Below are 57,420 nucleotides of genomic sequence, written 5' to 3' on the forward strand. Positions count from 1 at the left end.
TCACACTATAAAATTTTATCGAAATTGACTTAAATTTGTTGGAGATGACTCAGTACGACTGGCAGCTACTCTGTGCAAAGCAGGGTGGCTAGAAATACACGTGGGCTCCACATCAAGAGCCGGACTCTAGAATTAAAATCTCGCATTCACACTATAAAATTTTATCGAAATTGACTGAAATTTTTAGAGATGAGTCAATATGACTGACAGATACTCTGTGCAAAGTAATGTGGCTAGACATATATGTGGTCCCCACATTAAGTGTAGAACCACTAAATTTCTCTGCATAGTAGAACACATGGGTTTTTATGGATTACCCGCTTGTAATGGGGCGGGTTGGTTAGAGTTGAGAAATTAACTAATTGGGTTGGGTGGGGTTGGGTATCTAAATATGTTAATTTTGGGTGGGGTTGGGTATGGTGCGGGTTCCAACCCATTAGCAGGGCTAGAAGCATCAGGTAAAACACACACACATACACACACGAAAAAAAAATATCAGAACTTATTACGAAAATCCTTGTTTAGTTATTTACAGGTTACTATCTATACTTCGTCAGCAATATAGTGATGGCTATATATAATTGAGCCATATGCCAATAGGGTGGGCAGCTGCGATGCTCATAAAATCCACTCCCGTCGCTCCGACACATCTCGAGTCTTAATTATTTGGCCCTTGATAAATGAGGAGATTTGACGACACAGCGCGTCCAAATATTGTCCGTTCCCAAATCTTCTCTTGCATTCACTTGGCTTCCCATTATTATTCCCGTTTTTTTTTCAAATATACTCCATCATCCATTCTTCTCAGAGAGGAGGAATATGTATGCACACGAAGCAGCAGGATGGCAACAGAAGAACAATAAGTCACGTGAGTGCCCACACTGCCCGTCGGGACCGGGAGACCACCGCTATATAGATACGGGGATAGAGTCCTTCGCTCTCGGTCCTCTCCATTTAAGCTCCACACCTACAACTTCTCTCTCCCTGTCTCTCTCTTGCCTCCATTGGGCAAGCTGCCAGGCCGCGTGGCTAGCTAGCCCCGTGCTGTGCGCCGGTGAGAGGCATAGAGAGATGATGTCGAGGGAACGCAAGAAGCAGGCGGCGGCCGCTCTTCAGGAGAAGCTCAAGATCCTCCGCTCCATCACTCACTCCCACGCTGTAATAATCTTCTCTCCTTGCTCAACCTGCTGCTTGACTCCATCTTTCTCTCTTGTTCTTCCAGCTCTTTCATTTCACTGCTCTCCAGAATTCTGAAAACGTTGAATGATGGATCGATCACTTCTGCAATCTGCTTCTCTCTCATACTTGCCCAGCTGCCTTCCCTGTCTTTTGAATCAATAAATCGAACGAAACTGTTGATCATTTACCATGGCCATATAATTAATATGCAGCTGAGCGACGCATCCATAATCATGGACGCTTCGGCGTACATCAAGGAGCTGAAGCAGAAGGTGGTGAGGTTGAACCAGGAGATCGCCTGCGCGCAGGACGCGCGGAGACACGGCTCCTCCTACCCGACGGTATGTGCTCGCATACACTCGATCCGTGCCATGTCATCTAGTCCATGTACTTAGAGATAGACGACGACGCGCGTGCTGGCATGCACAGAACTAACTACAGAAGTTATGATGACCCCAGACACATGATGCTAATTTGTTCCGTGGCATTACCGTAGAGAAGTGGCTATAGAGAGGTAGCACTGCACCAGTTCACATGCTGGCCAATCGCCCGGGATTATTCAGTCAGTACTACTCATCAGTATAGTAGGGCCGTATGGTTCACATGCGTCAAGGCTTGTTGTTTCTTCTTGAATCCCATGCCTGCTGCATTATTATTCCGCTGTGAGGCTGATGAGCTGAGCAGCGCTGATTGATCAATGATGAACGGGTGGACCGGCCGGATAGATACATTTGATTTGTATACGGGGTGCAGGTGACCGTGGAAACCCTAGTGGGCGGGCACGGCGGGTTCCTCATCAACGTCTTCTCCGACAAGAGCTGCCCGGGGCTGCTCGTCTCCGTGCTCGAGGCCTTCGACGAGCTGGGGCTCAGCGTCCTCCAGGCCACCGCGTCCTGCGCCGACGACTCCTTCCGCCTCGAGGCCGTGGGTGGGGAGGTACCTGCTAGTAAAATCTTCTTCTTCCTCTCTGAACACAATCCAGCTGCGACTTATATATCATGCCGGCCGGCGATCGACATGCTAACATTTCTGTTCGGTCCTGATGCGATGCTGCGCGCCCGCAGAACGTGGCGGAGAACGTGGACGAGCACGTCGTGAAGCAGGCCGTGCTGCAGGCCATCAGGAGCTGCTCCGAGAGCGGCAGCGAGCACGACGAGGAGTAGGCGGGGCTAGCTAGCTAGCTAGCGCGTAAGCGCACGCGCCGCGTCGTCGCCCTCCCGTCCTGATGATGAGCGTCTCAAGAAGCCGGGATCTCTTTTGCCCGCTCCGTTTTTTCCTCCCCCCTACCTGCTGTTTTTTTTTTTTTTGGCTTCGATCTACATTTCCTCTCTATCGCTGGCGAAACGAGCAGTAGCTCTTCCCTATCTACTAGTGCTGGCGATGATCTCGATCGGTGAATAATCCGTAGCAGCAAGCAGCACCATTTCCAGTGTGATATATAGTATTATTAATTAGCGCTATATTTATATATATGTCTATGACGACAATAAGATGATCGATCAGGCATGTAATGTAAGAATGATGGGAGGTTGGAAGCAAAGCTGAACGGAGCTAGCATTCGACTGCCCTTCCACATATATGTATGATTAATTTGATGCAGGCTGTATTATGTCCATGCGTACGCATGTCCTCCCTGGCCTACTCCGCTCAACGACCGATCAGTGCATCTTCCCATATTGCTACTTTAATGCATGGTGTGCTTTGCTAGCTAGGCACTGGTAGATCAGCAGCTCTAGCGGCCATCCAGCTAGGCCTGAAACAGTGCCACAGTGCCTTCGAAGATGAACATCGGATAGGTGAGATATTTTACAAGCTGACCCGCCCAGACGCGTGCACGCCGCGTCGTTCGAAACCGGCCGGCAGCAGTCACGGGTTCCGAAAACGCAGGAAGGGCAGCCAATGGGAAGCCCCCATTTCCACTTTTCCAGGCGCGGTCATTCCCCGCCCGCCTTTCCCAACAGACCGCGCGCCGGCCGCCGAGACGAGGCTCGTCGCTGCTCGCAACGCGAAGACCATCATCCCCCGCCCGCGTCACCCTCTCACGCGCCCCCCACCACGCCGTCCCAACAACGATCGCGTGACGCGTCCACCCACCGTGCGGGACGAGACGGGGAGCCCAAGCAAGCAAAGGGGAGAATGGAAGCGGTTATATTTAAAAGCTGCCGTGCCATTTCTTTAGGGAGCAGCACTGCAGTAGCACGGCTACCCAGCCGCGAGCGAGGCGACTGCGAGGAGGATCAGCGGCGGCACGCAGCCAGCAAGGCAGGCGGGGCATCCGTCCATGCCTGATCCCTGGCGGTGGCAGCCGCATCGATCGCTACAACGCTCTCGTGACAGACGCCTCCGCGTCGCCTGTGACCCGCGCGCGCGCGCGCGCCCGGGAGGCCAAGCTAAGGGACAACCTGGCGACGTGGGCGGAGGGGCACGGACGGATCGATGGGTGCTGCCCGGGCGCCGCAGGCGTCGCGGCGCGCGGGAAGGCGGCAGGGCGTCGTGCCATGCCATCCTGCAGCGGCCCGCTAGCCTGCTCGCCTACTAGGCTAAGTACTACTAGTCTACTACGCCTTCGTGGCGACGACGGCCAGCCAGCCGCCTGCTCGGCGCTCGCTCCGGCCGGCCAGGGTGCCGCACGCGGCTGGCTTTGTCGCCTCCCCACACGGGCGGGGGGCGCCGTGCCCTTGCTTTCACCTGGCCCTGACGAGCGAGCGATCCAGCCGCGCCGCGCCGCGCAGGCAGCTAGGCCCGGCAGGTCGCCGCTGCTCCCCCCGTTCGTCCTCCTGCGCCTCACGAGAGGGATTCGCACGCGGCGCGCCAGGCCAAGTCCGGACGCGCAGCGCGTCGCGGTCGCGGCCTCTCTCTCTCTCTCTCTGTGCTCCGGCCCGGACGCGGGGGAGGATTTGGCCGCACGCAGGCGGCTGCTGCTGCTCGTGAGGCGACAATTAGAGAGCGGCGCGCTGCCGCGCCGGGGTCTCTGCACTAGCCATTGCCCCCGGGATGCTGACTGACGGGACGTTCAGTTGAAACAAGCCCGAGTAGAGGATCTCGGTGCCCGCGGGCATCGTCCGTCCACGTGAAACTGGCGCGGGGGTGCATGTGGGATGGAATTGGAATGGCTCCATGTGAGTACTGAATAGTACTCGTCAAGTGAAGAACAATATAGGCTGCTTGATGAATGGATAATATGAAGTAAAGCAGTACAAGCCATTGTTCAAAAAAGGTTAACTGGACCACAATGGCTCCACATGAGTGAAGTAGATCAGAGGAAGTGTATTACTTGCTCACTTTGATTGGTAAGTCTGCAATTCAGCGAAGACAATCTCGATGTTTTTCAATCCGCGAACTGTCCTGGTAGGGTCAATCAACACTTCAGCCTCTTGCCCATGTTCTCCTGGATTAGAAATGCAACACCAAGGACCTGCTTGGATAGGATTAGACTCAGATCCCAGTCTCTAGGAATTATTTAAGATTTGTATTAGACCCCAAGCAATTACAAGAAAATCCCCCTCATCAAAACGGGTGGTGACGTTGCCAACCATTACTCATGTAGATCCAGTATAAGGAACTGTCTGCCCAGGAAAAATGATATTCTCTTCAGCGAACGATTCAATTCGATTATTTGTCCACCTTATGAGCAGCTTCAGCACTCTTTCTAGCCATCTTCACTCGGTCATAATCAGCCTTCCATATTCTATAGGCCTCCCTAACTTCATCCAGCTGTGAATCTTGTATGCTGGCAAACCGGTCCAAGTTCTCTACCCATTCTTTCCATGGCGGCATAGTTGGGTCCAAGAATTTCGCTATCTCAGGCAGAAGAGCAGCCTTGTAGAATTCCTCAACCCCCTTCCTGATTTCCGCCGAATTGCTAATTGACTGGATCCCAGGGCGAACAATTCTCCCTTCCTTATTTTTCGTGCAGAAACTATTATCTCTAAGGATCAGGACTTCTGATGGAGCTATTGGTAGAACTATTCTAGAAAACTTTGCTAGAGACAGTTCAATGATATCTTTGGGTAGTAATCCACGCTTCACTGCCACCGCAGTTCCAACCATCTTCCGGATCTGAGGTCAAGAAAAAGAACAGCACAACTACAATCATAACTCCATGTGCACGTAATATTTTCAGTCACTGGGTACTAAAAGTTAATTGTGCACATTGAATACTGAGCATCACAGTTCAGAAAAAAAAAATAGTAGTTAATGAACTGCTTAGTTCATGCATACATCTTCCTTCTCAAGGGACTAGTTCCTTGGTGTGACATCAACTATCATAATTCAGAAATAGTAATAACACTTAGAGAGCTGGTTTGAAAGGAGGGGCAGATTTGAAAAATCGAGCATATTATTTACAGTTCCCTTGACAATTCCCCAAAATAAACCACAACCCTAGCAAGAAAGTGGAATTTACTTATCCCTAATCGGTTTGGAAAGGGAGTATCACGTTAATAATTATTTTGTAATAGATTATACATACCTGATGTAGCATGAAGGATACTCCGTATATGGTCAATTCCACAAATTGAATTCCTGATGAACTCTGCAATTCGCCACAGGAACAGGTGATAATATCTCTGAAATGTGAAGCATTTAGTCTATCACTCTCATCAGGCTCATATAGGATATAGCCACCTAGCCTGAATCTGCACCCGATTCTCAGAACCTTTGGCAATATCATTCATACAACTGTCTTCACATACACCAGAATCAATCATTGATGAAATATTCAGGTCTTCATCATGCTCTGAAGGGGTGTTCTCTTCAGAAGAGCTTTCTTCCATACCCATTTCAGAGGACATGGACTTCAGTGTCGAACTTGCACCTTTCACCCTTCGCTGTCTTCCCGCAAGAACTTTTCTGTACTTGGCACGTGCTGTGTAATTATGAAATGGATGGTTTCCCTAAAAGTTGAAAAAGTTGTGCAGGTGAAGTTTTTGTGCATGCAAAGTAATTGGACAAGCAAAAATATTCTAATAAGCCAGTGTTGCCCTACCGAGATAAGAAAGGAAAGGTCGCTCCCTAATGTGTTGTATAAATTACTACTACCTCCGTTCCAAAATGTAGGTCGTTTTGACAAAATTCATATATTTTGCTATGTATCTAGACATATAATATATACAGGTGCTTAGCAAATACTATGAATCTAGAAAAGCCAAAACGACCTACATTTTGGAACGGAGGGAGTACTGCATAACTAATAATTTGGTGGTAATTCAGGAACATGTCCGTGTTAGGACTATGTTCAAGATGTATCTTGGGGTGAAAGAGGGTATACATAAAAAATTAAATATCTTTAGGATTTAGTTGGGCCGGTTTCGACAAGTCGTCTCTACTTCTTCAGTTGTGTTAGTCCCACCAAGTTCATACTCTGAACCTTCAAATTTAGTGCGACAACTTTAAGCTGTTTAACTTCTCACCAGTAGTAAAGTAATTGGAAAAGGACCAACAAAGGAACATGCTTAATTATGCCACTTGCCTAGCTAAGCATTCTTAAGTGTTCCACTAATATGTTCCCAAGTTTCTCTTTTCTATCATCTAAATGAGAGATCACAGACAGATCTGAGCAATTCAGGTACACACCAGACTAAAATTCAAGATTAAGGTTTGCTGGCCAACAGGACGAGTTTGGTGACCTCTGATGTAATATACTTATTGAATCAAAACTCATGCTGTCATGCCTCATTCTTAATCAAATATATACGTACGCCCCCCTAAACACATGAATGTTGTTGTACGATTCATAGAAGATGTATTCTATAGTTTTGCAGATACTGCAGAGTTACGAAATGAACGAAACGCTTTAATCAGGCACATACCTCGAAACCTTTCAGTATGCTGTTGAACTCTGACAAGTGCTCTTGCACTTCTTCAGAGCTACAACCATCTTTAATTCCAATAGTTTCAGCAGGAAGAAGATAGAAGTACTCACGGTATAAGCACTCCCTCCTTACATCAAAACTCCTATAATTCAATGCACCCCAATACAACACATGGTTATTTAGGTATAATCCTATGAATTATCAGATATCGATTATTTCTGTAAAAATAAACAACCACACTACCTTTGTGCAGGCAAGATACTAAAAACCCTGACATTGTTTGGCAAATTTGAGTTAATAAAACTGGCAAGAGATATGCCATCAGGATCATTCTCCCACGCTCTATCAGGGATTTCCATTTTAAGGGAGATCATTGTAGCCAGCGAGTGTACCTGAAATTAGTCCATTCTAAGCATGCATACAAGCCTTTGTTAGCTGAAAAAAGGAAAAAAAATCCTTCATAAATTGAAGAGATTATGTGGTTAATGCCTACCCCTTTATCAGTTCGGCTACTCCTCTCCCACCCAACTTTTTGCAGTTTTCCATAATTACTCTCAAGAATGCCCCCCGCCTTGAAGATGGCAGATTCCAAGACTGACTCGATGGCTGCAGAACAAGCTAGAGGGATTAATCTACATCTAATACTGCTAACCCATCATGCCGATATACTTGACTAAAAGGAACCAGGGCAACTATAGAACATCCATGATTTATTATCTTTTTTTAATAATTCCATGCTATTAGATTACAAAACATTTGCTCTGAAAGTTTGAATCCTTCAAGGATACACTAAAAATAACTGCAATGGACTAAAATTGCTCCATGTGTGCTTTCACAACAAATGAACCGGTATTAGAGCTCGAATGAACAGAATGACTAGCAAAATGCCATGCAACTAGCACGAAAAAAAGCTATCCAGTTCTACCAGCCAGCAGCGGAGCACCAAATTATTAAGCTACACTGAGCAACCATCAAACCAGAAAAGCTATTTAGTCAAGCAGTAAGAGTTCAAAATACACAAGTGCCAGCATAGAAATTCAGAGCTCACTCGAGTCCGCGCTAAGCTCCCGCTGCTTTTGAAGGCCTGCCATGAAAGCACACATCGCGTTCAATCACAACTCCGCCACTTCCCCCCACGGGAAATTAAGAAGATGACAGGTAAAACCTCGGTACTCGGTGCCGACGTAGCCGACGCGGAGCACCACCCTCTTCTTCCGCGCCGACTCCCATCTCATCCCGCCGCCCCCATCGCCGGGGGAGGTGGTAGGCGGAGGCGGAGGCGGAGACGGCGGTGGTGCGGCGGGGGCGGATGTGGAGGAGGAATAGCAGATGGTGCTGCGCAGGATTCTAGGGGTAGCGCGCCTCGCTAGGAGGGCGGAGGAGATAGGTCTCCGGAGAAGCCACGACGACGTTGCGGCGGCGGCGGGACAGGACAGGGCGGATAAGAAGACAAGTAGACAACCGGTGGGTGGGGGGGGCAGTATAGTAGTTGGGAGTTTCTGGGCCGAACATTGTGATGGGCTTTCTCGTGTTGGGCTTGTAAGACTATAAGACCGAACGTTGAAGTCGCAAAAAAAAAAGACCATATGAACGTTTTGTGCTGAAGTATTGATCCTTTGGTCACAAAGGAAGCAAAAATGGAGTAAGGGGGCGCAGAACACGAGTCTCCGTAGCGCATCAAATTCTAGATTCGACTCTTCCTGGAAATGAATATTCTAGAATTTAATAGTATTGTGCTTTCAGTGGTAGGCGACGTTACATTGTGCTTTCAGTGCTAGGCAATGTTTCCGGTGATAGTGAGGCGCATATGATGACTTCGTCAATCTCGAGAATTTATCAGCTCAGTCTTCAAAGATGCTCAATGGGAATAGGATTTGTACTCGTATGTTCATAGATGTGAGTGTGCGTGCGTTGTGTGTATGAGTTGTACTATCTAATTAAAAAAAAAGGAGTCACAAGCTCATTGCAGAGGTTGTAAAGCTAGGCGAGTCGCAGCAACCGCAAAATGCTAGTAGGTCCACCAACTGAACGCACAAGCAGAAATCCCGTGCAGCTGCTACAAAAAGATGATTTGGGCACACCAGCGTTACCAAAAAGATGCAGATCATCCTCCATCTGTCTTAGAAACACTTATTGGTTCCTCAACCAATGCAACTGAAAAAGCGTAGGAGTACAACACATGATGAAACAAAAATTACGAAAAAAAAAGTTACTAATCTCAGGACGTGAATGTAGAAAATGTAACTGAACTTTAAGCACTCTGTTTGACGCGACGACACTTCTGGACTGAACAGTACACTGTACGGCAAAAGCTCCTCGCGCGCGCGCGAACGGACACCACTCGCTCAGGAGTAGTTCACCTTCCTGCAGTCGTAGCGGATCTCGCCGCTGGCACCGGTGAGCGGGCCGAGGCTGGCCATCCTCACCATGGCCTCCGCGAAGTCCCTCCGGAACGCGTCGGGGTTCGCGGCGTAGAACCGCACGAGCGCGTCGGTGGCGCCGAGGCCGCCGGCGAACAGCTGCTGGTCCGAGTGCAGCACGCCCCTGCGCCGCAGCAGCGAGGCGAAGTAGGCGGCGCCGTCGAACCGCGCGGGCGTCGGGTCGAGCGGGGCCAGGTTGTCGTCGCCGCTGCCGGCGGCGCGCGGGCACACGGCCCGGAGCGACGCCGCGAGGGCGCCGTCCAGCGCGGCGGCGGTCTCGTTGTAGAGGCGGTCCCGGAAGTTGGTGCAGCGGGAGAAGCCCAGCGTGTGGCCGCCCGAGAGCACGACGAGGTCCTGGAGGGAGAGGCCGTGCGAGGCGAAGCTGGAGGCGAGGCGGCCGAGGTCGAAGGTCGGCGCCGGGATGCTGCTGTTCGCCGCCGCCTGGCTCGCCGTGCGCGCGTCCCGGCGGCCCAGCGGCACGTTGTACGACGGCCCTCCCAGCTGCATGCGCAACCACTCAGTTATATTAGCTGCTGCGGCGTTCGGTGCACGGTTATACGTGCAAAGGTTTTTGCGCGTGCAACGATCGACAGTGGAGGCGCTCGATCGAACGGACCGCGACGACGGAGTCACGTGCCGCGACGGCGACGATGTCGGCGCAGGAGACGACGTTGCCCCTGCAGGCGGCGTTGACGGCGGCCTTGATGCGGTCGATCACGTCGAAGCCGCGGACGGAGTTGGCGTTCGGCGAGGCCTTCTTCTCGCCGGTGAAGAAGGGCGTGTCGTCCAGCAGGATCGACCCGTCGCACCCCTGAGAATTGATTGATTGATCGAGCACGAAACATCAGGACACAAAAACCACCGGGGAGAGGAATTCTGAACGCATCCATGGAATGGAATGCAAGCGCGCGGCGAAACGGGCCGGGGTGCGCACGTTGACGAAGCAGTCGTGGAAGTGGAGGCGCAGGAGCGAGGCGCCCATGCGCGGCTCCGCCGCCACGGCCTCCTCCACCACCCTCCTGATGGTGGGGAGCGCCACCGGGCACGCCTTGTCGTAGAAGTGCGGGTCCAGCTGCCCGCTGCTGGGCGCTGCCAAGAGCGCGAACGCCGTGGCCGCGACGCACGCCGCCGCCACGAATCGGCGAGCCATCGAGGTTGCCATTGCTAGCTAGCTCAACAGCTCCTGCAACAAGCAGCGCGTGCCACGTAATCGGCTAACTAATTGAGCTATCACTCAACTAATTCACTCGTGAAGCTAGCTCGATGGAGTGTGCGAGGACACGGCGCTGCAGGGAGCGCTTTATATAGCCCGTGGGGTTGACCCCGTCGACTGCATTCCACACAGGCACGCAGATAAAAATCCAGTGGATGAACTAAGCCAAGGCGCGTGAGGTTGACTTGGCATGCATGGAAACGAATGCTCAGGGTTTCCGGGTGGTGGGCAGGAAAAATGGGGGCCGACGGGTGGATCGCGGCGAGGCGTTTGCTGCTCAACGATTTAACTAACCGAGATCGATCTGGTGATGATCCCCTAGTGCATGAAGATCGCCGGCAGCTGATCGCCGCCGGGGAAGCTGCCTGGATTTGCTCGGCCGGCGGGCGGGCTTGATGAGATGAAGGTGATCTAATTGACCTACCCTGAAGCTAACTTACAGCTGCTAAGCTCGGTCGATCGTACTTGCTGCTTCGTTTAGGCGATTTGAATATGCAATCGACCTAGCACCAGGACGACAACGACAACCACAAGCAAACTCTGTACTACACCATGCTTACCTGCTACAGTGCTACTTGTACCATGCAGCCTCTATTGCTGCCGATCTTCTATCTATTATCTTATTATTTGGCCAACAAACGGAGCCTCCACATTCACTCTCAAAGTCTAGAAATTTCCACGTTAATCGGAGAAAAATAGAAAAATAAAAATTATACACCACTGCCATTACGATAAAAATTAGCCTAAAATACCCCTGTGTCTAATTCAAAATAACCCACCACTGCTATTATAAAAAATTAAATATAAAATAGCATTTAGCTATGTATCAGTTACAAATATATATTATTAATAAAAACTAAAGCTAACAACAATCAATCAAAATAAAATGAAAATAATAATAATTATCTTCATAATATTATTAAAGCTCAACAAATCAAATTGTTGTTATAGGTAGATCATAGTTGAATTATTTTAATCAACAGTAAAACATAATTTATGATAATGAACAGGATGATGTATGGTAAAAAAATAGTATAACCTTTAAGTAAGGATTAAACATGAAGCGTCCCCTCATAAGAGAGAACTTAAATGTGATACAAAACATCAGTCCCAGGAGACTGATACCACATTTATTACATCAGATGGTTCAAAACCGTACAAACCTTCGAGGACACTCGATACAGATAATGATAATAATTAACCAAGCTACGACATAACACCAGACCGCAAACCACATGGGGTCCACCACGGGCTCTGAGTACTGCGACAGCGGAGGCATCTCAACAAGGCCGGTTCCACAGGTAAGGTTGGGTGTAAAACGATAACCCTACTCGGCGTCGTCTGGTACGAAGTCTGGGTCTTCTTCTGTAAAAAGTAAGAGTGGGGTGAGTACAAACGTACTCAGCAAGTCCAACCACACCCACGGAGGGGGTTATAACAGAATAATATGCATAGGTAAATCAAGGATAAGCTTACGGTTTAATTTGCAGAAAAACGACATTTTATGCAGGGGTTTATTTTACGGAAAACCTTTTAGAAATCAGTTTTTGCAGTAACACAGAGTTCAGGTTTTAAAACTGCTACCGGACTCCCCGTCCGTCGTAGCACACGGCACAACTGCCGGACACAATTCCAAAACAAACTCACACCAGCCCATCCCAAAGAAACACTAGTTATGTGACCACACCGTAACTCGCCCAATACCGTGGGCACGGCTATTCGAATAGATTCTTAACTCTGCAGAGGTGTGCAACTTTACCCACAAGCAGGATACCACAACTCGAACACCGTCGTGTCGGTGTAGATCCCAACATAGCCATTACCCACCATAGCTAAGCCTGACTAGCCATCACGGGATGCACCAAGGGGTCATTGACCGTTCACTTAGGTATAACCGGGCATAAGTCACTCGGGGCTTATCCCTTTTCCTTAGTCACCCGTTGCTCTCAGCTCTCCTGATGGCTGCCACACCAACTAGTGGGATTTATGCTACGCCGTTGCCCATTCAACTGTCGAGTGGTTTGCACGATAGTGGAGTTAGGTAAGATGACACACCAACTCGGTCCTTAGACACGACAAGATGGATATCTCCCTTCTTTGCCCTGCCACATAGGCATAAGCACACCAATCGGCAGTTCACATAGAAATGCCATCCATCCCGTCCATACTCATCTTTCGAAAACACCACTTTTATCCCATCCCACATACGCACACATTTTCTTTATAAAAATAAATCATATTATGAGTAAAGTCCTAAGCATTCTAATATCGATTAACGTCCAAGCAAAATCAGACATTAATCTAGGTGGTCAAGGAATGGTCATCACAAATCAAGGGGTGGCTATCCAACCGTGTTTTCATGCAAGTAAAACATATGCAACTTTATAAAACAGGCCATTGGGTTGTGTTTATAAAAACTAGGACAGAAACATGCATCAAAGGATGGGATTGAACTTGCCGTCTTCGTCGCCTTCGGGGAAGTCCTGTCCTTCGGGCTCGGGGTCGCGGAACGGGTCCTCGTTCACCTGCTCACAGCACTGCTCGTCAACGGGCTCTCCTTCATTCACTCCGTGGTCTACAACGTACACAAATAAGCACACAATCAATACTCAGAAAATAATGGTTTGTCGTCGAGCTCGAAACGGGGACGCATAAAATATAGGACATGGAGTGATATTTTTGGGTGTGCTTCTAATGGCATGGCTGGAACTAAGTTAAAAGAGGTGTGGTAAAGTTTCGGGTAGAACCGAGGTTGTTAGGCGCATAAAATGATAGGTCAAAGGAGCGTTTAGGGCTTAAACAGGGGTCTAGGGACCTAATTGTAATTAAGTTTATGAAGGCAGGGGCTTGGTTTGTATTTTAAAAATTATTTGGGTTACTCAGGGGTTTATTTGTAATTATGTTTATACGGAAGGAGGGTTTATTTTGAAATAAGGTAAAGGGCAGGGTTTACTTTGCAAATTGGTTAAAGAGGGGGGGACTCTTCACCAAATAAGAGGGAAAGGAGGGGGCTTGGGGCAAATTTGCCCCCTTCTTCCTCCTCCCTCCACGGGAAACAGAGGAGGGGCCGAGCGGCACCGGCGGCGGCCCGATCCGGGCATTCTGAGCCTCGGCGGCGGCTCGGGGTAGAGGGGAAAGGAGGAGGGGAGCCCGCGAGGTCGATCCCCGGCCGCAGCTCGGGCGGAGGCGCCCCGGGGCGGTCTAGCCGCGACGGTGTGCGGCAGCGGCCGGCGGGGGCTTCGGGCCGGCGCACTAGGGGTGCGGTGGCGGTCAAGGAGAGGGGAGGATCACCAGGGAGCCATGGGGCGCCAATCCCTACCTCGATTCGGGCCGAGGAGCTGCGGGGAGGGGAGCTTCGTGGTGGTCGGCGGCGGCAATGGCAAGCGGCGGCGCTGCAAGCTTGAAATGGAGGGCCGTGGGGGGGGGTCAGCGAGGTCGGGATGGTGGGTGCGGGGCTCGGAGGCGGGGTAGGGGCTCTTTATAGACGCTGGAAGGCGGTGGCGGCTTGGCGGGATACGGGTGGAGGCCGGCGGCCGAAATAATGGCGGTGGGGGAGAGGGGTCAGCTCGGCGCTGGGCGCGCGTCCACGGCGAGTTGAGGCGAGGTGACGGCTCGACAGGCGGCGCCGTGCGTCGTCAACGGCGCCAGCGGGCGGTGAGGTGACGCGGGGCGGCGACCATTGCAGACGGTGCTGTGCCGTGGTCGCCGGCGCTGTGCGCCAGGGCGACGGTGTGGCGTGGCGTGGCGTGGCGTGTGTGCGCGCACTCGGGCAGGCGGGGTGAGCGGGCACGCGTGGCGAGCGGCGCTCGGGGCCGGGCGTGCGGAGCAGGGCGCGCGCGCGGAGGATGGGCGGCGCTGGAGCGGCGTGCGGGCGGGCCGAGCGGGGCGCGAGCGCGGCGGCGGCCGAGAGCGGGGTCCAGGGGGCGTGCGGGCCGCGCTCGGGAAAGGAGGGAGGAAAGGAAGGAAGGAGAGGGGAGAAGAAAAAAAAAGAATAGATGGAGAAAAAGAAAAGAAGAGGGAAAAAAATAGAGAAGGGAAAAGGGAAAGTAAAATGGAGGGGGAAAAAAGGAAGAGGGAGAGTGAGTGCGCCCGGCGGCGACTGCGGCCGCGGTCGGCCACTCACGGTGTCGGTCGCGCGTGCGCGGGCCAGGGGAGGTGAGGCACGCCGAGCAGGGTGGCGGGGCGGCCACGCGCGGCAGGAAGGGAGGGGCCGGGCCGAACGTGTTCGGCAGAGGAGGAGAGGGGGGAAAGGAGGAAGAGAAAACGAGAGGGAGAGAGATTTGCGGCGACGATCGCGACGGGCGGTCGCTCATGGGCGACAAGCGATCGTGCGACGCGGGATAGGACGGTGGTGAGGAAAAAGAGAGGGGTTCGGGACAGGAAATGTTTCCGGGAATTAGGGTTCTAGGTTTTTAGAATGATCTCGAGCTCAACGACGAAACACATCATTAGCGCATGATTTATTTTAGTCAATTTTCGGGATGTTACAAAACAACATGCAATTTTTTGAATTTTCAATACTAGCCTCGCAAATACGCGGGCTATACGCCTAGTATATATAATTCTGTCATCTCCTTTCACTTTGGAGTTCGAGAATTATCTGGAACATTTAGTTTTCTATGGTTCTGTTTAGTGGGCCCCCTCCTGTTTCAGATTCACCGTGAGAAGTTATTCGTGTCGGAAAGTGATTTTCTATAATCTTATAGGTCAAATCTTAATTATGAAGTGGTCGTGAGCGAGAAGTTAATTAGGAGAAACTACTTTTTGTAGCTTCAAGTCACGCCCGTTAGTTCATTTTAAAGAATCGTTTCTCCGTACTAGCAAGGTGGCCTGCGTTGACATAACCATAATTAAAATTTTGATATAATAAGCTCTAGCGATATTAAAATTAAATAGTTCCTCTGCTCGTGCGCATCCAGCTCATAATCACCTCGGCCAAGAGGCGACCGACAGGGCAGATTGGACCCCTTGCAGGATCCGATCAGGATCCAAGCAAGGGCTCCGGGTTGATTGTGCTAAACCGACTGGTCCAACCTCCGTGGAAGGACTCCGCCTCTCCCAACCAATGACCCGACCATATTAATGTGCCCGACCAACAGGAGGGTCCACCACGGCCCTGCGCCGCACGGAGACTGACAACGGCGTGGGCGGACGGGCGACAAGACATGCACTAATGCAGCGAACAGTGCAGCGTGCCCCCATCATGGCCTACGACGGAGTAGGCCATGGGAATATGGGATAGAGGCATGCCGAATCATTACGGAGGCATCACCCTGTCCTTCACTCTGCGGACCGTGCTATGAGACGAACCCGGCTGCGGCGGAGGAGGGCGGCGACGTCAAGCCCACCTGAGCCCACGACAACCGAAGGAAGGAGTGTCAATGGTAGAGCAAACTCCAGGAGAATCACTAGCCGGTGGTAAAAAAAACACCGACACGTGGGGTGACCAACCTTCTTGTACATTATTTTCTTTCGTCTTAATTGAGCGGCAGAGCTAATGCCTTAGTTTTGAAGGGAAAATTCGATTCATGCCACCACAACTCCGTGAAATTGGGTGTCATGTTGAAAATCATGCCACTCAATGGCATGATTTTCAACATGAGATCCAATTTCAAGAAATTGGAGTGGCATGGATCCAACTGACCCTAGTTTGAAAATGTGACAATCCAGGTTTTAAGGGTCGATAAAAATAAAATTTTTGTGTTCATTTAAAAATTTAAACCAAGTTTATCCTAGCAATGGTATTTTTGTTATTTTTGAAAAATACAAAGTCTTTTTTACAAAATAGTTTTGCAAAAGGCAAAATTTCAAAATTTATGAGGGGTTAAAATACATATTTTGTTTTTCACTTTTATCCTCATAAAAGGATGTATTTATATTCAAAGTTACCCTTGCAATTTTTAAAAACTAAGTCGTGTTCTTTTGCATTTTAAAAGGATTGGCGGATTTCAAAATATTTTAAAATCCTTTGATCTAAAAAAATTTGCACAACATGAAAGTTGTAGGTCTTGAAAAACTGAACAATTTTCATTTAGGGCACTTTAACTGGATTAATTCTGACGGTTCTGCCACAGCTGGTATCAGAGCCGAAACATACATATCAGAGGTTACGATTAATCTTAAAACTGCTTTTGGAATAAAAGATGTGCTCAACAAAGTGTTTACAAAACTACATTGGTCTCGTTAAGGATTGTGCTTAGATCGTAAAGCCCTAGAGTGATCTTATGGGAGTTATAAGGTGGCTATTAGTTATATATATATATGATATGTGTTTTCTGTAGGTACACTAACCAGGATTCGATAGGCTAAGAACGGTTAGGATCTATCGACTAGATACTATAGGGAGAGACGTAACTATATTATGCCACCGAAACTAACCACGTAAGGCCAAATGTATTTGGCAATCATTTTTGGTTGTGAGGACAATAGAATGTGCATGCATTGTTGCATTTGAATGCTTGTATAAATGTTTTGAGTATCTTTCTAAGGATCTTTAGAGTGCTTTATCTTGTTTGATTGGCTAGTGATATTTTGGTAAGTGCCTTGTTTTAAACCTCAAGTTTGTTGATGAAAGGATCTTAAGATGCCTAGAGGGGGGTGAATAGGCAATCTGTAATTTAAAACACTTAATAAAAATGGAAGATGCAGACTATCCCGGATACTCCGGGTATATGCCCGGATACTCCGAGTTTGGTGGTCCGGAGTATCCGGAGCTATATCCGGAGTCTCCGGGTTTGAACGACCTGAAACGAAACTGCAAGAAACTCTGTAAGAAAAGTAGATCGAGCTAGAGAATAAGTACCAGGGGTTCCTTAAAGTTGATATCCAACAAACAAAGTTCACTAGAAACTCGTGAGTGAGTAGATCGAGCTCAAACCCTAGAAATGAAGTCTCACAAGCAAATGGCAATGAAATCAAGTAAACTAACACGAAGGAGACAAGGATTTGTTTCTCGAAGTTCACACCCGAATGTGCTACATCTCCGTTGAGGAAGGATTCGAGAGACGGTGCTCAAGAACCCCTATGCTCCTCTTCCAAGGGCGAGATCACCTCTCAAGCCCAAGGTTACTTACTATGGATTCCTCGGCGAGGAATGGAGATTACAAATTTCTTGTGCAGCTCACAATCTTGGTTGAGCAATCACAAGCACGCCTAGCCGTCTAGGAGCACAACGCTCCAAGAGTAACAAACTTGAATCCGCGGGTTTGACCAAAACCAAGTGCTCAAGAGATGGAAATGAGGCTCACTAGCACTAATCCTTGCTCTTGGTTGCTTCTCACTCAAATCCCTCAAGAGAATCACTCAAGAATGGAGAAAGGAGAGTGAGAGAGCTCTTTTTGGCTTAGGTTTGAGTTCAGCTCGTCAAGTGGCAAGAGAGGAGGCTGAAAGGGTATGGAGGGGGTATATATACTCTTCAGCCTCAAAAGAGCCGTTGGGCGAAGGGGTACCCGGAGACTCCGGGTATATGCCCGGAGACTCCGGGCAACCCTAGGTTTTTAGACTTTGAACAGAGCCTGGACACTCCGGGCAACGGGGTCCGGAGTATCCGGCCCTATACCCGGAGTATCCGGGTATGGCAGGGGAAAAACTCCGGTTTTTGCTCCTTTGAGTTGTTTTCTGGATCACAAGTGTTTGTCTAGGTTCTCTTGAGCACTAGTTTCAAATCAAAGCCCTTGAATCAAGTCCCTCTTGATAGTACGGCGTTCCTATACTCAAAATTCAAATATAAAATCTAATTCCATGAGTATCCTTTGAACTCCGCTTTTTCATTTCCTTTTTGAGGGGTCGTATATCCTCACTTGATTCACCTATACAAACTCACCACATGCACACACGCTCAATTACACAATTAAATGCACATGTGTTTTGTCATTAACACCAAAACCCACTTAGGGGCCTAGATCACTTTCAGTTGACCTTAAGAAAGAAAACTAGTTCTGTTTAGCTATCTATAGTAGAACCTTTGTATCCTTGATCTTTTGTTCAAAGAGTTTCAAATGATCAACTAACCTTGTTTGCAGTTTGATCATTTCTGGATTCTTATGAAACCCTATGTTTCAATGAATCAGAATCGTATCTTTCCTCAGACTTCTTAAAATCATTTTGATAGTCTTTTATCATCATCTCGTTGTTTGATTCTTTGATGTAGATGGCAAAACCTTGTCAAAATTTCTACTCTTTCAAGATGATCCTTGTTACAACATTTATGCCATCCACATATCTATCTTACTGTCTGATGCATTACCCTTGATAAACCACAAGCATCAAGCAAGTCTGACATTGGCACCCTATCTTCTAGCTCTTTTCTACTCTCGAATCTCGGGACGAGATTCTTTTTAGGGGGAAGGCTGTGACAATCCAAGTTTTAAGGGTCAATAAAAATAAATTTTTTGTGTTCATTTAAAAATTTAAACCAAGTTTATCCTAGCAAGGGTATTTTTGTTATTTTTGAAAAATACAAAGTCCTTTTTACAAAATATTTTTGCAAAAGGCAAAATTTCAAAATTTATAAGGGGTTAAAATACATATTTTGTTTTTTACTTTTATCCACATAAAAGGATGTATTTATGTTCAAAGTTACCCTTGCAATTTTTAAAAACTAAGTCATGTTCTTTTGCATTTTAAAAGGATTGGCGGATTTCAAAATATTTCAAAATCCTTTGATCTAATAAAAATTTGCACAACATGAAAGTTGTAGGTCTTGAAAAACTGAAAAAAAATTCATTTAGGACACTTTAACTGGATTAATTCTGGCGGTTCTGCCACAGAAAAGAAAAAACTCTTGAAGATGCTCTAAGAGGGTTGATTTCCCTTCTTTCTTTCCTTGTTCTTCTTCCTTAAAAATTGAGAAGGGTCTCAAAGGAACTCCATTGTTTATGGGGTCCTAGGGGGCTTCCCCAGCCCACGCTGAACCCGCTCTTGGTTCAAGTGACAGTTCTAATAAAAAGAAAATTGCAAGTGACGCACAAAAATAGGACAACATGCTACATTCTTGTGACTTTTGAAGGGTCAATTTTTGGAGAAAAATAATTTAGAAATGTGCTAGTATAGCTTGATTTTTTTTTTCTCCAAAATTTTCAATTGCCTAAATAATTCGAAAAAAAGCTGAGGAGAAATTCGTAGAACCGCTAGTGTAGCTGTCATGTGGAATTGAAAAAGGAAGTCGTGGGTCAGCAACTATGGGCCTAGCCGGAGCCCATATAAACAACCATTTTTATTGGGCTTCAATCAAGGCGGTACATGGGCTCAAAACTAGACCACAATTAAAAAAATTTCCGGTAGATCTCTCGAGTCTTATTTCCTTGCTACAGTTTCCAGAGGCGACTCCAGGGCGATTCCTCATCTCCGCCGCCGATTCGATCACTCCTCGCCTCTGGCGCCCTCGGCGGCGTCGGAGGAGGAGGGGATTCGGACGAATCGGCGGCGGATCGGTCTTCCAAGTGGCGGCGACGAGTTGCGCACCGGTTCTTTTGCTTCCCCGTGATGGCGTCGGCATTGCCACTGGTGGAGGTGCTAGCAACGGCGTTGGCATCCTCGACGGTGACATCGGCAACAAATCATGGAGGTTAGTGTTAGTAATTGCTTCCAGGGTGGTTGTGCTCCATGGGAAGCTCAGTAGGCCCCGCCGGCGACTTTTATATCACTGGTTAGGGTTAGCTGTTCCTCTTCGCTTCTCCGACGATGGTGGCGGCGACGGCGTCGTCTTTGGAGAGGATCGAAGGAGGATAGGTCTCCTCCAGGCGGATTTCGGCGTTGGTGACTTTGGAGGCGCGAGCTCCTGTCCTTCTACGAGGTCTGCTCCTCCCGGTGGCGTAAGGTTACCGTTGCTGGTGGGGAGACTTACCTACCAACTCACTGAGAAGCCGGGTTGGGATCTCAGTCCCACCTTCCATGGTGGTTTTGTTCCCTCTCGGAGTTCGTTGTCGTCCGGTGGTCTGGAGGTTCTGGTTCCTGTGTCGTCAGATCCCTCAGTATCCGACGATGTTTTCCTGCCAGGTTGTTCATCGTTTACAAAGCAAGTCGGGTCCGACGTACTGGACAAGACGGCGACAAAAATCTGTGTTGCTTCGCCGGAGAGGAGGTCGGCTTCAGACAGGATGCTCCGGCCGCCGATGGCGAGGAAGACCGGGAGTTTACAAGGATCGTGCTGTATCTTTTCTGTTCAAAGGTGTTCTTGTATCTTTTGAGTTGTAACCACTAAAATCTTTATATGAAATACAAGCCCGGTTTCTAAAAAAAATAGACCACAATTCGGACTGCCATCAACATCATTTCCCATCCCTAAAAAAAATCAACACCATTTCCCACCAGGCCACCACAAGTGTGACACAGCAGCAGATCTGTCCGTTTCGAACAGAACAACAACCACACGCCCACACGGCCACACCCCAAACCAAACACGAGCTCATGAGAGTCAGGACGAAGACAGCATAATAACAAGGGCTGTGCTTGAACCACTTGTAGTAGCTGATTCAGTGTTAATCTACCATGCACTATAGGGATCAGCGCCGGTTTTGTTTATCCCTTCCGGATCATCACAACGGTCCCCTTGCCTTTGGCAAAGTTCAGTTCCCATGTGCTGGTAGTGGTAGGATACTTGGAAATTACTGCTCCGGAAGTGTTTATGGCTTTTTCTTCAAAGAAAAATAAGAAAACAAGTGTTTATGGCTTCACCGTCCAGAGGTGGAGTACCCGAGCAGGAGCAGTCGCATCCAAAGCGGAGGACGGCCGCGGCCACCGCTGCTGCGCTGCATCCACCAGGGCGGCTGGTTTCTCGTGACCCGCGCGCGCCACCGCACGGGAAGGGAGCGGCGGTTCGCCCAGCCGGCAGCCGCAGCGATGGGAACACGGGAACGAGACGCGTCGGCGTCGCCCGGCGGATCCTGTGCGTTCCTGCAGCTGCGATGTGCTGCGTCACTGACTCACTGTGTGCAACGGCAACCCGCATCCGTCGCTACTCTTTTTCCACCCTTTTCAGCGCCGCGGTGTCTGGTTGCAGCCTTGCAGGCCTCATCTCATCACCGTCCCCACCAACTCCTTGGTCGACCGTTAAATGCCACGCCAGTTTCCGCGGCGACCGCTGGTGGTGCGCTCCGTGTGGCGGATGAAGGAAGCAGCTGCTGCCTTCTGCAGCCTGCAGGTGCAGAGAAACGGGGCCGTTTGGATGCGTAGCACAAAACGTGCTAGAAAAAAGAATCTTCAATGCATGAGCCACTAAATGAAGTTTATTTATAATTTTTTTTACAGATGTGTGTAATTTTTCGCAACAAAACTAATGATAATAATTAATTTATAATTGGCTACAGCTACAGTGACTATTCTCTAATCGTGCGGTTAAAGACCTCATTAAATTCGTCTCGCAAAGTAGTGCAGAAGTTGTTAAGTTAGTTTTGTAAAATATTTTTATCTAGTATCTCTAATTATTGGTCAAAGTGAGCTACAGTGTTTTTCTACCCAACTAAACGGGGCCACGGTAACATGCGGCAGCCGCGGAACAGGCGCGCAAACGGGAACCTGCTCTGCACAGTCACAGACTCACGGCGGAGGGGCGAATGGTGGTGATGCTGTTGCTGGTTGTGTCGTATCCGTGACCTGGTGTTTGTGACCTCCAGGCTCCAAACACTGGTACTGTTTCCACAACAATTTCATTTGCTGATGGTGGCGACTCGGCGAGCACACTATCATCTCAACGCCTGGTACAGTACATTGGCTTGGCTTGGTTTTTGGAAACTTTTTCTTACTTTTTTCACCCCTATACTACTAGGAAGAAAAAAAGGTGGGACGGAAGAGGAGCACTGGAGCAGGGATGTCGAATTGTGGGCGGAGGCAGGGCTGTGCAAAAAATATGAAACCCCAACGCACCACCGGGCAACGGCTCCTTGGTCAGGTGGAGCGGTCAACGTCTCGCTCGCCGGGACACTCGCCGCCCTCTTAAAACCAGCGGCAACTTTCCCGTCCTCCCACACCTCCCTCTCCTCGGCACTCTAGCTAGTCCCACGGACAGACACCCACTCAGTCCTCTCCAATCTCCACTCTCCGCCCACCACCAAGGGCAAGGAAGCTAATCTCGCCGTACACGCATGGCCGACGGGGCGGCGGGCGGCGGCAGGGCGGAGGTCGACACGTCGGCGCCGTTCGAGTCCGTGCGGGAGGCCGTCGACCGCTTCGGCGGCAGCGCCGCCTGGAGCTCCGACCTCGTCAGGCGCATGTTCGCGCCCTCGAAGGTGAGTTCGGACAGCAGGTGGTGGCAGCGGCATCTCTCCCTTCTCCAGTTCCCGGCTCCTCCTCCGCCGGTCGTTCAATCGCACGCGGCATTCTCACGGCGATTTAGAAAGATGCTGATGGTTGCCGCTCTTCAATGAGCGCAGCATCAATTTCGTGTCAGTTTTGCTCAACTGCTTGGCCCCCAGAGTGATTACCCCAGCAACAGACTGAACAAATGATGCGAATCTTTTACTCTAGGTTGCTGCTACTAACAATGTCAAGGGACAAGAGTGTTTCGCGTTGGGGTCCTAATTTGGGTGCTCGCTGTATGTCCACGAACAAATACTGCTCTGAATCGTGGTTCAGAACATGCAGTTTTTGTTTCCGCAAAGCTTGAGTAGGGTAGATAACATGTGTGAACTGTAGTGCTGTTCTTCAAAATATCTAGCGAGGATTAGAGAGCGTCTCCGCATTGTGAGATTTGTATCTATTCCCCAGTCAACACACAACTATTATGATTTTGTTTCTCATCACCTTTTTCCTCAATTGCAACCTGCAGAAACATGAAGACTCTGAACAAGCTGCAGAAACCATCAACGTACAAGAGCAGGCTGCACAGCTAGAAAATGAGGTTGCTGTCAAAGAGAGGGAGACTCTTGACGTGTTGAAGGAGCTGGAATCAACCAAGAAGATCATAGCAGACCTGAAGCTGAAGATACAGAAAGAAACCAGTGAAACATCCCCTGATGAAGCTGTGAAGTCCGAGGAAACTGATCAGGTTTCTACGGCAGAACCTGAAGAGCAGCAACCTGAAAATGTTGTCGTGGATGTGGACATGGAAGGCGTAGAAGAAAACCCGCAGCAGCCTTCTGGCGGTTCAGTTTTGGTGGAACTTGAGCAGACCAAAGAAAGCCTGAACAGAACTACAAATGATCTGGCTGCAGTGCGGGCTGCTGTTGAGTTACTGCGAAACAGCATAGCGAAAGAGAAAATGTTACTTGAAAGAGGCCGAGAAAAGCTTTCCTCTAACACTTCCTTGGTTTCTTCTTTGGAGGATGAGCTGGATCAGACAGCGCAAAAGTTGGAAACTCTGAAGGATCTGCAGAAGAGACGCAAAGACCCCTCGGACATTTTTATCGAGATTAAGAAAATGACCTCTGAGGTTCAAGAGCTCAGGAGCATGGCAAATGGTTCAAAATCTGAAGCGATGTTGTTGGCTGCAGAAATCGAGCAGGCAAAGGCCAGCATTAGCACAGCTGAGATCAGGTGCATTGCAGCCAAAAAGATGGAAGAAGCAGCTAGAGCAGCAGAAGCCCTTGCACTCGCTGAGATCAAAGCTCTACTGAGCAGTGAAAGTTCTTTTGAAGGTGAGAACTCTTCTGATGGAGTGACTCTCTCGATGGAGGAGTATTTCATACTGTGTTCCAAAGCTCTTGAAGCTGATGAAAACTCCAAGAAGAAAGTTGGAGATGCTATGCAGCAGGTAGATATAGCTAACAGTTCAGAGTCCGAGTCAGTTAAGAGGCTTGAGGATGCCAAATTAGAGGTTGAGGAATGCAAGAAAGCGCTACGAGAGGCCCTAAAGAGGGTAGAGGCTGCAAACCATGGGAAGCTTGCAGTTGAAGAGATCCTTCGAAGATGGAAATCTGAGAGTGGACACAGAAAGCGGTCTATTGGTGGGTCTCCGAAGTTCAAAAATGCAACCCATCACCGTAAAGATTCGTACAGCATGGATATTGTTGATGATGTTTCAGATAGATCCTTCAAGCAAACTTTGTCAATTGGGCAGATACTGAGTATGAAGTTAATGGGGCCTGATGGATATGACAAAAGTGTCTGGGATGACAAGACAAGTGAGACGCCAAATATCTCACTTGGTCAGATTCTGAACCGCAGTGGTGTTTTGTGTAGAGAAGATGTGGCTTCTCGCAGAAGAATTTCAGCAAAGAGAAAGAAATTTGCATTGACAGGACTTTCTGTTCTGCTGGCAAAGCAATCTAAGAGCAAGAAGAAGAGAGAATCCTTTTAAACTGATATAGATTGTCCCAAAAAGATCATTCGGGGTGGTGTGGTATTTCGTAGTATTGTACTATGTAGCAGCAGTTCAATCTTGTCGCCAGTAGCTAATTTTCACGCTATTCTATCTCGAGGTGATGTACCCTAGTATTAAATGTAACCGGTAGCAATTTTTGCTGCTAACTAGCGTAGAGTTTTGACAGTTCTCTACCATGCATGCTATTGAGATCTATATAATTGGATCCAATGTTTTTACCTTTCTGGTTGAGGCACCTAGCAGATACATTTTACTTGGTATATGATGGTTGTGCAAGCACCGTTTTCTTTCCTTTCTGATGAAGTGCATCAGATAGTGCTTTGTTATTTCCATTTCAGACCATAGAAATTTAAAAAGCGCTATGGTCTGAAATGCAAGAAACAGTAAATAAGATTTAGTTACACACCCATCACGAACCGTCGATATGTCCGAGTGGTTAAGGAGACAGACTTGAAATCTGTTGGGCTACGCCCGCGCAGGTTCGAACCCTGCTGTCGACGACATTATCTTTTTTCTGCTGTTCTGTTTTTTAATCATTTTTTTTACTTCTCGCTCACAGCACGTGATTGTGATGAATGCAGTGCGTACTTTCAGTGTAGTATACTTTAATCAGAAGAGAAGGTGTTCTGTCTTCTGCCTGGTTGGAAAAGCAGAGATGCTTTAAGAAACGATCGATCTGCCGCTAAGCAAGTCGCATTAGATTCAGTGGTTCAGGAAGCAAGTTGCCATCCTTTCAAAAACAAAAAAAGGAAGCAGGTTGCCCCAGCCCATCGAGCTATCTAACTCTATCCTCGATCATCGCTGAGCACAAAATCTTTGTGTTTCGGCGATGGTTAGACTCCAGTGTTCCAGCCCAATCAAGCACGGATGGGATGAGGGGAGTCCGAAGCTTCCATCTGCTGGGCTTCCGTCTTCTGCCGACGGCATGGGCCGGGGAAGGGTAGGTCTGCAGCTTGGTATGAACAAAGATACACGAAGCTGGACTTCACCACCTGGATTGTTCGCCGATAATTGTGTGAGACACCAAATTTAATTCCTGGATACAGAATTGCAGTGAGAATAATAAGTTGTTTGTACTGATTCAGGTGGCAGGGGCACTAAGCATCGGTAGTATGAGGACGGATGGGCTGGTAGTAGGATAGATGAAGGATCAGCAATCGGTACTGTGCAGGATGAGCTGATTGAGCTTCCATTGTTGCCCCTTGCCAGGGCCAGGCACTAACTCTTGTTCCAAACTCAAATTTATTTTTCTGAAAATAAACTTGAGGTGATGGCACGACACTGTTGCTTATTAAATAACTGTAAGATATATTCCCCTGCATTGTACATGGATGATGTATTCACGGATCATAAATACCATAGGTCCATCAGCAATATATTTGACTCAAACAAGCCAATTCCAGTTGAAGCCCATCTGAGGGAACTAAAGGACACAGATGGTATCACCATCAAGACTGTGAGTATTGGGTGTGAATTTATTTCTCTCATCTCGAAATTCACATTTATTCTTTTTTGAAAATACAATTCACACCCACTGAGATTATATGGAAACTGTTACCTGCAGATCTTGTTGGTACCGAGAAATATTTAGACCCAATTAGTTCTGTATTCTCTGTTTTATGATCATTTTCTGCGGAGAAGATTGCTGTCAACTTATGATCCAAGTAGTGGGTTGTTCAGCCAATTGTAGAGTGCAACACATACAGCCTGAAAACTATAACTGACACACTGATCAAAGTTCTTCAAGGGTTCCCTGAATGATCGCAAGATAGACCGAATTACCGAAACACATATAGTGGCTAAACACTGATATACTTGATTGTCTGGTTTACATGCTATAGCACATTTTAATGATTATTTTGATTCTCTAGATATAGCTTATTGATTGTCCATAAAAGGCCATTCTTTTTTTGTTGGGGTGAAAAGTAGAAGAGGAAGAAAACTATATCCGAGAAATTCTGAGATTGGAAACTGGCTAATAATAAAACGAAGCTCAAAGGCTAAAAACTGATGCAACTTATGCCCTACCATAATATCAATACTAGAAAACTTGGCGTGGCTTTGCCGTGCCCTTTTGGTGATTGGGCCATTGTTGGTGGTATGTGAGGTTTAAAGCTGAGTTGCATGATCGATGTATTGTTCTAGTTTCTTAGCTTGAGGTACTATTCTAATGCTTTCATCTTTTGAGATGAATTTTTCTAGTGCTTTTCATGCCAAATTTAACATCTTTTGAGCCAACCTTATTGCGTAGGAAATTTGGATAAAATAAAGGAAAAGAAATATATACTTCAACTGAATTTATAAATATGCTGAATCTTGGTTGTAAAACCAATTTCCTTTAAATAGCACACAAATTTTTAAGAATCAAAATCATTGGTTTAAGAAAAAGCCTTCTCAAGATATAAACCATTTCCAGTTGAGCAGCCAGTAGAAATATAAAATTCTACGTTAAAAATATGAGGATGCGAGAGAGAAGTGTACATTATTGAATCAACAATGGGAGTTTCTACTAGTATTACACTTGTCATAGCATCTAAGATTGTAGCTTCTCTTTTTCAGGTTGCTCACCTTGCCAAGCCCACACAATGTCCTTTAGTGCAGGCCTCAAACTTTGTTTCATAACTTTTTGATACTCAAGGGTATCACCATTGGTTTTCTTGATCTCCACTAGATGAAAATTTTGTGTGATATGAAATACTTCAGCATCTATGGACATCACACCCTTTCTTCCTGGTTTGGAACATTCCAAGTTCAGCAACCCACCACCTTTCTTTGTTACATTTAGTCGTAAGCTCGTTGCAATTTCCTCAAGTTTTCTAATGATTGTCGAAGCTGTGTTGGTAGATGTGAATTTAGTCTCCGTCTTGTTTGAGTTCTCTTCAAATATGCCAGAGAGATCAAATCCATTTGAAAGAGAGATGATGTCAAAAGCATTCAAATTAATGAGTTTTTCTACTGCTTGATTACCCTCAACTGTATTTGCATTTAAATAATCCAAAGCCAAATTCATGTCAGCAGGTGTAATATTTTCTGTTGAATTCATGGCATAATCAAACAATCTTTCATCAAGACCAGTTCTACACCAAGGATGTTCCATGATTTCTGCAATAGAGATCCGCGCACTAGGGTTTGGATGAAGAAGACGTCGCAAAAGCTTTCGAATATCCGAAGAAAACCATCTTGGCCATTTGAGTTCTGCTCTGCAAATTTTCTTATACATGTGTACCAAGTTCTTATCCTGGAAAGGAAGATATCCTGCCAGCAACACATAAAGAATCACTCCACAAGCCCATATGTCAGCCTTTGCACCATCGTATCCTTTTCTACTTATTACTTCTGGGGCAACATATGCAGGAGTACCACAACTTGTATGGAGCAATCCATCTTGTCTCTTGCAATCTGGAAGTGCACTTAGACCAAAGTCTGAGATCTTTAGATTGTGGCTTTCATCAAGAAGAAGATTTTCAGGCTTCAAATCACGGTGATAAACTCCTCTACTATGACAAAAATCAATAGCACTAATTAGTTGTTGGAAATATTTACGAGCAACATCTTCTTTTAGCCTTCCTCGTTGAATCTTCTTGAACAACTCTCCTCCCTTTACATACTCTAACACAAAATATATTTTGGTTTTAGTAGCCATCACCTCATACAGTTGGACAATATTTGGATGTTTCACCAACTTCATCACTGAAATCTCTCGACTTATTTGATCCATAAGACCACACTTCAAGATCTTATCTTTGTCAACCACCTTGATTGCAACACTATGTGAAGTCTTAAGACAACGGGCATGGTAAACTTTGGCAAAACTCCCTTTCCCAAGTAACTTTCCTATCTCATATCTTTGCATTAGAATATTTCCTTTCTCGGTCATCTTATTCCCAGTGTTTTATGGACAAAAAGTAATATTTTCTTTGAAACTTATAAAACTGATGATGGGTACCAAAAGATGTTGAAGGGGTCTGTAACTGTAAGGACCAACAATTTTCACCCGTCTCCTCCAAGAAAGTAATCTAACATGATGGTTGAGGTGTCATGCCTAGCCCCATTGTTTGTGTGCACATCATGGAGCAATTGTTGTGCATATTGTACTTTGATGTCATCAAAATCAAGTGATGTGCGAATATGTGTGGCTATCCCACCAGTTCTTAGCCAAGCAACTCTACCATGCAAGCACATATTTTAGCATCCCTTGATATTTTTAATCTCTTATTGAAAGCCCAATGCTGCCAAGAGAAAGCATGTATAAAAGGTTAGTGAAAACATCTTTTAGAGATGACAAACGAGAATGTTGCCATGCAACTATCTATTTTTGATATTTATAATCTCTTACTAAAGGCTCAATGCTGCCAAGAGAAAGCATGTATGAAAGGTTAGTGAAAAAATCTTTTAGAGATGAGAAACGAGGATGCTGCCATGCAACTATCTAGTTTTGATATTTATAATCTCTTACTGAGAGCTCAATGGTGCCAAGAGAAAGCATGTATAAAAGGTTAGTGAAAAAAAATCTTTTAGAGATGAAATTGTCATGCAAGATATTTATAATCTCTTACTGAAAGCTCAATACTGCCAAGAGAAAGCATGTATAAAAGGTTAGTGAAAAAAAATATTTAGAGATGAAAAATGAGAATGTTGCCATGCAACTATCTATTTTCAATATTTTTAATCTTTTACCGAAAGCTCAATGCTACTAAGAGAAAAACGAGAATGTTGCCATGCAACTATCTGTTTGCAATACGAATATGAAGAGCAAATTTGCTGTTATTTTTCACAACTGAATAGCACTGTACTAGTGTCTCTTAACCCCAAATGATACAACAAGATAAGTAGATCCACATATGGGCTACCTTTCAACTGTGAATTGTGATTCTCTTGTGATCCACATGTGGTGTGATAATCTGAGTTTATGTTTCTCCTTTAACCCAGATTAAGAAAGGTGAGGCTAAATGATCAATTATACAAGCTAGGAAGAAATTAAAAAAAAACTATCGAAATAAGATAAAGCACCTGTATACAGAAAGCTGGAACTGCAATAACCAGTATGCAGAGAGCAGGATCCTAGGTGATGACTATAGAAACTAAGGTGTGGATTGTTCCTGACAAGGCCAATCATTAGTGTAGTTGCAGGTCTAGAAAGAGAAGTGCTCATGATACTCTTAAATGACGTGCATTTACGTACTCATAGGCAGAGTGATCTGAAATCGCTGGGTAATGCAACTACATGATCATCTCTCTCGTGCCCACAACAGGTCAGGACATGAGCAAACCAACTGCATGCTGAATTGCTGATGGGAATAATTCGTGTATACCTGTACAGACCAAGTCCAAAAAAACAAGAGGGCATGCAACCAGACTACATCAGTGCTTCACAACCAAGACTAGGATTCACCAATCTAGCAATTCAACCCCAGAAAACAAAGATCCACAGCCATGTTCATAGGATGAATTCTTTAGCCGATGCAACAGGAGCTAGAGAGCGGAGAGTGATACGTGCCTGATCCCGGCGATCCGGGAAGCGAAGGAGCCGCCCCCAAATCAGGCCTCCTTTGCGGAAAGATTCAGGCAGGATGAGCAGAGGAGCAGCCCCTGCGCGCGAGAAGAGAGCCCTCGCCGAGACGCGGTTCCGATCCTCTGCCGGGTTCTGGTGGACTCGGTATAATGTAAGCATCCGAAAAACTAGCAGCTGATTCGTTCAATCCGGCGAGCGAAACCACGCGAGACCTTACGTGTTTATAGGCCTGCCGGCTTCGTCGTTGGCCGACGACGGTCGCGGCCTGCCTGGGACCTGGAAGAGTACGGAGCACTAATCTACTCCCCCACTGACCGTGGGCCCAGAACTAGCGATGTCTTTCTTCTCAGCTGGGCCCACCATTAGCTTGTACAGTTTGTTAACTTGTTGGAGCAAATAAAGCAGAGGTGGTAGTGGAGCTGAGCCCTTGTTTATTCGCCCTCCTGCGCTGCATGCGCTGAACCGAATCATAGTGCTCCGTGATCCGGTAATGGCGTCCGGTGGTGGTGGTGGACAGCTCGCATCTTTCCGCCGGCGGAGATGGCCAGATTACTTCAAAATTCCAAATTGACGAGACCTGCAGCCTAAAGGTAGTGTGGACGAAAATCTCGACACACTTTGAAGGGCCGCGAACGCTATGGTGAGCTAACTTAAATACTTAATTAGTGGGTAAAAGTTAAACAAATCATATTAATCATGTCCTCGGCCTCGTAAGCCAAGCACTAGCGTGTGTGTCCAGCGCTTCTAAGCTACTAGTTGGGCAGCAAAGCAAAACTTCAGTAACGCATGGTGTCCGAAGGTGCAAAATATCTGCAGAGTGACGTGGGACTGGCCCATTGGAGGGTAGGCACAATCACAAACCAAATTCCTTGGACCAATCGGCAACAACGGAGGCGAGACGTAAGAAACGCTTTGAGCAAGCATATCCCCTGTAGGGTCGCTGTAACCGTGGCACGAACGAACATGTACGCATCATCGATGCCGTGGAGTCCACATCGAGCACAGTACACCTTGACACCGATTGGTCCAGTCCGACGTTCTGGAATTTTCCAGACATGAATTAATTGGATTAGAACTTAGTTGGTGACGGATCATTTCTGCGACAGAGATGTTTGACCACGCCTGCCCCGACGTGAACTATATGATGGTACCAATCGAAGAGCCTGCTTGATTGGATGTCAATTTTTGCCCAGCTAAATTCATGATTTGTTGTTGCCCGGTCTTCGTTCACCGCGAGAGCTAAAATCATGATCGATGACCACTCTATACCCGGTCTTCGTTCACTGCGAGAGCGAAAAAGAAAAGAAAAGTGGTACGAAAGATTTGTTCTTTGCCCACGGCGCCAACGGATAGAGATGAAGCCGGCTACCTGACGAACTGGCGGCCAGCTCCTCATCTCCTCCCAACCCATCGACGAAGATAGACATGCATGGAGAAAGTGTCCATGATAATTAAAAAAAACAGTGACGCACGCAAGAACAAAAAAAGAGCTCAAAGAGTAAATCCAAACGCTGCTGCACGCAAAGAATTGCTTGCGAGGATGCTAGGTAGAAAGGGAAAGCGGGGGATGGATGAGGCCGAGACCACACCAGGGAGGTAACAACCGTATCATCCCGTCACGCTCCCCACCGGTGCCCGGATCAGCGCCCGATGTCACGGCGGCGCCCGAGACCGAGAGATATTTCGCCGGAAAGCGACGCCGAAATCACCACCACCACCACCGCGTCTCGGTCCTCGGCCATGTCCACCATTCCCTACCTGCGCCACGTCGCGATCGGATCGGCGACCCACGCGAGACGGACAAAAGACGCGCCGGGCGTTGGTGACGGCCTGACGGGATCCGTCGTCTGCCTGCTCAACTTCAGATCCACTCTAGCTACTTAAAAAGGGAGACGCGACTTGTTTGGCGAATGGTAATCTTTGCGTTTACATCCGATTCGATCACATGGCTTCTCATTCTCGTTTTCAACTTGCTGCAAGCAGAAAAACAAGATGCTATCGCTACCTCATCAATCAGACTCGTCTAATTCATTCAGGCTTCAGTCTTCAGGGTGTATCAGATTCAGAACCACTACGCGAGTGCTAGGCAACGGTGCAGCTACGGGATATGGGTATGGCAATTCACACGCTGCTCAGCAACTACAAACCAAACTAGTTCATTGCGCTCTTCAACATTCTCGTCTTGAAAAAACTGCATATATATCTTTCTGTTTGTCTGCAAAGAGAGGTTAGTACGAAACGGGCAGCGCCTCGGCAGACTACTACGAAAATAAAATTTGAGTGCCCATGTCATTTTCGCCAATTTGGACTCATCCATCGGCCAAACTATTTGACATTAAGAAACAAGTGGGGCCTAACAACAACGTTAACAAAATCTGCAGTTTCTTTTTTCAGATGTCACCTTTCTGAATCTCCCCGCGACTTGCTTGCCATCCGAGTCGATAAATATCTGCTTGGCTGCTTTGCTTTATATATAGTATTAAGTAATGTAGTATATGCTAGTACTTTATGAGCATAAGTGGACATAAAGCTTTTCACCCGATCCAAATGCAGATAAGCATCAAGCTTTCTAAGCTCGGCATAGATAAGTTTTCCCTCCGTTCAAAAGCTAAACAACAAGAACAAAAACCAACGCTGTATATAAACTGAATGTCATCAAAAGCAACAATATAGTAGGACGGATAACAATTGAGAGCAAGGATAAGCATGGTTGCACGACATGATCTATCGGCGAGCAGCAGGAGCAATTGAGATCAAGGATATGCATGACAAGGTAAGCATTTTTTATTGTTTTAAAAAAAACTACGATGCAGACTTTAATCCACTTAAACTACGAGTGTCAAGTATCAAATAACACTCCACACTCCGTGCCAACCGGCTATAAAGTTGAAGGGTCGAATTGTCAATAGAGGTAAGGATGCAGCTATAGAAAAACAATGGCATACGCACCAAACTGGTAACCTTCTTGCATTGGTCCTTTCAGCTGAAGCAAGCAATTGGACTTTCAGTAAGGAGAGAACCATTTAACAATGGCAGCCTTTCTAAAACGGAGTGCCACGAGAGTTGATGCAATGATATGATAGTCTAGTGAGCTGAGAAGGCCAGAAAAGGACACCTTGTCCTACCTGAACAGCCATCTCTCAAATTGTTTACTCAGCTGCAAGCTGCAACGCAAAGACAAGAAGGAATTGAGTTGGGTGCGCGTCAAGTGTCTGAAGATTGTGGAGGATCGTTGATTACAGCTAGCAAGCAGAGGTTCAAATTCTTCTCTAGTTCAGTCTCCAAATTGTAAAAGAGAATCAGTTCAACATGGGGCGAGCTGTAGGAGATGCACAAGTGTTCTTGATCCATGCGTTTGTAACTAGTTCTACTGTTTTCTTGATTCAAGACTGCCAAAGAACAGGTGTGAAGCTAAAAGCAAGTAAAACATAGCATCCCCAAGGCCCTATCTCGATGGTTAAGCAGCATTCATGGTCCCTCCACTTTGGTAGAGATATTTTGGGTGAACAGCTGACAAATGCACAACCGCATGTCTTTCATTGCTTGCCACCACTACCAACCCCCAAAAGCATGATGCAGATGTTTCCGTTGCATTTCTAGTATGGAATATGAAGTGCTCAAGAGAAATTGATCAGCAACCAACTGCATTGACTTTGATGCCATAATACAGTAGTTTCTACAAAACATAAATAAAATAACACTAGGAATAATCTTCCAGTTGGAACAGTGGAACTTGACCAGTTTTAGACCAAGTACAAACTAACCAAATTTTGCAATACAAAAGCACCACTGAAAAAATCATTTCACAAGATAAATCATAAGAAAATCTAGGGAGTAGGGGCCAAAGTTAACCTGAAGAACAAAAAAAACATGAAAAAAAAGTTAGAACTTGTAGTTTAAGATAATACAACACCAAACACCCTCGATGGCTATAGCCGACTGAAGTATTTCTATAGTGGGAACATATAATCAATAATCTTGCTTGCACAGATAAGATTAGACTGTTACAGAACTATACTGCTACTATAGTGGTATAAACAAGCAGGTGCTTCCTTACACGTGAACTCAAATTTGCTTACAATATTACTCTGAAACCGGAGCTTGAAATGCGACAGAAAGAATTAATCACAAAAATACTTGTTGTTCAAGTACTCTATGCTACACATGACTTACTGCATCTATCCTCAACCAGTGATTCTACAACTTCGGCCGTCGGGGAGAAAAGCAACAACCCAATGTCCTTTAGTATCTGATTCCTTTTGCAACCTCAAAGAAGTGAGCAACATTCTCCTCTGGGGTTCCAACCTTGATGCCATGACCAAGGTTCAATACATGTCCAACATTACCAGCCTTCTGCACAGTGTCATAAATCCGCTTGCTAATGAACTCCTTTGATCCAAAAAGAACACCAGGGTCCACATTCCCCTGAACTGCTACATTAGATCCCAATCTTTTTCTGCCCTCAGCCATGTCGACCGTCCAGTCCAAGCTGACAACATCAACACCGCTTAAAGGAAGCCTCTCCAGCAAGCCCCCAGACCCACTTGCATATAGTATCAGGGGCAAGTCAGGATGTGTTTCCCGGACACTATCCACGATCTGCTTTAGATAAGGCAGGCTAAACTCCTCAAAATCAGCTGGGCTGAGTTCTGTAGCCCATGAATCAAAAATTTGGACAGCCTGTGCCCCATTGTCCGCTTGGTATTTAATGTAGTTAGCCATTGATGTTGTGAACTTTTGTAGCAAATTGTGCAGAATCTACAAGAACATAAAGCAACTGTCAAGACTAAAGTTTATTTAACAAGACCACAGATGATCAAATAAAAAAAAGAAAGAATATTGTGACAAACTTAGATGATGCGCTTTGCAGTACTCTGTGAGATATAATTTATATAAATCAACTAAATTATTGGGATGTCATCCTAGCAGTCAAGCATACTATCAGCAAGTTGCGTAGCATTTAGTATCCTACATGCAACTACAATTTTCACAAGACATTGAACTGAGAATAACATAATTCATGTGGAACAAAGATCTTCTCAATACCGCTGGTTCTGAGAAGGCCAGCTTCTTAATCATTGTAAAGTTCTTTGATGAACCTCCTTCCACACAGTAAGATGCCAAGGTAAAGGGAGCTCCAACAAAACCTAGAACTGCAGCTTCATTTTTAACCTGATAAAGAAACAACAGAGTTAATCCCACAATTGGAAAACAACAGCATAAACATTTCCATAGGTTTTTAACTACCTCTACAAGCTGAAAACTACATACCACGCAAAAATTAACTCCAAATAACCAGACTGCACATCATATTTCCCAATCAAACTCAGACTGTTTTGCAAGCATTTTGAAGATTGATTCTTTTAATATACCAATTATCATGCCAGCTGAGTAGAAAGTGATAGCATATATATGAATGCCTAATTTTTTTTATAAGGAGAGCTACATAAAACTTTAGGTGCTTAGATTTCTTATCACAGTTGACTCAGCTGGTATGGTAAATGGTATATTAAAAGGCTTTTAAAAAATAAGTATATGAATCTCATTGTCATAGTTTGGATGAAAATATATGAGATCTGTTCTATAGGCTCGAATCATCACTGAAGTATCCAGAATAGACGAGTCCCATCTGGCCCATGCCGGCATTATCTCCACCTCCTCAACTCGAAGAACTTCGCAAGCCAATTGAATGTCTCCTCCCCCGGCCTGTGGTGCAGAGACGCAGGAACAAGGCGCCTCCCCCTGGTTCTCTCCCGCGCCGGAGCAGGCGGGTGGCCGGCGCTACTCCCTGTTCGCCGGGTCCGGTGACTACGGTTGCACAGAGGAAAGTGATGAGGACCCTCGGTTTTGAAGCTACGGAAAAGATTGATCCTAAAACTCAAGATGCCTACTTCAAGACGTTTGGGCAGACGCTCTCTGACAGCCACATGGCTGCCATGACTGCTATCCTCGGCTGGACGTCCGGTGAAGATTTGCAGGTGCGTGGCACAGGCACGTGGTTTGGGTTCTGACCTCCTAGTCTTGGTCGCTCCTTCCTTTTTTTCCGATGAATCCTTCCTCTATTCTGGTTTGGAATGCGCGTGGTCTTAACCAAGCTGATCGGCGCAATTCTGTAAGAGATGTAATCCATTATGTAAATGCACCTATTGTGTGTCTTCAAGAAACCAAGGTTGCTGCTTTGTCTCAGCGCCTCTTCCTATCAGTGTTCGGAATAGCTTATGATAAATTCGTTGATCTGCCAGCCATTGGCACCAGGGGTGGTGTTCTAGTTGCTTGGAAAAGTGAAGTCTGCCAAGTTTTATCCTCTAGAGTGGATACATACTCAGTTTCGGTTCAGTTTGCTGAGCAGGAAGGTCGCAATTGGTGGTTTACAGGTGTTTATGGGCCACAGGCAGATGCTGAGAAGGTGGCGTTCATGAAGGAACTCAGGGACGTTCGTGCCCTCTGCTCAGGACCGTGGATTATGGCTGGGGATTTCAACCTTATTTACCAAGCTGAGGACAAGAACAACACCAACCTTGATAGGGCAATGATGGGAAGGTTCAGACGGTTTCTCGACGAGGTCGAAGTTAAGGAAATCCCCCTTTTGGGAAGAAAATACACCTGGTCAAATGAACGGTCTTCTCCAACATTGGTCAGGTTGGATCGCGCCTTTTGTTGTGTGAACTGGGAAGAGGTGTTCCCTGATGCTGTTTTGCAGAGCACGGCGTCAGTGGTCTCTGACCACTGCCCGTTGGTTCTCGGGATGAAGGTTGCATCCGTGGGCAAGCGGCGTTTTCATTTTGAAAGTTTCTGGACAAAGCTTCCAGGTTTTCTTGAGGCGGTTCAGCAGAACTGGAATGCACCTGTGAACTCCTCTTGTGCGGTCGAGCGTCTGTTTCTGAAGCTGCAGCGACTTAGTAGAGACCTTCAGAGATGGGGGCAGCGCAAGGTGGGCAATGTCAAACTCCAACTGGAAATTGCAAAAGAGATCCTACACCGTCTTGAGGTAGCTAGGGACTCAAGGGATCTGAGCGAGAGAGAAGAGAACTTCAGAAAAAAACTTAAGCTGCATTGCCTTGGTTTGGCCTCTTTCGAGCGCACCATTGCCCGACTCCGTTCCAGGATTTTATACCTCCGTGTAGGGGATGCAAACACTTCTTTTTTCCATCAGCAAGCACGGTTCAGAAAGAAGAAGAATTTTATTGCTAAGCTGCAAGTGGGTGAGCAAATCATTGTCGATCAAGAGGGAAAACAAGAAGCTGTGCTGCAGTTCTATGAAAACCTATTGGGAACAGCAGAGATTAGAGACCACACAATCGACCTAGAGGCCCTTGGATTGCATCGGCATGATCTCTCAGTGCTTGAAGAACCTTTCTCTGAGGAGGAGGTTTGGAATACAGTTAAAAATATGCCGCTGGATCAAGCACCGGGACCGGATGGCTTCACCGGACGTTTCTACAAAACCTGCTGGAATATTATCAAGGATGATATTATGCTAGCGCTCTCAGTAATACAGCAAGGTCATGTGGCTCGCTTCAGGCTGCTTAACACAGCTTTTATCACCTTACTCCCTAAGAAACCTGATGCTATCTCGGTCAAGGATTTCCGGCTGATAAGTTTGATTCACAGCCTTGCTAAACTGGTGACCAAGATCATGGCCAATCGACTTGCTCCTTTACTGTCCAATATGGTCCCCCCAAACCAAAGTGCTTTTGTCAGAGGTCGAAGCATCCATGATAATTTTCTTTTCGTTCAGCAGATGGTTAGAGCCTTACACAGCAAGAAGGAAGCTCACATCTTACTCAAGCTGGATATCTCCAAAGCTTTTGATTCAGTCTCTTGGTCTTTCCTAATTGAGGTCCTGAAGCACTTGGGGTTCGGCCAGAAGTGGTGCAACCTGCTCTGTTTGGTCCTCTCTACTTCATCCACACGGATTTTGGTCAATGGGGTGCCGGGTGATGTCATTTATCACCATCGTGGTCTTCGACAAGGGGATCCTCTCTCCCCAATGCTTTTCATCCTAATTATGGATGTTCTGAACTCATTAATCAGGTTTGCCATCCAACAGCAACTTCTGCAACCCCTTGCAGTTCAGCAGGCTGCACACCGAGCCTCTTTCTATGCTGATGATGCAGTGATCTTCCTTCGCCCCACCAGCAATGATCTCCGGGTCATGAAGTTTATTCTTGATTTATTTGGACAAGCCTCGGGGCTCCACACCAATCTGTCCAAAAGTTCTGCTTCTCCAATTCACTGCTCCACGGAGGACCTGCAGCGCACAACAGAGGTTTTAGCGTGTTCAATTTTAAATTTTCCTTGCCAATACCTTGGGTTGCCTCTCACCATCAGGAAGCCCAGCAAGGAAATTTTACTCCCTCTCATAGACAAAGTGGCAGATCACCTACCGGGTTGGAAGGCCTCCCTTTTGAATAGGGCAGGGCGGCTGGTGTTAACTCGAGGAGTCCTGACAGCCACTTCTACCTACACGATGATTGCTTTGGACCTTCCTCGATGGGTAATCAAAGCAATTGACAAAAAACGAAGGGGTTTCCTCTGGAAAGGTCAGGAAAAAGCTAATGGCGGTAACTGCTTAGTTTCTTGGGACAAGGTTCAGCGGCCTCTTGAATATGGTGGTCTGGGAATTCACAATCTGGAAGTTTTTGGGTGGGCACTACGAATTCGGTGGCTCTGGGCACAAAAAACTGACCCCAACAGACCTTGGGCTGGTCTCCCGATTCAAGTGCCGGCGAAAGCAAAACCTCTTTTTGATATGGCAATCGATGCAGTGGTTGGCGACGGCAAATCCATCCTATTCTGGACAGACCGGTGGCTTAATGGGGGAACACTGGCTGAATTAGCCCCCAATGTATTCAGAACTGTACCAAAAAGAGTGAGAAAGTCAAGGACAATAGCTCAAGCACTACAAAATAGAGGGTGGGTTCAAGACATTAGAGGTGCTTTAACAGTTCAAGTCTTGATGGAGTATCTGCAGGTTTGGGACCTTATGGATGGGGTAATTTTACAGCAGGGGGTACCTGATCAGTTCCGGTGGAAATTAAGTCAGTCAGGTTCCTATAGCAGCAAAACAGCTTATGCTGCCTGCTTTGTCGGCTCCATCAGATTTCCACCCTGGAAGCGAATCTGGAAGAGCTGGGCTCCTCTGCGCTGCAAGTTCTTCCTCTGGTTAGCCATCAAGCAACGCATTTGGACTGCTGATCGCCTCGCCAAGCGGGGCCTGCCTCACCAAGCTGCTTGCCCTCTTTGCGACCAAGAACATGAAACAGCCAGGCATCTCCTTCTCACCTGTGTGTTCACCCGGCAATGCTGGTCGCTAATATCTCAGCACCTGAATTTGGTCATTGCCGGGCCTGCTACTTCGACGACCAGTTTTTCAGCTTGGTGGAGCTTAACTATAAAATCTGTGCCAAAAGATCGTCCCAGGGGTCTGAACTCCCTCATCATCCTGGTCACATGGGAAATCTGGAAGCACCGCAATGCTTGTGTGTTCGAGGGTGCTCGGCCAAGTGTTCAGTTGCTCCTCCAGACTGTGTCCAGCGAGTGTGCTCTTTGGTGCATGGCAGGAGCATCCAAACTCAAGGAGCTCCTAGATAGGTCGATGCCTCTGGCACCTTAGGTCCTAGGGGCATGGTCATGGATTGTTTTTCTTTTGTAAGAGTCGACCTTTACAAAACTGTACGGAGTACAGGGGTTGTCTAACCTCTGTACTCTCTCCTTTTTTTCTATCTTAAATGAAATGACGCGCAGTCCTCATGCGCCGTTCGAGAAAAAAGGCCACAAGTCCACAACGGATTTATGCTGACCAAAGAAAAGTACAACAGTTGCATTCAAAATTGGAAATGCAACATCTGTCAATTATCTTATGAATCCAATCCCATGCAGAAGTAGCATATGAGCTAAGCAATATCAGCAACTGCATGTGGTGATCTATTTATTTTGTAATGTTTTCATGACTCCGGCAGGCTCCAAGCACTGCCACATTAAAAGATGAGCACATGTATTCATCAACTTAAAGTCACTGCAATATACTGTGAGAAACCTAGAAAAATGATCAAGTCAAAAGCAACATTTGAAAGTTGTTAGATGAATAGGAATCTAAAAACAGCAACCTATTTCCACACTACAGTGCCTTTTGAATGACCTGTTGACCACATATTTCTAATTCGATGTTGGGTGCTGAAAAAGCATATACTAACCTCTTGTCGCAACAAATTTAGAGCCTGCCCCACATAAGGGACCCATTCCTCAGGAACAAATTCTCTGACTTCATTCACAGCAGCTGCTGTTCTCAAGGGATCATAAATCACTGGACCTTTTCCTTTCACAATGTCGAAAGGTATGTTCATCCCAGGAAGTGGAGTAAGGATATCCGAGAACAAGATGACCTGACGAAAGAAAATAAAAAGAAGGAACACTACTACAAATTAACATCAATAGGTGAACAGCTAATACTACACATGTGCAACATCTCAAATTCATGTAAGCTTTGAGATAATTTCCAAAATGGAAACTTAAACAACATACACAAAAGGCTAAAGTCTGCAGCTTACTCCATCAGGCTTGAAAACCTTCCATGGTTGCAGAGAGATCTCAACAACTAAGTCGACATTTTCTGATCTTTCACGGAACTTCGGATATCGCTCACAAAGCAATTGATAGCTCTGCAGATATTCAAAAGGTATGAAGTTAGTAAAGACAAATGTCACTAATGTTTGCACATGTTAAAGAGGCAAAATGAAGCATTCCTTCAACAGAAAATAGAAACTCATCCTGATTGAAGCAGAGCCACAGCTAACTAGACAAGGTTATATACCACAAGATTCTGGTAGAAACCTTTCACAATTACTTTCAAAGAAGGTTAATAAACTCCAATCCAGTCTCATTAGATGAAGATGCAATCGCTAATACAAGTACCGTTTCTATTGAAGGCCATTTGTTGTCTGAAAATCAATCCCCATTTTGAACAGCGAAGCAGTTGAACAAGCATGTCCTGAAGAAATTTGCCAGAAAAGGATGGACCATGGAATGGGCATTAATACTGCAGGGAGTATGCTAATGATGTACTCTCTCCATTCCAAATGACAAATTATAAGTCATTTTGGCTTTTCTAGTTATATAGTTTTTAATGTATCTAGGTGTATAGCAAAATCAATGTACATAGAAAAGCTAAAAAGACTTATAATTTGGAACGGAGAGATATTAGTTGCTTCCTTTACCAGTACATTTTTTTCACATGCCACCGAAGCTTAAATCATAGTACCCTACTAACATTTAACATTTCACTTTCCTTCCATGAACAACTTTGGTCAGTTTTCCAGACTATAACAATGCCAATCAGTTTTAGACCCTTCCTCGAGTTACGCATTGGAATGCTAACCAACTACACAATGCTTATGCCAGAAGAAGAGAGAGATTCGTAACAAAAATGGGAGTGGACCTGCCTTCATGTACCTCCCGGCCTGCCTCATGAGCCAGACGGGCGGCCTCTCGACCTTCTTCCCCCTGATAGCGCTGACCAACAGCGGCTCCTCCGCCGTCCCGACCGAGGCCTCCTCCGCTACCGCCTCTGAAGCAGCACCCAGTCGAAAGAGCAATCAACTCTCCACCCCCGAGCCTTTCCCATCGACCAGCGGAAGAGAAGGAGCCCTACCTCCGACGGCGCTGCAGCGGACGGCCGAGAGCTGCCGGCGCCTGGGCCCGGCGCGGGCGGACCTGCCGCCGCCGAGGGGGGAGGTGGACGGCAGCGAGAGCGGCGGGCACGCGGTCGCCATTTGGGACGTCGGGGTTCGAGCTCCGCCGCGCTCGCGGATGCGGGGGAGGGAGGCGGAGACGCGGCGGTGGGTGGCGAAGTGGCGACGACTTGGCTTGGCTTCGCAGGCAGGCTTAGGCTGGCTGGCTCAGCCGCTCAGGCGATGAGGAGAATCGGAAGAGGGGATTGGGATCACCGGATCAGATTGGATGAGAGAATCCGAGATGAGATGAACGGAGTGGATAATAGCGTGGGCCATCGTGATGCGCGACTTGTGGGCCGTGGGCTGTGGGAGGGCTGTGGCGGGTTCCCAAATCTGATTAGCCTCCGTCTGCACTCCAACGCATTCAAGCCCAAGATCTTTACACCAGAGTGGCGAGCTAACTTTTCTTCTTTTTCTTTTTTTGAAGAAAAGAGGCGAGCTAACTGAAAATTCGAATAAACCTAAAAAAAATGAGAATTCGAATCAAATCACATGCAGAGAGCGGTGTGCAATCTCGCATGACGGCATGAGCAACAGCCCAAAATCCTGAGTCCTGATCACATTCCTTACTGCCCTCAGCTCATGATTGCTTGTTCTCGATATGTACAGCCGGCCGGCCGGCCAGGAGCAAGCCGATCCAGGTCCATGGCCACGGTGGCGAACACGTTAAGCTACACGAAACGGCCTCCTTATGTTACAGTGGGAAACGTAAGAAAAAGAAAAGGCAGTCTGTTCACTGTATCAGATGTCCAGCAAAAACGTCATCTCTGCCTCAGAGCACGTACACCATGCCGACCTCCAGCAGCGACGCCGGCGGCACGCGCAGCGCCACGTCGGGGCCGCGGCAGTTGCGCCGCAGGAAGTTGTACCCGACGTCCACCGCCAGCCGCTTCAGCACCGACGACCCGGGCTTGCACTGCACGTGCGAGTGCCCCAGGATGAACGCCGTGCCGGACTCCCGCGCCGCCGCCAGCGCCGCCAGCTCCTCCGCCACCTGCTTGCCGCCGTCCGGGCTCGACACGTGGCTGTCGATGAAGAAATGCACCTGCTTCCGCGCCGGGCTGATCTCCGCCGCGTCGTCGCCGCCGTCCGCCGCGGCGGCGCCGGCCGCGGCGCGCATCTCGGCCGTGGACGCGGCCGAGTGCCCCACGCTGCCCTGGAGGTCGTAGCTCGCGCGGTGCCGGAGCGGGTTGCTCGCGATCACCGTCAGCCGCCGCTCCCGCTCGCTGCTGGGCTCCAGCTCCTGCTCGTGCTCCGGCTCGCTGGCCTCGCTGCACCGGTACGACGCGTCCAGCTTGATGAACGTGGCCAGGGTCTCCACCAGCTCCGTCTCGAACGAGTCCACGTCCTGGTGCACGTCGCGGTAGCCGTACCGCACGATGCACCGGTACGAGCGGTGCCCCGGTGGGCCGACGCGGCCGATCAGGTAGCGCTCCGCAGGGAACACGTGCGGCACCGGCACCGACTTGACGCACACGAACACCAGCACCTGGTGGAACGCCGGGAGGTTGGTGACGAACCGGGAGAAGTTGGCCGGGACGCCCGACGTCAGGTCCGTGTACACGAGGCCGATGCCGGGGACGCGGACCATGCCGAGCTTGTCGCCGAGGGCCAGGAGCCACTCCAGGGTGACCTTGTTGTGCAGGTCGAACTCGTACTTCTTGATGGTCGTGTAGTGCCAGATGAGCATCACGGCCATCAGGATGAGCGCCAGGAGGATCGGGAGCCACGCGCCCTCCAGGAACTTGATCAGCGACGCCGAGAAGTAGAGTGCTTCGATGGATCCAAAGAAGAGGAGGAAGGCGAAGGCCAGCAGGGGCGGCCTGTGCCAGCACACAACGATGACCAGGGATGTAAGGATCGTGGTCACCAGCATCACAGTTATCACCGCTAGTCCTGCAGAGGATTCAGAAGGTACCTTCTTGTTAGCACTCACAACAAAGGATAAATCTGAAAGACTGAAACATGGCGACAAATTGTCTTATGTGGAAAGCACAAATTGCAAAGTTGTTGCCATGCAGCCACAAGATTGGTACTAAAAATACTAGAATTGTGTTGAAAATCGAGCACAAAGTTCAGAATGCAGCTGGGTCAGAATGCCATAAAGCAATCTGAGACGCGAGAATAGTTAAAGTGACAAACAGAATAGTGTAATCTTTTGTGGAAATATCCTGATTGCTGATGTACTTCTGTGAATAACAGTGTCACCAAAAAGTGAAATAACAGGTAAAATAATATTTGCCCAGCAAGTTGTACTACAGTAAGTTAGTCTGATGTCGAGAAAGCCAACTGCCGGCTCCTCCTAGATATCACAATTATAGTATTTTTGCATGATTGTTGGCTGGAGCTAATCTGATAAAGCTAGTAAAAAATTATCTTACCAGATGCATTTCCCATGTGCTTTGTGTCTCTGAATCCAACAGTGACAGCAATGCATAGTATCATAAGCAACCAATTGATCTCAGGGATGTATATTTGTCCATGAATTTTCTCAGATGTATGCACAACTTTTACTCGAGGGAAGCAACTCAAGGACTGGCTCTGATTGATAATTGAGAAAGTTCCACTGATTATTGCTTGACTTCCGACTACCGAAGCCAAAATTGCCAATACAAGCACAGGCCATCTGATTTTATCTGAAGTTTGCATCAAACAAAATTTCATACGAATTAGAGTAGTATAATGAATGTCTGATATTATAGATCAGGCACTTCCTGTGGAGTTTACATTAAGGCAAAGACAGGGACACAAGGTAGATTATGGATGCAAATGCATACCAGTTAACATCTAAATGGCATAAATCAACATAGAATTGAACTTTAGGATGCTGTATTAGTTAACTGGTGCCTGTATATAACTATATATACCTAGAATTTTGATAAACCTCCAAAGATCTACAAAATGTGAAATAGAATTCAGGATGCACAGCAGATTTAGCCTAAACAATTTAAAATTATCTATCAAATTGACAAGGGTCCTTCCTATCTGATAACTGACACTAATATGTAACCGGGATTTTTTAGGTTTAAAATAGCAGTATAGTCAGTCATGGAAATACATCAGCCAATGACAAAGCATACCTGGAACTGCGATGTAAAATCCAACTTGGGAGCTTGAGTAAAAGTCATGATGTTTTGATAAGTAAGCAGCTTGACCCATGTACGCTAGAATCAGTGCGGGGTAAACTAGACAAGTGAAAGCAAGCTGCACCAAAAGTATAGAAGATAGATGATCAGCACTATGATTTAACATAGAAAACACTCTACGAATGATTTAACATAGAAAACACTACGAATTCTCATGCTGGTCAATAAATTACCTGGATTGCACTGTATGAGAAGTGTCCAAGATCTGCAAACATAGCTTCCGATCCTGCACCACCAGCACACTAGACATTAGCCAACTTTTTTTATTTAACTATTGATACAAATGAGAGAATCCATTTAAACAGGATGGAGGAACTCATATGTATGCTGCTCCCCTTTCATGACACAGATATTCAAAGGCATTCTATAATTTACCTGTCATGCAGAGCAAGATTCCACCGAGCGACATCCAACCATACTTTCTAGTCTTTTTTAAGAACTTGAACATATAATAAGGATTTAAAGCTTGGTAGACATGAGGATTCCAGTGGATGATATTATAAAGGCCAACAGCACTCATGCAGAATAGCCAGGCTAGCACTATCGGGGCAAAGAGAAATCCAACCCGGTGTGTACCATAGTGCTGGAGGGCAAATAGGAATGCTAATATGACACAGGTTATTGGAATGACAGCATCTGCATGTAGAAGAAATCAATCATTATGACCAAACAAGGAGGTTTTAACTGGAAACATGTGAAATATAATAGCAAGACAATTTATAAGACTTTGTCACCTTTTCTATTTTTCACACTCCAAAGTTCAGAGTTCATAAAATTGTTTGTTTGGTACATTTGGAGATAGTAAAGGTTCCATAGGAATTTAAACTTGCATTGAGTAGAACAAATAGTAACTCAGATGACTGCTTTCGCATAGATTTTATTTTCATGAACATAGCAGTGCCCAAAGACAATCAACTTTCACAGTGCGTTCATGAACTGCAATAAGTTGGGAAAGCTCAACTTAGAAGGGCCTGGAGGTACTTCATGGCTAATAAGCTATGACCAATGGAAGCCCACTTACAAGATTAAAATATTCACTACTAATATGGGGAAGAAGGACAGAAGGTAAATGAGACATATGCTGGAGTTTTGACAGATGTCCCTTTGCTAATATTCAACTACGAACTCAATAAGACTTCCTGGGAAAACTCACATTCACGGTGATCCTTGGACAGCGAGAACTCAAGACCTGAAACTGCTGAGAACACTGTAACACATTTGTCAGAAAAAAAACACAGTAAGAAACCAGTTGTCAATATTTCAATCTGAAGAAAAACTCAAATAGAGCTAAGAACAGAAGGCTGGGCTGAGGTACCAGATATAGCAGGCGTGAGAACACCGTCCCCAATAACCATACAAGTGCCAATCATAACCATAATCAACAGAGCAATGCGCAGCTTCCTGTGCTTCTCAAGCCACACCTTGATACGGGACTTGTCGGTTATGTCGGGAGGGCATTCCAGTTTATAAGTGGAAAGCTCCTCATCAGCAATTTGGCGATTCGGGAGAAGGCTCACATTTGCGTGCCTGCAAATCAAAGAGTATAGGGCAAATGTTCCTCCTGCAAGATTGCAAAACCATGTAAATTAAAAAACTTGTGAACACAGCCTGCACAGCAAGTGAGAGCTACTGCTGGTTTTCACGCATACCCTCGCCATTGTCGTCAGCTCGCAGGACAATCGAAACGTACTTGATGAGAGGGATCAAGGTGAGCGTCCAGAACACGAAAGAGAGGACGCCGAAGATCTCCTCGTTCGTCTCCGAGTGCTGGATGTCCTCGGCGAAGGTGCTCTTGTACACGTACAGAGGAGAAATGCTCAGGTCTCCATAGACCACTCCCAAGCTCTGGTACGCCAGCAGCAAGGTGGTCTTCCAAGAGTCCCTCTGCAAGATACCCAAAGCAGATAGTAATTCAGCAAGCATTGCTCCACCAATTCATGAACAGATGTCGTAGGTTGCGCAACATTTTAGGGGGGGGGGGGGGGGGGGAATGCACCTTTGGGGATCTCAGCCCCCTCCCGAACTCAAGATCCATTGCTCGGCGAGAACCTAGCCTTCACACATAACACTGACCTTCTTTCCTCCAGACCTGCACCATTCAACAAACACCCCAGCTTCAAAACGCCGCTGTTATTCCATAACCCAAACTCATGAATCTACTCGGAAAAGGGGGGCAAAATACCTAGAAACAGGGAAAAACACTGCAAGAAATCGAGTTGCGGAGCACAGCTAAAACAAGCTGAAGGTGGAGCAGCAGGACCAGCCGACCAGACAAGGTAAAAGACACATGCCACGGTTAAAGCCGGTGGAGCCCAGACCCCCGCGTTACCGATGGGGAGAGGCCAGGGAAGGACGGCCACGTGTTCTTGGAGCTGCGGACTCATCAGTCATCACTACCGGCCGGTCCTGCTACTCGCTCTCATTCACTACAGCCCTTCCCCTACCAACACAGCACAGGGGGGGAGATGCCTGAGATGCAGGGCGGCACAAGCAACAACAGAGACAAGAATCAAGTGGAGAGGGGGGATGAGCCGGCCAAGAACCAAAAACACTCCCCGGGTCACGTCGAAATCTCTATCAATAGGTATCCACGTCCATGGATGGGGATGCGCAAATTGGAGGTGTGGTGTCGAGGCGATCCAAAAAAAGGGCGCCCGAAAATTCGTTTTGGGAGCGGAGTCGAGGAGGAGCACGCCATGTGAAGCTACGGACAAATGCATGTGGTCACCTCCCTCGCCCTCCTCCCCCACTTTTGAAGACGCGTGCGACCGGAGGAGCCATGGAAAAGGCGTCGTTTCGCTTCAGATCAGTCCATGCCCCTGGCGATCCTGGAGAAACGAAGGATGAATTCTTCTTTTACCCCACGGAGCGCGACCTGCTTCCGAGTTCCTCTTGTTATCGCCAATGAATGATTGGATGCAAGATGCCGGTGGTTTCACATGTTCTAACTACTGCTCCGGAGCTGCTGCCCCTGAATTCCTGTCCGTTTCTTGGTAGGTCCGGTTGGGGACAATGCGATGCCCGTGAGAGCATCAGGGTTTTTTTTTCCAAACCGGTTTCCGGTAACCGCCGGCCACCGGTTCCGGTTTACCGGACCGGTTGGACCGGTAACCAGTTTATACCGGACAAACCCGGATTTGAATTCAAATTTCTCCGGTGAAGCGAAACCGACCGGTTTACCGGCCGATTTCGCCGGTATACTGGTGGTTTGTAGTATTTTTTCGACGCTTAAAAAATGGATCCCCGGTGTAAAATAAAAGAAAATTTCGGCATTAGCTATGCACATTTTAATGTAAATGACCCTACCAAAGCAATAATATATAATCATGCATACAAATATAATAGTAATAAGCATGCATACAAATGGAGTCATACACCTATACACGTGAAATGAAAGTTCAACGTAGGAATGGGAAGACCCCCATTTGGGACGCGGTTTGGTATTCGGCAGTGGACATCAAAGCGATACCTCGCACTCTAAGCAGCTCAGCCTTGTAGTGTTGCCAAGTTTGGCCCGTCCACGCCGATGTTGTCTGCTATTCCTGAACTAACATAGTATAAAAATGGAGGTCTTCCCATTCGTACACCCATCTCGTCGGTGGCTGCATGCTGATGTCAGGAATGGGGTAGTGAAAAGAGTGACTGGAATCGCTGTAGGAGGAAGAAGAGTGCTGTGGACTGTCATAGTCTGTTGGTCCACCTGTTCTTCTCTGCGAGTGCGGTACTCCATGGTCGGTGTCCTGAGTAGCATGTGTGAACTGAGTCTCCCCTGCAATCAACCAAATTTCATAATTAGTAGTCAATACCCATAGTCAGAAATATGTGTCTATTTACATGTGTAATGTATACCTGTGAAACGAACACCACGAGCACCACCACTACCAGCAGCAGGAGCGTGAGCACCACTACCACCACCTCCAGCATCAGGATCAGCACCGTCACCATCATCACCATCATCGGCCGAGCTGCTATCCTCGGACTCCTGATACGGAGGACTACGCTCACCTTCTCCATCATCAGTCTCGGTGTCGCTGCTCACTGGTTTTGCTGTTTGTTTGCCTTTTCGACGCTTCGAGTCACCCTTCTTAGGCCCCTTCTGCAACTTTTCTCTTCCCTAGGTGAGTGTCATCTATATTTTGATGTGCCCAATCGCTGATGGAATCATTCCCCGTAGCCTCACGTAGATCTGACACATTTATTTGATCTCTGACAATATGGGACGGGAGAGGGATGTCGCCGTCATCATCATCCTCATCCAGAACTGGAGCCCGGTTAGATCTACCATATTTCATCCATTCCCGCACCGGATTATTCTCATCGTAGAAAGAAAGATGGGCTAGCTGGTCAATGAAATCACCTTCTTCACGCATCAGTGGGCCGGAGACCTCCTCAAGTCGGAGACGAAGGTTGTAGTTGACATAGACAAGCCTATTAAGTTTCTTGTGCGACAACCGATTGCGAACCTTTGTATGCAGCAAGGCAAAAGTACTCCAGTTCCGCTCGCATCCACTGGACGAACAACATTGTGAAACAAGCCTCATGGCAAGGTACTGCAGTTTTGGAGTACTTGATCCGAACATCATCCACCAGGACGCTGCATGTGCAACCGAGTATGTAAGCAATATATTCGAATAGAGAAAACAACAATTTCATATGGAATAACTCTTACATGGGGATGTCTTTGGGTCCAACGCCATCCGCATTGCCATTTCACTGCTATACTCGCCAACTTTCTGCCGAAACACGTGACTTATGGACTTATGGAACCACATGACCCCATTGCAATATATCAAAAAGTTGATGACACTCATCCTCGTCGGACCAGTCCATGAATCACACATCAACGTGATGCCAAATAAGGGTCAGTCTTTCTGAAACTTTACGTACCTCGTCTTCAAGTCTTGCTCATTCTGATCAAGGTACTTGCCATCAATATCCCGTCCAGTGGGTGATGCGATACCTTCACCTGCAACCATATGAAAATCATGAGATACAAGAATGTAAGCTCATATGTATCATTGCAATGAAAGAAAACTTACTCCACTTCTGTGTCTCCCTGACCGCGCTGATAAAGTATGGACTGTCAGCCTGTCTTCCAGGTACTCCTGCAATATGGAAAAACTTTGACCAAGCTTTACCAATAGCTTCCTTTGCGTTCTTACCCTTCTGCGTCCAGGAGCCTGTATCAATCCTTGGTTGCGTCATTCCTCTTCTCCTACTAGCTGCCAAGTTATAGTCCTCCACCACAGAACTCTCCCTCTGCGAAGTGGACCTTCGAAACATCCTCTGCATAACATTCCCCCTCGTCCAACCACTACCCCCTCCACGCTCATATGCACCTCCTCTCTGTTCAACCCCCGTCGAAACTCTGCTTCCGCTCTCGATAGATCCATGGCATGCTGCCCCTGAGCCTCCTCATCTTCTTCATCACCGGGATAGTTTCCCTCCGCTGCAGCCTTCTCCCGTCTCAACCTCTCTCGGGCCCGGTCAGCAGTTGCCTTCTTTGCCCTATCCAACTCACGCTGAAAGAAGTCCCGCACATCAGGTGGCACATTCCTGCAATGGACCACCTCCGCCCCGCGGTGAGCTAAATGTTGCTTCAATCTTGTTGCACCACCTCCTCCTTTCTGCGTACGACAATAGTTGCATCGCCATCCGGGATAAAGATTTTTACCATGTTCCTATACAACATCTCTATCTCTCCCAGACATTTTCTACCTGCATAAATGGACAACAAAAACATCTCAATCAGATAAATAGAATCCTAAATCCTACACCTAAATCCTAAATTAGTACCCCTAAATCTTACCTAAAACCTATAACTTTTCAACCATACACCTAAATGTAACATAAATCCTAAAACAAATCATCTAATATTCTAAATCATACACCTAAATATGTCCTAACCAAGCATCCTACTCAAAAATTTGGAGCTCTTACCTTCTCTCCCGGTCGGGTCGGTAACCGGCGACACCGACCGGTAAACCGCTCTTACCGGCTGGTAAGCCGGCCACGGGCACCGGTACGCTCCGGATCCGGGGGTGCACCGGTAAGCCGGCCTAACCGGGCGGCCAACCGGGCGCGGAGCGCGGCTAACCGGCCGCGGACGCCGGTTGCCTCCTGGGGGACGGTGGGGTGGCGGACAGACAACGGCTGCGGCCGGATAGGGAGGTATTCTGGGGTGCTACCCCCCGGGTCACAAGAAACCCTATCTAAGCATGCAGACCGCCATGGGCCTTAAGGGGCCTTCTTTTTTTTCTTTTTCTTTTTTGAATTTACTTTAAAATTTCTCAAACTAGGCTAAATGAACGAATTTTTGAGAAAGTTTTACATCATTAGATTCTTCACACCGTGTAGTATTTTTAGGGATTTTCTGGTATTTTTTTTTCATTTTTTTGAATTCAAATTTGAATTTTGAATTACGACCGGTTTGATACCGGCCGGTTCACTAACCGGGCCGGTCCGGTTTGACCGGTAACCGGTCAAACCGGACCGGTTCCCACCGGTTAGGTGAACCTTGGAGAGCATCCGCTTGATATGGCGAGGATTGGATGGCCCAGGAATCGTCGCTCCACAAGGAACTGACGCTAACCAATCAATCCCCACCAACACAAGAATAACAAGGGAGCATTTGCCCATACCTCTATCCCTTATGGCCTTATGCGAGCGAGGTAATGATGAGTAGTAGCAGGATAGGAGACATCACCTAAAGATCCATGAGAAGGAGAACGCGAATGCTCCTTCGGGTTGCCGGCTCCTTGGATTGCCACTCCTGCCCGGTGCCCGCGAGGAGCGTTTCAAAGGGACTAAGACTTCTCACCCCAAAAATTCCATAAACACAAAAAAAATTACATCGAATGTTTCGACATATATATGGAGTACTGAATGAAGTCTATTTATAAAACTTTTTGTATGGATGGGCTGTAAATCGCGAGACGAATCTAATGAGCCTACATAATTCATGATTTGCAACAGTGATACTACAGTAACTATCCGCTAATTATTAATTAATTATGGATTAATTAGCATCATTAGATTCGTCTCGCAATTTACAACCCATCTGTGTAAAAAATTTTATAAATAGACTTTATTTAGTACTTCAAATTAGTAAGATTCCATCGCAAAAAAAAAATCGTTAGAACTAAACACGGCCTAAATGAGAAAGGAATTCCGCGGCGGCGGCTCTGGTGAGGGCAGAGCAGAGGACGGGGAAAGACTTGCAGGGCTCTGCGCCTCTGCCCCCTCCTAACCACCAAACTCTGAACGAAGCGAGGTGGCTGCGCCATTAATCCATCAATGAACGCCAGGACAGAGGATCGTTCCGCACCGAAACTTCAGAGGCAGACGAGATCGATTTCGCGGCATTAATATTATCGCCCAGAAAAAGGAATGGCTTCCAACCCACACGGAAATAAGGCCGTGTTTAGTTGTTTATATAAAAAGTTTTGCAAAAGAATCTTGCTAATTTGAAGTATTTAATGAAGTCTATTTATAATTTTTTTTTGCACAAATGAGTTGTAAATCGCGAGACGAATCTAATGATGCTAATTAATCCAGGATTGAGTCATAATTAGCGGATGGTTACTGTAGCATCACTGTTGCAAATCATGGATTAAATAGACTCATTAGATTCGTCTCGCGATTTACAGTCCATCCATGCAAAAAATTTGGTAATTAAATTTCATCTAGTACTCCATGCATGTGTCAAAATATTTGATGTGATGTTTTTTGTGTTTACGGATTTTACGGGTAAAAATCTAAAAACAGGGCTAAACAAACTTCTCGTCTTAATAGCGCATCAAGAAACTAGGAGGATAGCTCGTAAAGCTCGCACCTTTTTAGCAGCGTCTCAAAGCGCACCAAAACGGGCAGCTGCCAAGAACAGGCTGCCTGCTACGCCGCCCATCTCCTCCTCGTGGACGCCGCGATGGCGAGACAACGAGAACGAGCAGCCTCCATGACCATTCCTCCGGGGCCCCGGATCAGCAGCGTCCCAACTCCCAACCAGGCTACTTCACTCAGGGTTTTTTTTCCCAACGGACACCCCAAACTGGAGCACTCCACTTCCGGTAAACCGGACTGGTTGACCAGTTATCGGTAGAAACTGGTCAAATTCAAATTTGAATTCAAAAAACTCAGTTCAACCAGTTCGTACCGGTATACCGACCGGATAGACCAGTTTACCGGCCGGTTTGACTGGTTTGAATTCAAATCTAAATTTAAAATCGCATGCGTAACCGGTTTGGACCGGCCGGTTTGACCGGTTTATCAAGTGGGCCTTAATGGGCCGTCTCATTTTTTTCCTTTTCTTTTTTTATTTTATATTTAAATACCCGAAAAATATGTTAAACGAACGATTTTTTGAGAAAATTTGACACCATTAGATTCGTCGCACCTTGAAGTATTTTTAAGAATTTTTTAATTTTTTTTAAATTTTTTAAATTCAAATTTAAATTTTAAATTTGGTCCGATTTGGTACCGGCCCAAACTAAAACAGGACCGGATTTGACCGGTCCGGTCCCCACCGGTAAGGGAACCTGACTGCACCTCGTCACTCTGCCACCGGCGTGGTGTCCATTGACCGGATAGGACTGCTGTCAGCACTAGCTATTGTAGCATATCCATCAGAAAAGACTGCTCTTTGTTGTGTTTCTCTTTGTTGTGTTTAGTTCTGCGAAAAGTTTTTTAAAATTTTTCACTGATGTACATCACATCAAATCTTACGATACATGTATAAAATATTAAATGTAGTTAAAAAATATAACTAATTGCACAGTTTGGTTGTAAATGACGAGACTAATCTTTTGAAACTAATTACTCTATGGTTGGACAATAGTTGCCAAATAAAACCGAAACATGCTACAGCAACTTTTTCGCAAACTTTCGCCAACTAAACACACCTTTGTGTAATTTATCTGACACAGTTGGAAAGGGCCGCCCTGCAACGATGGCGACCAATTTGGCACTGTTTAGTTCCAATTTTTTTTTTAAATTTCTTGTCACATCGAATTTTTGACACATGTATGAAGCAATAAATGTAGTTTTAAAAAATAATTAATTACACAGTTTAGCTGGAAATGATGAGATGAATCTTTTAAGTCTAATTAGTCTATGATTAGATACTAATTATTAAATAAAAATGAAAGTGCTATAGTGTCTAATTAGTCTATGATTAGATACTAATTATTAAATAAAAATGAAAGTGCTATAGTAGTCGAATCTAAAAATTTTCACCAACTAAACATGCTGGGGTGGTCGTCTGAAGTTGGTGACACAGTTGAGAATTCCCTATTTACGGTGAGGGCCCCGCCGGCCCGGTAGCAAAGCTGAGAGCAAATTCCAGGGGCGGTGCGGTGCTAGTCACTTCACAACATCATTTAATTTTTAGTTTAAAATTATATAAAATTAGAGTTTAATTTTTTTAGAATCCGATTATTAAATTATTTAGATAAAATTTGGTGGCCCTTTACCTGGCAGAGTGACGAGGGCGTCGGCCCCGGCGGGCGGGGGAAGGCTTGACCGGAGCAAAGGAGACACGAGTACACGACGCAGGCAGGTAGACTGTGGCCTGTGGGAGTCGCTTCCTCGTGGCGGCTCCGGCACCGCGAAACACGAGTCGCCGGGAGGGCCTGCGGATGCGCCGGAGCGGCCACCGCCCCCCGGGGCAGACGCTTTTTGGTCTTTATAATTTTGGATGGGTGCGCGGCGCACGGGTCTAGACAGAGAACTGATACCGATGTTCCGTTTCCGTGCTCGTGAAATTAGGATTCCAGCTTCACAAATCGCAAGTAGGAGGAGAGCGTCAGGCTCACTCCACGCCACAAAAGTAGTAACATCAACAACTCTACTACTAGCATTTCATGGATACTGTTTTCTTTTCCTAAAAAAATCCCAAGATATTGCTGAAAATGTACCTGAACTGAAGATGACCAAAAGGTTACGACCACTTGAGTCTAGTCTAGTCTAGTATTCTAATCCCAGCTTCTTCTTTTTTAGAGAGACTCTAAAACCTAATCCTAGCCAGAGTCAGCTTTACAAGCAGCCTGCAGGCATTCGTGGTACCTAAATGGGCCGGCCCACCGGAGAGCCAGGCCGGCTGGTTAATCTGCAGCCCCCGAAGAGTCTGTTCAGAAGCCGCAGAAATCAAATCGTCGTTCCTGGGCTGGCCGTCGTCGCACTTGTCTCTGCGCCCGGCCCAGGGTCGAGCATGGCTACACCCTAGTGCAGGGTTACTCTAATGGGGTAAGCCATATCATCACTGTCTGTCTGTTCTAACAGTGGGAAATTATGCACGTGGAAAATTATGCAGGAAATGCTAGGAGGATTGTCAACACGAACTGGGGAGGAAAGGGTGGTGTTGCAACTTTGCAGGCCATTGAAGAACTACAAACTGTTGGGTTCAGAGAAAGGTGGCAGAATAAATCAACATTTTCAGTTTTCTTTTGAAACTAGACCGACATTTTCAGTTGATCGAGTCATTTTAGTAAAACAGTTCTAACGCGAGGAACAAAGACTGAAACCAAGCATAGAGATTTATGAATACAGAAGATAGGAAAATGTAATGGTAAAAGCCACACACACCCCCACCACCCATAGTGGTGGTCTTGTGTGAGTTTATGAGCAAGTAATGGACAAATGTGGATTTAAAAGGGATACTTCATAGACAAGAGGTTGACGGCGGGACACATCGAGGGTAGGGGCATCATCCCGTATTGGAAAAGATGTTAGGATAGGACAAGAGGAGGTGAAAGGAAGTAGGAAGTACACCAAACAATTGAAATAAAATTGACCACAACAATCGCGGTTTCTTTCTCTTACATTTTTTTTGCGGGTTCTCTTACATGACATAGATACAATACAAATTAATTAGAAGTTCAGAACAAGTAATAGTTACAATTTACACTGCATGATGTAACATCACAACCTAGACATCATGATGAGATAATAATATAGTCAGCTGCGGTCGCCATAGCTTGGATAGTTAGCGAAGACGACTGTGTACTCCCTATCCAGGACCGACCAAAACTCAAGTTTAACATTTAGTTTCCGGCCTCATCAACATAGAACAATTCTCTCTTCAAAAGATGTTTTTGCTTCTAAGCGTTTTGTTGCTAATAACCATATCCAAACGCATCACCTAGCAGGCATCTATTATCTTATTATTTCACCAACAAACGGAGCCTCCACGTTCGCTCTCAAGGTCTAAAAATTTCCAGGTTAATCGGAGAAAAATAGAAAAATAGAAATTACCCATCACTGCCATTATGATAAAAATTAGCCTAAAATATCCCTGTGCCTAATTAAAAATCACCCAATTATCTTATTATTTGGCCAACAAACAGAGCCTCCATGTTCGCTCTCAAGGTCTAGAAATTCTCACGTTAATCGAAGAAAAATAGAAAAATAAAAATTACCCACCACTGACATTATGATAAAAATTAGCCTAAAATATCCTTGTGCCTAATTAAAAATCACCCACCAATGACATTATGAAAAATTAAAAATAAAATACCATTTAGCTATGTATCAATTACAAATATATACTATTAATAAAAACTAAAGCTAACAACAATCAATCAAAATAAAATAAAATTAAGAAAAATTATCTGCATATATTATTAAAGCTCAACAAAACAAATTGTTATTATAGGTAGATCATAATTGAATTGTTTTAATCAACAATAAGACATAATTTACGATAATGAACATGATGATGTATGGTAAAAAATAGTATAGCTTTTAAGTAAGGATACAACGACACGCAAATTTTTGAATTTTCAATACTAGCCGCGCAAATGCGCGGGCTATACGCCTAGTTATTCTTCTTTTCCAGGCCCGTGTGGTTAATTCACCCATCACCATGCTTCTGAAATCTCGCGAGATTTGGACGGTTGTGTTAAGAAAAAAAAACTGTCGACTGTCGTTTTGTAGAAAAGAAAAAGGAACTCACATGTTGTCCAGAGAAGACCCCCGGCTGGCCGGCCCCTCGCTCGCAATTATACCAGCTTTGTGGTGCCAGGGTCAAGCAGCGGTCAGCTCAAGGTGCCCGTCGAAATGATTCTCGGAATAGCCTCACCTTTGCATTATATTATTTCTTGGCAAATAAAGAAAAGAAAACCTTACCGTTGCTGTATCAATCGATCGATCC

General features: G+C 46.5%; 7 protein-coding genes and 1 non-coding gene across 11 annotated transcripts; 3 read left to right on the forward strand and 5 right to left on the reverse strand.

The window, feature by feature from the left end:
• The first annotated feature begins 923 nt into the window (after positions 1 to 923).
• LOC120652431 lies at positions 924 to 2,788 on the forward strand. 2 transcript variants are annotated; one of them, XM_039930245.1, is made up of 4 exons: positions 924 to 1,158; positions 1,392 to 1,520; positions 1,933 to 2,125; positions 2,244 to 2,788. In XM_039930245.1, exons 1-4 carry the CDS (start codon positions 1,072 to 1,074, stop codon positions 2,354 to 2,356), a joined length of 522 nt encoding a protein of 173 aa, XP_039786179.1. In that variant the 5' UTR covers positions 924 to 1,071; the 3' UTR covers positions 2,357 to 2,788. The 2 variants fall into 2 exon arrangements, with proteins under 2 accessions (XP_039786179.1, XP_039786180.1); XM_039930246.1 differs by having other exon boundaries at positions 1,933 to 2,115; positions 2,244 to 2,778.
• A 1,536-nt stretch (positions 2,789 to 4,324) lies between these two features.
• Positions 4,325 to 10,694, reverse strand: LOC120652433 (peroxidase P7-like). The gene is made up of 9 exons (XM_039930247.1): positions 10,347 to 10,694; positions 10,029 to 10,223; positions 8,158 to 9,913; positions 8,041 to 8,076; positions 7,486 to 7,598; positions 7,236 to 7,400; positions 6,990 to 7,134; positions 5,651 to 6,074; positions 4,325 to 5,238 (listed from the first exon to the last, which is right to left on the reverse strand). Exons 1-3 carry the CDS (start codon positions 10,572 to 10,574, stop codon positions 9,338 to 9,340), a joined length of 999 nt encoding a protein of 332 aa, XP_039786181.1. The 5' UTR covers positions 10,575 to 10,694; the 3' UTR covers positions 4,325 to 5,238; positions 5,651 to 6,074; positions 6,990 to 7,134; positions 7,236 to 7,400; positions 7,486 to 7,598; positions 8,041 to 8,076; positions 8,158 to 9,337.
• LOC120648144 (putative tRNA pseudouridine synthase) lies at positions 4,792 to 8,227 on the reverse strand. Its single transcript, XM_039924893.1, has 7 exons — positions 8,158 to 8,227; positions 7,486 to 7,598; positions 7,236 to 7,384; positions 6,990 to 7,134; positions 5,823 to 6,074; positions 5,651 to 5,713; positions 4,792 to 5,238 (listed from the first exon to the last, which is right to left on the reverse strand). Exons 1-7 carry the CDS (start codon positions 8,225 to 8,227, stop codon positions 4,792 to 4,794), a joined length of 1,239 nt encoding a protein of 412 aa, XP_039780827.1.
• Positions 10,695 to 22,518: 11,824 nt separating the features above from the next.
• Positions 22,519 to 25,106, forward strand: LOC120652434 (WEB family protein At2g38370-like). The gene is made up of 2 exons (XM_039930248.1): positions 22,519 to 22,849; positions 23,389 to 25,106. The coding sequence occupies exons 1-2, from the start codon at positions 22,706 to 22,708 to the stop codon at positions 24,856 to 24,858; spliced, it is 1,614 nt and encodes a 537-aa protein (XP_039786182.1). The 5' UTR covers positions 22,519 to 22,705; the 3' UTR covers positions 24,859 to 25,106.
• Positions 25,107 to 25,300: 194 nt separating this feature from the next.
• Positions 25,301 to 25,382, forward strand: TRNAS-UGA. Its single transcript has one exon. It is a non-coding gene; the product is annotated as a tRNA-Ser (tRNA).
• A 1,807-nt stretch (positions 25,383 to 27,189) lies between these two features.
• Positions 27,190 to 30,606, reverse strand: LOC120652435 (CBL-interacting protein kinase 10-like). 2 transcript variants are annotated; one of them, XM_039930250.1, is made up of 2 exons: positions 30,380 to 30,606; positions 27,190 to 29,111 (listed from the first exon to the last, which is right to left on the reverse strand). In XM_039930250.1, exon 2 carries the CDS (start codon positions 28,757 to 28,759, stop codon positions 27,416 to 27,418), a length of 1,344 nt encoding a protein of 447 aa, XP_039786184.1. In that variant the 5' UTR covers positions 28,760 to 29,111; positions 30,380 to 30,606; the 3' UTR covers positions 27,190 to 27,415. The 2 variants fall into 2 exon arrangements, with proteins under 2 accessions (XP_039786184.1, XP_039786185.1); XM_039930251.1 differs by having other exon boundaries at positions 29,893 to 30,606.
• Positions 30,607 to 34,324: 3,718 nt separating this feature from the next.
• On the reverse strand, positions 34,325 to 42,303 carry LOC120652437 (uroporphyrinogen decarboxylase). Of its 2 annotated transcripts, none has more exons than XM_039930254.1 (6): positions 42,045 to 42,303; positions 41,836 to 41,960; positions 40,945 to 41,055; positions 40,591 to 40,779; positions 35,441 to 35,566; positions 34,325 to 35,152 (listed from the first exon to the last, which is right to left on the reverse strand). In XM_039930254.1, the coding sequence occupies exons 1-6, from the start codon at positions 42,163 to 42,165 to the stop codon at positions 34,637 to 34,639; spliced, it is 1,188 nt and encodes a 395-aa protein (XP_039786188.1). In that variant the 5' UTR covers positions 42,166 to 42,303; the 3' UTR covers positions 34,325 to 34,636. The 2 variants fall into 2 exon arrangements, with proteins under 2 accessions (XP_039786188.1, XP_039786187.1); XM_039930253.1 differs by having other exon boundaries at positions 35,408 to 35,566; positions 42,045 to 42,294.
• Positions 42,304 to 42,645: 342 nt separating this feature from the next.
• On the reverse strand, positions 42,646 to 47,782 carry LOC120652436 (putative potassium transporter 8). The gene is made up of 10 exons (XM_039930252.1): positions 47,455 to 47,782; positions 47,269 to 47,361; positions 46,922 to 47,156; positions 46,588 to 46,833; positions 46,426 to 46,479; positions 45,648 to 45,908; positions 45,446 to 45,498; positions 45,207 to 45,330; positions 44,508 to 44,762; positions 42,646 to 44,022 (listed from the first exon to the last, which is right to left on the reverse strand). Exons 2-10 carry the CDS (start codon positions 47,305 to 47,307, stop codon positions 42,899 to 42,901), a joined length of 2,391 nt encoding a protein of 796 aa, XP_039786186.1. The 5' UTR covers positions 47,308 to 47,361; positions 47,455 to 47,782; the 3' UTR covers positions 42,646 to 42,898.
• Between the last annotated feature and the right edge of the window lie 9,638 nt (positions 47,783 to 57,420).

Source organism: Panicum virgatum, chromosome 9K (assembly GCF_016808335.1).
Source record: "Panicum virgatum strain AP13 chromosome 9K, P.virgatum_v5, whole genome shotgun sequence".
Classification (NCBI taxonomy): domain Eukaryota; kingdom Viridiplantae; phylum Streptophyta; class Magnoliopsida; order Poales; family Poaceae; genus Panicum; species Panicum virgatum.

Excerpts from the sequence above, each read along its gene's own strand:
- LOC120652431 (XM_039930245.1), top strand. The coding sequence starts at position 1,072 with ATGATGTCGAGGGAACGCAAGAAGCAGGCGGCGGCCGCTCTTCAGGAG. Across the intron at positions 1,159-1,391 it reads CCATCACTCACTCCCACGCT|CTGAGCGACGCATCCATAAT; the intron begins GTAATAATCTTC and ends ATTAATATGCAG. Across the intron at positions 1,521-1,932 it reads ACGGCTCCTCCTACCCGACG|GTGACCGTGGAAACCCTAGT; the intron begins GTATGTGCTCGC and ends TACGGGGTGCAG.
- LOC120648144 (XM_039924893.1), bottom strand. The coding sequence starts at position 8,227 with ATGAGATGGGAGTCGGCGCGGAAGAAGAGGGTGGTGCTCCGCGTCGGC. Across the intron at positions 6,075-6,989 it reads GCATACTGAAAGGTTTCGAG|GGAAACCATCCATTTCATAA; the intron begins GTATGTGCCTGA and ends TTCAACTTTTAG. Across the intron at positions 5,714-5,822 it reads CCAAAGGTTCTGAGAATCGG|AGTTCATCAGGAATTCAATT; the intron begins GTGCAGATTCAG and ends GGCGAATTGCAG.
- LOC120652433 (XM_039930247.1), bottom strand. The coding sequence starts at position 10,574 with ATGGCAACCTCGATGGCTCGCCGATTCGTGGCGGCGGCGTGCGTCGCG. Across the intron at positions 10,224-10,346 it reads TCCACGACTGCTTCGTCAAC|GGGTGCGACGGGTCGATCCT; the intron begins GTGCGCACCCCG and ends ATCAATTCTCAG. Across the intron at positions 9,914-10,028 it reads CACGTGACTCCGTCGTCGCG|CTGGGAGGGCCGTCGTACAA; the intron begins GTCCGTTCGATC and ends TTGCGCATGCAG.
- LOC120652434 (XM_039930248.1), top strand. The coding sequence starts at position 22,706 with ATGGCCGACGGGGCGGCGGGCGGCGGCAGGGCGGAGGTCGACACGTCG. Across the intron at positions 22,850-23,388 it reads GCATGTTCGCGCCCTCGAAG|AAACATGAAGACTCTGAACA; the intron begins GTGAGTTCGGAC and ends TGCAACCTGCAG.
- LOC120652435 (XM_039930250.1), bottom strand. The coding sequence starts at position 28,759 with ATGACCGAGAAAGGAAATATTCTAATGCAAAGATATGAGATAGGAAAG.
- LOC120652437 (XM_039930253.1), bottom strand. The coding sequence starts at position 42,165 with ATGGCGACCGCGTGCCCGCCGCTCTCGCTGCCGTCCACCTCCCCCCTC. Across the intron at positions 40,780-40,944 it reads AGGTTTTCAAGCCTGATGGA|GTCATCTTGTTCTCGGATAT; the intron begins GTAAGCTGCAGA and ends TTCTTTCGTCAG. Across the intron at positions 35,567-40,590 it reads TAAATTTGTTGCGACAAGAG|GTTAAAAATGAAGCTGCAGT; the intron begins GTTAGTATATGC and ends TTTCTTTATCAG.
- LOC120652436 (XM_039930252.1), bottom strand. The coding sequence starts at position 47,307 with ATGGATCTTGAGTTCGGGAGGGGGCTGAGATCCCCAAAG. Across the intron at positions 47,157-47,268 it reads GGGGGCTGAGATCCCCAAAG|AGGGACTCTTGGAAGACCAC; the intron begins GTGCATTCCCCC and ends GGTATCTTGCAG. Across the intron at positions 46,834-46,921 it reads AGCTGACGACAATGGCGAGG|GAGGAACATTTGCCCTATAC; the intron begins GTATGCGTGAAA and ends GCAATCTTGCAG.